Genomic DNA, 72,089 nt, shown 5'->3' on the forward strand with positions numbered 1-72,089 from the left:
ATTGCAGTCCCGACTTTAAAACGGGAAGTTTTCCAGTGTACCAGCGTCCACAGAAAATAATTTCCAATGTAAGTTCATTTTTTTTCCCACGCATCAGATTGAATCCCGCTGCGCCAACGTTGCCCTAGGGTCACTAGGGTTTGGGTAAAAGAACCGGGAAGTGATAAATAATATTTCTGTTGATTATGTTTCTGATATCGGAGATATTTAAGGATATAAGTAATAAATCTTAAGGCGTTTTCCATTGAAAAGGAGCCAAGAAACGTTCATGATTTTCTTACGTTGTTAATGTTTGTATATGTTGTTCAAATTTAACTTCAAAATTCCAGCATTGCACGGGATATAACGTAGTTAATGGATCAAAAGGGAAACATAATGCCCGCCACTCCGCCACCCCACTTATACAACTTTGGCGAAGTAACATTTTCTGCGTCCAAATGCCAGTGGACAAACACGTTTATCAACGATGGCCTAGAATTCGGCCAAGTCCGTCCTATAGGACCGATAGGAGTTGAACGATCCCCTAATATTTATTCGTCATGTACGCAGTGTAGAAAAAGTGCATGAATGTATGTTTTTACTACTGCAATAATTATAGAACTATAGAAGGAAAATAACAAATAAGGTCGCTGCATTCAATCGAAACCGGACTTTAAAACAGAAAATGTGTTAGGTCATACAAGTTTGACTCACGGCATTGATCATACATTTCTGGCCTTACTTAAAAATGATATTTCTCTGAGCCGGTTGAATATTTTGAAATGCTCTCTCACAATGCAACATGAAACGTTGAAAACTTTAGCATATTCAAAGCACGGAAAATTATTACCAACGGCTGTTTTAATGTTTTAATGTTACTAACGACTTAACATGCCTTTGTAGAGCATTAAAATATGCATCCTTTTTTCTCTATTTGTGGTCGTATTTCAAATTTCGAAAAGCACAAGTGCCCACATAACGATTCGCATAGTCTTTATCCATATTGAATAATCAGTTTATGTGGTATTCAATTAATATGCATAACTCTTGACGATGATGTTGGTTAAAATGTTCATTTTATGCAGGTCTGGGTGCTCGTGAGTTCAAAAATTCGCAGTATCAAGCTAATATTGATACCATATCTTCGATCAATTCGTATGATGGTAACTTAAGTATTCAATAGAATTCATCAATTGTCATTGCCTTTCATAGAAATTGCTAAGTTTTTTAGCTGCCGAAGAAATCATTCGCCTTGACCGGGATTTGAAACCGCATCCCCCGATTACCGGTCGAGAACTTTAGGCAGTTATGATACCGAGGCGTCATTCTTCCTTGTGGATATGAATATTTATAGAACATATATAGATCGACGCCTCGGTAGCTTAATTGGCTAAAGCACTCTGCCGGAAATCGGGGGATCCAGGTTCAAGTCCCGGTCAATGCGAATGATTTTTTCTCTGTGAATCCTCCGCACGATTGTGCAATGGAGTGACTCCCGCAAAAGTTATCACCGCGGCTCAACCCGGTATACTTTAAATCTATCGAAGAATGTTTCTTCTATGATAATTCTCCGTTAGTGAATGAATAGTTGTTATGTTAATAATTTTTCTGTGCCTGAATGTAGATTTATAGGTGCATAAAATATGAATTTTAAGGCGCTTTTCTGAACTGATTTTTTTTCAGAATTGGTTAAATATTTTGAGTGTCCCACCCTGTTTTCACGTAAGAAGTTGAATTCTTTAACATATTCAAAATACAGAAAATTACATCTTATTGTCGTTTATTTTATTTTCATGTAACGTACGACAGAAATATCTATGATCACTATTACGAAATAAGTTTGTGTTTTTATCTACTTTACTTGCCTCTGAGATTTTGAAAATGCACAGTAGAAATGCTGATAAAACAATTACATCTGCTGTAAATCATTAAATTAATGAAAAAATTGGAAATTCTAACACTTAAACGTAATCAAATAAATGGCTCCAGTCAATTACATTGCAAATCTTCGGCGAAAGATTTGACCCAATTGCAGCCTGTCGGACGAATATGAGTTCAACGACCCCTTAATATTTAAACGTCTTGTGATCAACGTAGATTAACTGCATCAATGTTGTTTTCGTTTGGTGGGTTAGTTATGTTTTATGTCTTGGAAAAATTAATTAACATTGAATCATCGTATTGCAGTCCCGACTTTAAAACAGGAAGTTTTCCAGTGTACCAGCGTCCACAGAAAATAATTTCCAATGTAAGTTTATTTTTTGAAAATACGAAAAAGCACAAATGCAGGCATAGCGATTCTTAAGGTCTATATCAATATTGAATAATCAGGGTATGTGCAATGTCTATTTATATGCATTATTCTAGACGAAGATGTTGGTTAACAATCTTCATTTATATGCAAGTCTGGGTGCTAATGAGATCGAAACTTCGCCTTAGACTAATTTTGCTACCATTTCTTCGATCAATTCTTGTGACGGTAAGATAGGTATTCAATACATTTCATCAAATGTCATTGCCTCTCATAGAAATTGCAAAGGTTTTCGCCTGTCGAAAAATGTTTCTTCTTTGATAATTCTCCGGTAGTGAATAAATAGTTGTTTGGTTAATATTTTTTCTGTACCTGAACGGAGATATGTAAGAGTATAAATTATGAATCTTAAGGTGTTTTTCTGAACTGATTTTTTCTATAGATAATTATATCATTTCTCCGATCATTTATCATGATGATAATGTATCTGTGTACGTGTACTTCATCAGTGACAGTAAATTTCTCTTATTGAAAAATAACGAAAAAATGGAATTCCGAAAAATATAAGCATTTTTTTAGCTATCAATAATTACTACTAACATTCCCAGAACCTTTCGAGCAATAATTCAAAATTTTATTTTTTTTCCATTTTTTTCGGAACTTTTCGAGTGCCTCGAAATTGGATGTTAGATCAATTCCGTACGCCAAAGTTATTGGACGAATTTTTTCAGAAAATGTTGCCGGTTGCATCGGCACCGAAGTCACTTCTTTCGTGTGGTTACTTCTACTAGGCCAACCGGTTTGACTCGAAGAATTGATTTGATGACCTTCGCTGTGTTTGTTTGCGATCTCTTTATTGAGTTACATAACCTCAGGATAATAAATCTGGGACTACACCATAAAATACATCAATTATATAATTTTCTTGCTTTTGTTATGCATTTAAGCTTTGCGTTTTACATTTTTTGAGCGTTAGAACGATTCAGTAAAATTTGATAAATGAGGCACTGCGGTTAAATTGGAAAAGTAAATACAAAACAAACACGTTGTTTTTTAATTTAAGTTGCACATCTTTAAAACGAGGTCACTGAATTGTTATTTTATTTTGCGCCAAACGAATGTTAGTATTTTTCAATCGATTTCAAATTTCTTAAAGGTGGAACTTGATTACCATTCAAGTGATTATATTTCATTAATCATCCGAAAAGACACGAAATATGACAGTGCTAAGAAAAAAGGCATCAAGAGACACCTCCGTTTGTTAGTCCATTTGAGATTTTTTAAAAAAATTTGAAAATCCATCGTTACCAACTTAACGGAACGGTCGAATGCCAGAGAAGTGTGGGTCTTGCGTTAGTGTGTGTGTCTCCGCCGCTGAGGCAGTAGTGGGGGAAGGGGGGAATGTTAAGGCCATTGTCGGCATTCGTGGAATGTCGCCCCACTCTCCAGTCTTCTCTCCCCTCTTTCCTCACCGCCCACCCCTTCCCCTCGCCATGTCGATCACGCCACCACGAAGCTGCGTAGAAGAGGTGCATTTGTTGCCCCAAACTTCCCTCCCCTCTTTCCTCCCCTCCTTCCCCTTCTCCTCGCCTTGTCGATCCCGCCACTTAGCCGCTGCGTAGGAGAGGTGCACGTTTCGCCCGAATCTTCCCTCCCCTCTTTCCTCCCCCCCTTCCCCTCGCCTTGTCGATCACGCCACCACGCCGTTGCACAGGAGAGGTGTGCGTGGACCTGGAGATTCTCCGCGTGCTAGGGAGAGGGGGAAGGCAGAAGAACGCTACGGCTTAGAATATTGCTTCACCATGACGGGTCATTATAATACTTGTGGTAAAGCCAACGCTTTTACCTATTAGCGATTATGCTGCCACCACACGGCATGCGAGGGAGATACAAAGATCGTATGAATGCCAATGGAAGAATCATGTCTACATTTACGCGATTAAATGTACTTGTTGCACACTCGTTCCTGATGCTGAAATGAAATTTAATCAAATTTTAAAAATTTCATAAATTTTTTTGTGTACACAAAAGCAGAGTTCCTAATTTAACTTGGAAAATAAATTGCGTTTATAATAAAAAAGAGGACATTCATAATCAGAGATCGAACTTAATTTAAATCATCAAGTGCAAAGTTTTGATTAGCATGATGCACATTGAATTTTATTTGCGGAATAGTAAAGTTTATGTGCATCGAAATCGAAATTTTTTGGTCATTGTATCTTTAAGGGACCTGAATTCTATAGAGGACTAATGGTAGGTCAAACGTGTAAGACTAAAAGCATTGATCGATGGAATTTAGAACTTTATTTTCTCAAAATCGGTGAAAGATTCGACAATGACCTTTCAGCATAACTTATAAGAAGTCATATTCTTAGACATATCAAAAATTCATTAAATTACGTGAAACGGTTGTTTGTTTTATTTTCTGGCGTCTACAGACTAAAAAAACCTATACACTAGCGATGAGCGATTGAGCTGCCACCAAACGGCATTCGAGTGAGTTACAAAGAATGCATATTTCTAAACGGAAGGAGCAGGAATACACTGACTTCATTTAAGATATTTGTTGCACACTATTTCGTGATCCTGGCACGAAATTTTATCAAATTTGAAAGTTTTTTGATTAACAAAAAAAAATTAGAATTCAATGAAAGACTAGAAAAGTGTATTGCGTTTACGATTAAAAATGCGTACATATTCTGGGATCGAACTCAGACTCCATATTTTACACGTTAGGGAAAAGATATAGGAATCCTCAGGCGCTGAAGCGGAAGGAAATGATTTTAAGTATATGGAAATTTTCTATATCGTTATTAAATGAGGCAGAGGTTTGCAATGGCTGTTTACGATGGCGTATTAATGTGTTGAAGTTATTAAATAGGTGGAGAAAATTTAGGAAAAGCCTTCACGTTAATTATGTGGTACCTTGTCACTTCCAATTCTTTAAGTCAAATGGTTTTGACCAATACGTCCTATGGTTTTGTCATTAAGAAATTAACAAGGTATGAGTTCTATCCAATTACTTTTACGTCGCTAAAATGCCGTTATGTTGTTCTCATTCTAATACAATAACCGTAATGTTGTATTAAGGCGTTCTCCCGTTAAGAAATGAACTCTATGGAACTTCTACCAATCATTTGGTATGGAAGTATGACATTCTGCTTCCACCAGCGGAAGTCAAAAGCGTTCGACACCTGAGGCAGACGCTTTCGCCCGGTCAAATCCATTGGACGGAATGGAGTGGTACGACCTCTTAATATTATATCATCGGGTCCGGAGTTTATATTTACCGGATTCATAGCAAATTTTATAAGTGGAATATTAAAGTATTTACTGACTGTAAACCACAATTTTTGTGGGTGTATCTTAAGGAAATCGAAATTATTAATAGGTGTGATTGCAGTTTAAGCGTTACAATGTCACATGTCGCATCATTTTGACTAATATATCTCACGCGTTTGGCTTTTGGTATTGATCACAGGTCACCAAGGAAATTATTTTCTTACATACATTCGACTTCTTACCACTGCTGTAATACACCTCAAGATTGAATGTATTACGCTGGTAACAAGTTAAAAAATGGATGAAACGGGATAAAAAACACCAATTCAGTGGAAATAAAATTTATAACGTCCCACTGCAGGATGTCAAAGTTGCTAGACAAACAAGGCCTATCCTTTGTCCATGTCTAACACATCGGACAGATAGAAATGTAACGACCTGTTACTTTCTTTTCAGCAAGTATGAGATTTAACTTTACTGAAAAAGCAAACATTTTAATGAAATACGTAAGAACGTTATTATATATCCGACATTACGATCATCGTACGTGTATCTTCATGGAAAATGTAATTTTAAATATGAAAGATGGTATGTCGAACGTGTGAGACTAAAAGCAGTGATCGATTATATATCGATATTTAATTTCTCAAAATCGGTTCAAGATTAGACAAAACCCTCTTAACATATGATATAAGGTGCTGCTATCTATAACATATCCAAAATTCATTAACCTATTACAAACGGTTGCGATTTTGTTTTCAGGCGACCATAGACCAAAAAAGCGTATTAAAAATATTACATGACACCTCCGTTTTTTGGACAAGTTGAGACCTGTAGTGAAATTTTGAAAATCCATTGTTTCCAACTTGACGATTCTGAAAGTCTACATATAAAGTGAATAAACGAATAAGCGATACAATAATATTAATACACTTATCTTTTCGATTTTTTTTCCTTAACAATGCATTTTATTGACAAAGTTGGTAATAAAGGTTTGTGAAGTTTTTACGGTGGCATTTACCTTATTATTTTACTAGTTCTCGAAATGCATTCACCTGACAGCCAATTAGACAGTATGATGTGTGTATGCGTTGTGAATAACCAACATTCTTCGAAACAGAGGTTTGTATTCTTGTCATGGGCGATTATTGTGCAATTCTGGGTGCTCATGAGTTAAAAAATTCGCAGTCTTAAGCTAATTGTGATACCAATTCTTCGATCAATTCGTATGATGGGAACGTAGGTATTCAATTGATTTCATCAAATGTCATTGCTTCTCATAGAAATTGCAAAAGTTTTTAGCTTTCGAAGAAATCATTCGCCTTGACCGGGATTCGAACTCGCATCCCAAGATTTCCGGTCGAGTGCTTTAGCCAGTTATGCTACCGAGGCGTCATTCTTCCTTATGGATATGAATATTTATAGAATATATACAGAATGACGCCTCGATAGCATAACTGGCTAAAGCACTCTGATGGAAATCGGGGGATCCGGTTTCAAATCCCGGTCAATGCGAGTGATTTTCTCTGTGGATCCTTCGCACGATTTTGCATTGCGAGTTACCCAGGTAAAATTTATCACCGCGTTTAACCCGGTATAGTTTAAATCTGCCAAAGAATATTTCTTCTTTGATAATTCTCCGATAGTGAATGAACAATTGTTTGGTTAATAAATATTCTGTACCTGAACGGAGATAACTAGGAGTATAAATTATGAAACTTAAGGTGTTTTTCTGGACTGGTATTTTTTCAGAATTGGTTAAATATTTTGAGTGTGCCAGCCAGTTTTCACATTAGATGATGAATTCTACAACATATTCGAAACACAGGAAATTATTTCTTGTTGTTTTTTTCAATTAGCATACGACTAAAAATTCTATGTTCACTATTACGAAATAACTTTGTGTTTTTAATCTACTTGACTTGCTTCTTACATTTTGAAAATGCAGTTACCAATATGACGCTAAAGCAAATACATGATTTTTAAAGGTAACTACATTTCACTCCATTAGTGTTATACATAAAAAGACATCTACACTCTGTAGGTTCTTAAAAGCTGCTAACTTTAAGATGCGCTTTGCTGATTATGACGTCATTCATTACTGTTTTCTAAGGACGGTTGTGTATTAGTACCTAAAATTTTTCCAGGCCACCCTAAAAAGCTTCTAATCATATAGCTTACTAACAGCCACATCTTTCTTAGATAAGTATTCCATCGGCCCATAATAAATACGACGACTTCTAGATATTTCCATTTCAACTCTCCACGAAGAAATCTTTGATTTGCAATGACTACATCGGCCCATAATAAATACGACGATTTCTAGATATTTCCATTCCATCTCTCCACGAAGAAATCTTTGATTTGCAATGACTATATATACGCCGGAGCATAGAATAGAGTGAAGACACTCATGATGTATTGGTTTTCCTTAATTCAGGGTTCATCCTTGTAAATAACAAGTTTGCATTTTGTTCCGCCGATTTGTTTTCTTAAAAAAACGTTTTTACGTATGTCCAACATGATAGACTAATGGAACTGATTTTAAATCAAAATTGAATTCAGTAAATACAGATTTCCATCGCTCGAATGCCTGAATTCAAACGCATTTGAATACTTAGTCTAACTCTGCGCCAAGTCTAACCCTTCGGACGGATAAGAGTCGAATGACATGCTTATATTTATTCATTTGGTACGAAATTTAGATTTACTCCATTCATAATTTTGTCGACAAGTTGAATATTAACTTAATTTTGCATCGGGAATCAGAGACAATATCGCTTCTTCATAATTGGGAAACGGACTTATCGACCGCTTAAGATGAAACGCTGGTTGGCCAAATGTGTTGGACTTATTACATTGATCTTATTAATTGTGGTCATATTTTGAATTGGTGTCTCCAAATGTACTTGTTAATATTTTCAAAAATATTTAGTGCTATAAAGACGGTAAAATTAATTTATATTAAATTCATATGCTGTCTTCAAGCTGATTGGGCGATTTTGTTCACTTATTTCTTTGATGACTTTTCTAGGTGATTAAATGTTGCTAATTGTGCGTGTATACTTATCTTTAGTGTGTATTGAGAATTCGCTTTCTTTTAGTTGAAACAAGGTAACTAGTCCTTTTATAAGTTCCACTGGTTTATGAAACGGTTTTTTTCTTAAACAGATGTCTTCCATGCCCATATCACCGTCAAAGAAGAGAAGAATGAGGAAGAAGAAATTAGAGGAGAATCTTAGGCTAGCCTCGCCAGTAGCTACAAAATATACCGGCGGTTGGCCCGTACCCCCTTTGAAACGTATTTCTCCCCGAAAACAGATACTGTTTGCTCCAGATGATGATCATGAAATTTCATCCACTTTGAATACACCGATTGTTTCTTCACCTGGTGACGTGGATGTTATAATAAAGGGGCCGGGTGAAGCGAAAAAGAAAAATAAACGGGTGAAGGGAGACGCAACAGATTCAAAGGTCAATCCGCCTCACGCTTTGGACACTAGGAAAAGTGAGTTCGATGACATGACCGTCGGAAAATTTTCTCCATCCAATGATAAGAGGAAAATGAGAAAGGACCGTAGAGAAAAAGGTGAGGGGGAAGAGAAGCTGAAAGAAATTACGATTGGAGATGAAAAGGCAGACAAGGGGAGCACAGATTCGGAAGTCATTCCACCTCACGCTTTGGACACGAAAAAACGTAAATTTGATGACATGACGGACGGAAAACATCATCTATCCGATAATAAGAAGAAAATGAAGAAGGGCCGTAAAGAAAAAGGTGAGGGGGAGGAGAAAGTGCAAGAAATTACGATTGGAGATGCAAAGGCAGAAAATAAGAGTAAAAAGAATAAAAAGTCTCGCAAAGAAAAGAAGAAAAATTATTCAGAAAGGATTTCTGAAGCCGAGGAAAACGAAGCAACCAACGTTGACAAGAAAGCAAAAAAGAAGGCGAAGAAGGAAAAAAGAAGACAGGAAAGGCAACAGAATGATCAGAAAATAACTGAACACGTCCAAAACCAGACTGATTTTCAGATTAATTCAAATGTGACGGTTGCAGGAGTTGATGCCTGTGGAACGGAGTTGGTTATAAATCCGGAACTTATTTACCGAAAGAAATGTGGCCCAATCAAAAATAACGGCAATAAGGCAAGGCCCTCTGTAGTATCTAGAGATGACTCTGACTTAGATTTTGTTCCCTCGCCTGAAGAAGAATCTCAGAGTGAGGAGGACTTGACTGAGAACGTTGAAAAGGCAATCCCTCATGTTGAGCGAAGGGATGACTCCGCTTCAGATATCGTAATCTCTACAGGTGATAAATCTCCGAGAGAGGCGGACGGACACCAGGGTTCGGTGATACCGAGAATGTCCTCAAATCTGCCTAGCAGGAGCAGATGCATAACGAATAGAATGGCTCTGGACACAGTGGGGGCCTTGAAACCATGCCCCGTGTGCGGGAGGCGTATGAAGACACACATCGCACGGCACATAATGGCTGCTCACAAACACATTTGCTACTCCCTGGGGCGGGATAAAGTAGAATCATGTGCAAAGTTCGTAACTTTCTTACACGGCAAGGGAGTATCGAGATACCCAGAGGACTATGTGAGGTACATATTTGCACCATTATGGCAAACTAACAAAAAGATATTAATCAAAGGACTTGCCAAACTCGGAATTCAAATTATTCCCTCGGGGACAAATTTGTTAGTGGCCTGCAGCACCGAGATGAGAGAGATGGAGGAAGAAGACAGCTTTTCTCCTGTCATTAAAAATGTAAGTCGATATTCTACCGTTGATACGTTATTCTCTAGGCAATACATGAATTCCGATTTTAAACAATTTAGCGTTCTCTTTCCAGATCGGGGAACGCCGTTCAAAAAGTTTCAAAGGATCGACGAATGACTTTTCACAAGACTGTGAAAGTGAAAAGGTGTGTTATAGATCACGTAATAAATACTCTCGTCATTGATCAATTTCGCGATAACATCTCACTTACCATAGAGGACTTCTCTTTTAGGAGTCAGTCCATGATGAGGTAGCGGAAGACGGTGACTTAACAGCCGCTGCACCCGCCTCTTCTATCGATGCAGGCGTGAGTGTCGACTCAGAGAATATAGACTCGTCGCCCGAAGGGGTAACAAACCAGCCGGGTATCGAGGAGGCGAAGAAGGTAAGTGTTTTCGCCAATTCCTTAACGAAACTCATTATTCACGAATTTCGTTTTTCGGCATTTTAAATGTGGTAAAAACGACTGATGAACATGATAAATTTTTCTCCAAGAGCCCCAATAAGTGAACAAATCTATTCATATTTCAGTCCCTCCCGACGTCAACGATAGCTGCTATGGGTCGTGATATCAAAACCGTTAGACTTGCGTTAAAAGCAACAGGCCTAAATGATAGAGGAGAATACAACGATGACCATCATTTCATCAAGCAGCTTTACGACCATTGGAAGTTGCAAAGAGGAAAAGATGAGCCAAGGAACTACACCAGGAACGTAAGCCGTCTCCTTAGTTTCTCTACCAGATTGAATGGGTACACGGGCCGCAATGCCTACAGGGAAGCGTTGATTGATTACGAGGGACAAATGCGTTATTTACATCTGTATGCGGAGGCCGGAGGATCAGCGGCGTCGGCGAAGAATTATGTCCAGAACATTGTCCAAAGCTTGAAATTTTCAAGGACATGGGCAGTCAAAGAAAACTGGGAACCGACGATGAAGGAGAAAATAAAGCAAGCGATCCTAGCCTGGGAGGATTATCGTAAAATGAACTCGAGGAGAATATCGGAAGAAATTCAGAGCAAAACTTTGCTTCGGGCCCAGGCAATGGACAAAATTGACTTAACGGAGGAGATGGGATTAATAAAAGAACTTGCAATGAAGAAACTGCCCGGTATCAGGAAGGACCTCGAATTTTTAAGAAGCGGGCCGTTTTCCTGTGGCGGAAAGATAAGTATTGCCCGGGAGCATCAGAAAACGGCCTATGGCAAAAAACTCAGCAGATACACACCGGAATCACAGGAAATCGCCAACGCATGGTTGCGTGTAGTCCGATTTTTGGGATGCGTAACCCTCACGAGGACCGCACAAAGGAGCGGAGTGGCCACTAACATGACGATTGCAGAAGTCGAGAATGCCCTATTAGTCCCTGGACGCAAAGCATATGTGATATACGTGGCAAAGCATAAAACTGCCTCCACCGGATGCGCCCAAGTAATAGTGGAGGAAGACCTATGGGACATATTTGATATGTACCTCCGTCTAAGGGTGAGTAAAAAAAACTATTTCATTTTTCCTTCCATTTAACCCTGGGTATGCAATTAGTCGTACCAGACTCGAGAATGCATGTATTTACACAGACATTTAAACCTATTCCAAGTGAATAAATTAAAAATTAAGCAAATGAACTAGTATAACCCGGTTTACACTTCAGGTGCGCAAATTAGTCTTCACCTGTTGACTGTTCTTTTTCCCACAGCTACGAGTACTGAACGCAAAGACGGACGCGTTCTTAATAAACACCGAAGGAAAAATATTGAAAAATTTTTTCTTCGATTTGAATAAGGAGTTAGAAAAAGAAAACATGCGGAAAATAAGCTCAACCTCCTTAAGGATGTTGGTATCCACATTATCTACCAAAAAAGATGAGGGGACCAGCCGCCGAGTGGCAGAATTTCTACGCCACTCTGAGGAAACAGCAAAGCGGCATTACCGCGTGCCTCTTCCGTCGAGGGTTGCGGAGGAGTACGAAACCCTTTCTTCTCTCGTCCCCGCGGGACCCTCACCAGAAAGGCAAGAAGAGGATTCAACGGAGATTTACCGCAATATCATTTTACCAATGGCTACAACAATATTGGGCACAGACCCCTATAAAAACTTTCCCGACAACCTGGATGAGGTTATCTCTTCAAACCTAGGGAAAACATTTCAGACGACTGACGAAATGAGAGAAGAACTTAGAACAAAATATGAAAAATCGGTTCACAAGAAACGAGTGGAAATTCTCGCAGTGATGGCCTTTATGTGTGACAAAAACAACTTTGCAAGTGACATTGTCGAGAAGGAAAGGCTTCGACTCAATTGGCCAGAAACCAAAATTGGCAAAAGGGCGTTTTTGAAAGACGTTTTGTTTGTATGGACGAAGATTAAGCGAACAGGTATTGTGCCTGTTGTGGCAGTCCCCAAAGTTTAAAATTATTTGGGTGAGTGGAACTTCAGGGTTCACGAATATGATCTGAAATTTTATGGTAAATAGCATGCATAGCATTATGTCTTATATTGCACTTTACTTTTCAGATTTTTTACAATCATGTTTATGAGTGCCTAGCAATGACGTCCAAACACCATGAGCAACTGATGCCACAGTCAATTTGGATCATCCACAACAAAATATGTACAGATTTCATTTTTATGTTCCCCTTCCAGTAATGTGGCATTATTGCAAAAGAGATGTTAGGGGAGGGGACCGCACGAAGGAGCAGAGTTGCCACTAACATGACGATTGCAGAAGTCTGAATGCCCTATTAGTCCCTGGAAGCAAAGCATATGTGATTTACGTAGCAAAGCATAAAACTGAATCCACCGGATGCGCCAAAGTAATAGTGGATGAAAATCAATGGAACATATTTGATATGTACCTTCGTCTAAGGGTGAGTAACAAAACATTTTTTTCATCGATTTTGGCATGGGTTTGGCATTGATCGTACCAGATCGAGAATGCAAATAGTTATACAGATTATATAGATTATATGGATTACCACTGCATATCACTTAGTTAATGGATCAAAGGGTATTTTTAAGGCCCCACACTCCGCCACGCCACCTTCATGTATTCAGCAAAATAACATTTTCTACGCCAATATGCCAGTGCTCAAACACATATATCATAGAAGGCCTATATTTCGGCCAAGATTTTACTTTTGGACCAAAAGGAGTTGAACGACCCCCTAATATTAATTCGTCTGGTACGCAGTGTAGAATAAATGCATCAATGTAGCTTTTTACCACCGCAATAGTTATGTAACTATGAAAGGAAAAATACAAATAATGTCGCTGCATCATGATCCAAAACGGACTTTAAAACAGGAACAGTGTCACGTCCAACAAGTTTTTAAACTCAATCCAAAACTGAAAGTTGCTGGCTAGTATTTTTTTTACGCAGAAAACTTTAGTGTACGGAAGAAACGAGATTTAAATACCTTCATTTCACTGTCGGTAGTGTAGCACAATGGACAGCTACGGGTAACGATGTGGCCGACGACATCTCAATATATATTCACTGGTACGCCGTATAGATAAAGTGCATTCATAATATTTAATACGCGTAGAACATGTACGTAAAAATCTTCGGAAAATACGAAATTCCGCTTCATCCTTATTCGAAATAGGTCCCTCAAATGAGGAACGCTGGTATGTCCAACCTGAAGGACTAATTGAATTGATGTCTGATCGCAATTGAATTCAGTAAATACAAATTTCCTGCGCTCGAATGCCGGAAGTCAAACCCATTTGAATATTTCGGCCCACTCTTCCACCAAGGCTGACCCTTCGGACGGATTGGAGTGGAATGACATGCTTATATATATTCATTTGGTATGAAATGTAGAATCACTCCATTCACAATTTTGTCGACAAGCGGAATATTATCGTAATATTGCATCGGGAATCGCAGACAATGTCGCGTATTCGTAATTAGAAAACGGATTTATAAAATCGGCCGCTGGTAGGCCAAATGTGTTGGACTTATTAGATTGATCTTATAATTATGGCGTTATTTTTAATTCATATCTCAAATGGTACTTGTTATTATTTTCAAAAATATTCAGTGCCATAAAGACGGTAAAATTTACTTATATTAAATTCATATGGTGTCTTTAAGCTAAATTGGGCGATTTTGTTCACTTAATTCTGTGATAATTCTTCTGGGGGATTAAATGTGTCCTAATTGTACGTGTTTACTTATCTTTTGTTTGTATTGAGAATTCGCTTTCTTTTAGTTGACACAAGGTAACTAGTCCTTTTATAAGTTACACTGGATTATGAAACGGTTTTTCTCTTAAACAGATGTCTTCAATACCCATATCCCCATCGAAGAAGAGGAGAACGAGGAAGAATTAATAAGAGGAGAATCTTAGGTTGGCTCCAACTTATTTACCGAAAGAAATGTGGCTCAACCAAAAATAACGGCAATAAGGCAAGGCCGTCTGTAGTATCTAGAGATGACTCTGACTTAGATTTTGTACCCTCACCCGCAGAAGAATCTAAGAGTGAGGAGGACTTGACTGAGAACGTTGAAAAGGCAATCCCTCATGTTGAGCGAAGAGATGACTCCGCTTCGGATTTCGTAATATATACTGGTGATAAATCTCCGAGAGAAGCGGACGGACACCAGGGTTCGGTGGTACCGAGAACTTCCTCAAATCTGCCTAGCAGGAGCAGATGCATAACGAATAGAATGGCGCTGGACACAGTGGAGGCCTTGAAACCATGCCCCGTGTGCGGGAGTCGTATGAAAACATACATCGCTCGGCACATAATGGCTGCTCACTAATACATTTGCTACTCCCTGGGGCGAGATAAAGTAGAATCATGTGAAAAGTTCGAAACTTTCTTAGACGGCAAGGGAGTATCGAGATACCCAGAGGACTACGTGAGGTACATATTTGGACAATCATGGCGGAGTAACAAAAAGTTAGTAATCAAAGGACTTGCCAAGCTTGGAAATCAAATTTATCCCTCAGGAACAAACTTGTTAGTGGCCTGCAGCACCGATATGAGAGAGGTGGAATAAGAAGACAGCTTTTCTTCTGCCATAAAAAAATGTAAGTCGATATTTTACAATTGACATGTTATTTTCTAGGCAATGAATGATTTCCGATATTTAATAAGGATGGTTCTCTTTCTAGTTCGAGGAACGCCGTTCAATAAGGTTCAAGCGAACGACGAATGACTTTTCAAAAGACTGTGAAAGTGAAAAGGTGTGTTAAAGATCACGTAATAAATTCTCTTTTCCTTGATTTATTTCGTAAAAACGTCTCACTAATCATAGATGACTTCTCTTTTACGAGTCAGTCCATGATGAGGAGGCCAAAGACGATGACTTAACACCCGCTGCATCCTCCTATTCCATCGATGCAGGCGTGGGTGTCAACGCGGAGAATATAGACTCATCGCCCGAAGGGGTAACAAACCAGCCGGGTATCTAGGAGCCGCAGAAGGTAAGTGTTTTCGCCAATTCCTTAACGAAACTCATTTTTCACGAATTTCATTCTTCGGCATCTTAAATGTGGTATAAGCGACTGATGAAAATGATTTCTTTACCTCCAAGAGCCATGTCTGTCCTTTTGGACCGATAGTAATTGAACGACCCCCTAATGCTAATGTTTCTTCTTTGAAAATTTTCCGGAAGCGAATGAATAATTGTTAAGTTAATAATTTTTCTCTACTAGAACGGAGATATTTAAGAGTACTAATTATGAATCATAAGGCGTTTTTCTGAACTGTTTTTTTCAGAATTGGTTAAATATTTTGAGTGTCCCGCCCGGTTTTCACATTTGAAGTTGAATTCTATAACATATTCAAACTACAGAAAATTATTTATTAAATATGTTTATTTTATGTTCAAATTACATACCACCGAAAATTCTACGTTCACTATTTCGAGATAGATTTGTGTTTTTAATCCACTTGACTTGTCTATGAGATTTTTAAAATGCAGTTATCAATTTGCCGACAAAACAAATACATGATTTTTAGAGGTAAATGCATTTCAGTCCATTAGTGTGTTACATAAAAAGGCATATCTCTACTCTGTAGGTTTTTTAAAGTTGCAAACTTTAAGACGCGCCTTTGATGATTATAGCGTTATTCATTACATGTTTTCTAAGGACGGTTGTGTATTAGTTTCTGAAACTTTTCTAGGCCATCCTAAAAAGCTTCGATTTCATAAAGCTTACTTAGAGTTAGAATTTTCTTATAGAAGTATCCTATTGGCCCATAATAAATACGACGGTTTCGAGATATTTCCATTTCAACTTTCCACGAAAAAATATTTGATTTGCAATAACATTATATACGCCCGAACATAGAATAAAGAGACTCATTATGTATTGGTAATCCTTAACTCTAGGGTTAATCCTTGCAAATAACAAGTTTGCATTTTCTTCCGTCGATACATTTTTTTAAGAAAAGAACCTTAGGTATGTCTAAAATTATGGACTATTTGAATTGATGTTAGATCAAAATGAAATTCAGCAAATACAGATATCATGCGCTCGAATGCCCGAATCAAACCCATGGGTATACTTCGGCCCACTTTTCCGCCAAGTCTAACCCTTCGGACGGATAGGAGTGGAATGAAATTCTTATATTTATTCATTCGGTATGAGATGTAGAATCACTCCATTCATAATTTTGTCGACAAGCGGAATATTATCCTAATTTCGTATCAGGAATCACAGATATTATCGCTTCTTCATGGCCTATGTTGGACTTATTAGATTGATCTTATAATTCTGGCCATATTTGCTATTTTTATAGGAAATATCCTTATTGAATGATGCGAATAACTGCTATTTCTGTTTACACGCATAAGTGTTGACAAAATTTTGTATAAAATAATTGAATTTTATGACCGTGAGGGTACTCAATAGTTCACAACCTTATTATAGCCTTAAGATGATAATAATATCATTTTTCCGATCATTTGTCATGATTATACAGTAAATATTATATCATATTTAATCATTTTTGTTGCTTTTCATTGAAAATGCAAACATTAATGGTGGTCGAAGAAAGTTTTTTGTCTGATAAATGAACCGGTAAATAATAAAAAATAGTTTTATTCATTATGTTTCTTATATTGGAGATATTTAAGAATATAAGTAAAAAATCTAAAGGCGTTTTCCATTCAAAAGGAGATAAGATACGTTCATGATTTTCTTACGTTGTTGATGTTTGTATACGTGTGCTTTAGATGACGTATTAAAATTATCGTCCTTGATTTATTTCGTGAAAACTTCTCATTTATCATAAATGACTTCTCTTAGGAGTAAGACATGATGAGGCAGTGGAGATGATGACCTACCACCCGCTGCATACGCATCTTCTAATGACGCAGGCGTGGGTGTTGACGCAGAGAATATAAGCTCGTCGCCTGAAGGGGTAACAAACCAGCCGGGTATCGAGGAGGCGAAGAAGGTAAGTGTTTTGCCAATTCCTTAGCGAAACTCATTTTTCAAGAATTTCGTTTTTCGGCATTTTAAATGTGGTAAAAGCGACAGATGAACATGATTCTCTACCTCAAAGAGCCCGATTAAGTGAACAAATTGATTCATATTTCAGTCTCTCCCGAAGTCAACCTTAGCTTCTATGGGTCGTGATATCAAAACAGTAGTACTTGATTTAAAAGCAACCGGCCTAAATGGTTGAGATGAATGCAGCGATGAACATAATTTCATCAAGCAGCTTTACGATCACTGGAAGCTGTAAAGGGGAAAAGAAGACCATATGAACCACACCAGGAATGTAAACCGTCTCATAAGTTTCTCTTCCAGGTTGAATGACTTCACGGGCCACATTGCCAAGAGGAAGGCGTGGATTGAATACGAGGAACAAATGCGGTATTTATATCTATGTGCGGAGGCCGGAGGATCACCGGCGTCGGCGAAGAATTATGTCCAGAACATTGTCCAAAGCTTGAAATTGAACTGGGCCTGTGGCGGCGGAAAGATAAGTATTGCCAGGGAGCATCAGAAAACGGACTATGGCAAGCAACTCAGCAGTTACACACCGGACTCACAGGAAATCGCCAACGGATTGTTGCGTGTAGTCCGATTTTTGGGATGCGTAACCCTCACGAAGACCGCACAAAGGAGCGGAGTGGCCACTAACATGACGATTGCAGAAGTCGAGAATGCCCAATTAGTCCGTGGACGCAAAGCATATGTGATTTACGTGGCAAAGCATAAAACTGCCATCATCGGATGTGCCCAAGTAATAGTGGAGGATGACCCTTAAGACATATTTTGCTATGTAGCTCCGTCTATGGGTGAGTAAAAAACCTTTCCTTTTTCATTGTATTTTAGTCTGGGTATGGTATTAATCGTACCAGAATCGAGAATGCAAATATTTACACAGATATTTAAACTAATTCCGAACGATTTATTTAAAGATTTAGCAAATGAACTAGTATAACCCGGTTATCACTTCCGGTGTGCACATAAGTCTTCATCTGTTAACTGTTCTTTTTCCCATAGCTACGAGTTCTGAGCGCAAAGACGGACGCGTTTCTAATGAACACGGAAAGAGGACCATGCAAAAATTTTTCCGTCGGATTTAATAAGGATTTAGAAAATAATAATATGAGGAAAATCAGCTCAACCTCCTTAAGGATGTTGGTATCAACATTATCCACTAAAAAAGATCAGGGGACCAGCCGCCGGGTGGCAGAATTTCTATGCCACTCGGAGGAAACCGCAAAGCGACATTACCGCGTGCCTCTTCTGGCGAGGTTGGCGGAGGATTACGAAACCCTTTCCACTCTCGTCCCCGCGGGATCCTCAAATGAACGCTAGTAGAGGATGCGAACGAGACTTTCCTTAACATCATTCTACCAATGGTTCCATCAATATTGGGCACGGACCGCTATTAGAACTTTCTCGACTACTTGGATGAAATTATCTCCTCAAACCTTTGTAAAAAATTCAAACGACTGCAGAAATGAGAGAATAACTAAGAAAAAATATGAAGATTCGGTTAACAAAATATGAGTGGAAATTCTCGCAGAGATGGCCTACATCTGTGACAAAAAAGTATTTGCTATTCACATTGTCGAGAGGGAAAGGCTCCCTCTCAATTGGCCAGAAACCCAAATCGGGAGAAGGTCGTGTTTGAAAGCGGTTTTTTTTCATGGGAGAAGATTAAGCGAATTGTAATAGTGCCTGTGGTGGCAATTCCCAAAGTGTAAAATTTTGTGGGTGAGTTGAACTTCACGGTTCACAAATACGATCTCAAATTTTATGTTAAAAAGTATGCATGGCATTATGTCTTATTTTGCACTTTACTTTCCAGATTTTTTTACAATCATATGTATGAGTGCCTGGCAATTGAGTCCAAACCTCAGGAGCAACTGATATCAACTCAAAGTTGGATGATTCCACAAGAAAATCTGTACACATTTCATCTTTCATGTTTCCCTTCCAGTCATTGTGGCATATATGAAGCAGAGGGGGTGGGGTTTTAGTGGGTATGGCCGTAAGGCGAGTCCCACACTCCCCGAGAACCAAAGCTCGGGGGTGCGTAACTGCATTTCCCCACCTCTGTAACAAAAAAAAAAAAAAAAAAAAACTAGGTATTTATTTAAATATAGATGAAAAGTCGTTCCAATCCTTGCATTCCAATGATTTGGACTAACACAGCCCACGCGTTTGCCTTACGAAAGTGACCACTCTGTGCTACGTGCATAATATTCTCACGTGACTTAATTTTCTAATAGAAGTTCCATTTCAACTTCAAAAAGCCATCACACAGAATTACGCTGTAATTCATTTTATGAATCATATGGCAATCAAAACGCTTGAATTCAATTAAGAAATATTTCCTTCGTCAGAATGTGAGAAGCGAAACACGTTTAAAAACTTTGGCCTACGCTTCGGCAATGTCCAACCCTTTGGACCTATCAGATTGGAATGACCCTTTAATATTTTTACTATCAGGTAAGTATAGAATCATTCCATTCGTATTTTTGACGATTTGCAGAAGATTGACCTTGAAATGCATCGAAATCTGCATAAGTTTTCCTTTAACCGTTACAGAAAAACAGGATTTCAACGAGGACAGTCAAGTGAAAACATGCAGGACTAAAGGCATTCATATCAGATACGTGGCCATAATTTGAGATGATGTGTCTCGAAATTGTTAAATTATTTTTTAATGTCTGTAAGCATTATATAAAGAATATCGAAAGATATTACATTTCAGAAATTCATAATATTAATTACAAAGGTGTTATCTTGTTTTCATGCAACTTAAGACAAAAAGGCCTTCAAGAAAACTTAAAATTTATTCAACTGGTTCGGGGTTAGACTGACTACATACTTAATACTTTCGACTAGCGAAGAATAAACGTAATCGTGCATTGAAAATACAATTAATGTCTAGTGTGAAATTTCTATTCCTTGAGATGAGGTCCAATCCAAGAGCACTTGCAAGGTCCAATCCATTAGACATACTGGAGTGGAACGACATGTTACAATTCTATCATCAAGTTCGAAGTTTTTTTGTGGATTCAAAATAAATTTTTAAGTGGAATATTACAGTAATTATTTATGAAAAACCACATTTTTGGTCGGTGTATCTAAATAGGAACCTGGTTTTTAAATAAACGGTTCCATTAATGAAAGAAACGGAATAGCAAGCACTTCCATTCAGTGAAGATGGATTTCACTAGTCCCCCTAGAGTTAGTCAAATGCATTTGACAACAACGGCAAACGGTTGGTCAAGGCCAATACACTGGACCGGAAGGAGTGGAGCCAGCTCTGAACACATTTCAATCAGGTGAGACGTTAGGGTATACTGTAATGTTAATATTTTTAATAAAATGAGGGTTAACTTATTAATACATTAGTAACTGCAATTATAGTCGATGTATCATTAATGCTAACCTGGCTTTTATATAATAGCAATGGTATGCCGAAGTCGTCGGACTTAACACATTCAGTGCGGATGACATATATATATATGTCATGAGGGCTTTTCCACTCAGGCGGATGACATAAATGTAAGTCTTCGGGAGTACGTTTTTCCGCTGGTCACTAGGGTGCTCCTAGCGCGCCTAGGGTTACTTTTTCGCCCTCCTGCAGTTCAGGTGTGACCTTACACCATTGCGGAAATGTCCGTTTCTAGTTCTACGTGTTCCTTCATTTTTAGTGTTTTTTTGTTTACTTTACTTCTGTTTTTGGAACAATTTGGCAGGTTGAGATTTATCTTTTCATTTCCTTCGTCTCTTTTTCATCATTCTTACGGTAAATATCATAATCATGTCTTACATATGGATTATTTTTTTAAATATGTTTTTTACCTTAATTTTTAATTTTTTTCATATATAATGTGCTATCACAAAAAATATGGTTAGAATAACTTTTTTATTAAAGATATTTATCCCCGTTACCTACTCACTACATTATAAAAAATGATCTAAGTACGGTGCTTAAGTTAATGATGTTATATTTGAATTTCTTTTGTTAGCACCATTTTTTATTAATGCTAATTACGTTTATCCTGCGTGATTTTTTTGGGTCGTTTTCCTACTTTTACGGCATATTACCCCATTCTTTTCCCTAGGTCAATTACCAATCCTCTATTCATTTCGATTTTATTTCATTTTCTGAGTTATTCATACGTGTTGGGTTAGTTGCAGATTTTTTTCCTTTAAATAAAAAAATAACATATTGATGGTGTATGCAACACTGCATTACATTATCTAGAGTATTGGTCTGTATTTTTTTACTCGTTTTTTTCCTTAGCTTTGTATACGAAATTGCGGAAAAGAATAGACTCAGAGGTGTTTTAAGCATTACGGCATTTAACCATTATTTACTCCCTTGAAATAGTATTTTTATCTTATTTTTTAATTTATTCATATCTTATGTGCAACCACAAAAATTATTATGAGACTTAGTTTTTGTTAATAACGCGTATTCACGTCTCAAAACTTACTATTTTATTCCAAAACGTTTCCATGCGGTCCAAAAGGTCGTATTTTATACTTTATTAATAATTTTAAAATAATTATTTCAAATTACGTTTTTTTACATAAATTGGGTTTTATTCCTAATTTTACGGAATATTTTCTCAGTCAATGTTCCGCATCAATTACTTGTCCTTTGATCATTATGGTGTTTTCATTTTGTACGTCATTAATACATTCCAGTGTTAGGTACAGATACAGTCTTATTTTTCATAAAAACTAAGGTATTAATCACATATGCAACACTCTTTTACACTAATTGTACTTTTTTGCTGGATAATTTTTAAGGCTCAAGGTTGGAGTCCCTCCCTACCAGCGGCACTCCCAGAGATTATTTTAACTTGCCAAGGATATTTTATTTGAAGATTTTATTAAAGAAATTATGTCATATTGTTACTAAAGTGTTACTTAAAAAAATATGGTTGTCAACCGAACGAATTTATTATTAAAGTCTGTTTATTTTGAATTGAAAATTGTCTTTTCCATACGTTTTCATTTCTCTCAACGTTTCAGTACTTGATGTGTAGCTACAAGATCGCAAATAATACATTTAATAATAATAAAATTAACATAATACAAAATTTAACACGCAAATACGTTTTAACTTGTAAAAATTATACGGATACATGTAATTACTTTCTAAGGCTTTCACATGAATTCGTTCTTTCATGACGTATGTGAGTACCTTAATGGCCATGACGCCACATTTAGTATCATAATTTACCGAGAAACGTAAGCAAATAAATGGGGTAGTATCGCTATGACATCGCGATATTTGTCAATGTTAGCATCAGGAACAGTCGTACAATATCCGGTAAATTAGGAAATCTTTTAGTAGATGTTTATGATTTGCGTTAATGAACGTAAATCGTGAAATAAAAACATTATTAAATGTATGATGGTCGAAATTTTGGCTGTGGCAAGGAAGAATTGAAATAACAAATGATTTTCAAAATTGGAATCAAAAACGAAACCGATGATTAAGGCCTTGTATTTGCGTTTTTGAAATTCCGAGTGGTGAATATTGCATATATTTTATAAAATGACATCGTCTGACTGTTAGCAGTGGCAAGTAGGGATCACTTCTTTTTGCCCTAAACCTAAGACCTAGCCATGTCAAACCATTCGGTCGAAAAGATATTGAAGGGTTACCCTTTCCAAAAATTTCGAAAAAAAATGAATAATTCTGATCGAGCCGAAAATACAGAGCAAGAATGCCACATAAATGAGCTTTTTTACACGAAAGCCGCTTCTGAAAAATATTGATCTGTAAAGCCTTGGGAAGCAAATGTATTTGGAGAAATAAATTTCGAGACAAAATAAAAAAATCGAAGCGAGCCGAAAACACAAAGTAGGTTAGACTCATAAAATGGCGATGTAAATGCAAAGCCGCCACGGATAATTATTAATTTTAAAGCGGTGCGAGACAGTGGATTTGGATATGGGAGAAGGCCAGAAATGACATGGAATTTTTTTTTGCGGCCGAAGACTTATAAACTGGCTCGATTTCAATCCATTTGAATGACGAAGAGATTTTTGTTGGGAAATTTAAAATAGCAACGAGCAATAGTTCAAGATAAGAGGAAATGCATAAAAATCGAAAAACAAGTAAAACATCGAAAAGTGAAATAAATCGAGAAAAATCAATCCATCGACGTCTAGGACAGAATCGATGTCCATATGAGTAATATATATTAATGATTCGGGTGAAAGAAAAAGAGACTTGGATGAATGATGATAATTTTTAAAAATCACGATCGACAAAAATGGCATATTTTATGAAGAATGAGATCGTCTGACTGTTGGCAGGGGCAAGAATATTCACTGCAATTCGCCTAACACGTTGAGCGTATCCATGTCAAACCATTAGGCAGAAAGATGTTCTGCCTTCGAAAAATTTCGAAAAAAATATAAAAAATCAGATGGAGCCGAAAACACAGAGCAGCGTTTCTAAACTCATTAGCTTAAAACATGACAGTCGCTTATTACAAATAAGGATTTATAAGCCGCCGGAAGGGAATGGATTTAAAGATTTACATCTGATCAGGGGGAGAAAAAATGTAATCAGAACGAGCCGAAAATTAAAATTATGGTAGCCGTATGTCATGGGGCAGTAACAGCAAAGCCGCCTCGAAAAGTAATAAAATTAAAAGTGGTGAGATGAAATTGTTTTGGAGATGGAAGTCACCAAGAAATGACTTGGAATCAGATTTCCGGCAGAAAAAAGCTAAATTCGCAAGACCTCTATCAATAAACAAAACAGAAATTTACAATTATAAATACACTTCTCTTCTCGATGGTATTGTAGTAAAAATGCAATTAAATGAAATGGTTGGTACTCAACCCTTTGTTAAATTACAGAGGCATTTACATGTTTATGTTATAAACGATTCCAAATGCGTTCTTATGACATACAGGTAGATTGCTTTAAATTTCTTATCCTTGGGAAGAGCCAAAATTCTTCGAAACAGGGCTTTGTATTCTTCTTGTGTGCGATTGTGATGCCAACACACGGCGTCGTAGTGAGTTACAAAGATCCGTAATTTCAAAGTGGAAGTAGCAGTGGTACACTGAAGAGAAGTAAGGGATTTTTGCACACCCGTTGTGATCCTGGAATGAAATGTTATCGAATTTGAAAGATTTTAAATATTTTTAGTCCAAAAAAACTGAAATAAAATAGGGCTACGATAATGTATACCGTTTACTACAAAATGACGTAAACTTCAGCAATGAAACTGAGATTAAATTTTACATACTAGGATAAGTTTTACGAATCTTCAGACGCACAAGAAGAGGGCAATGACTTTTAGTACTTATAAAATGTTTTCATCCTAAACACATGAGGTAGACATTTGTATTGCGGTAAAGATGGCGTAAAAACACCTCTTGACCCAAAAATGCTGCGTGAAGAAGAATTTGGAAAAATTATTTACCTTAAAACAGTGCGAACTTGTTCGTTCAAATTCTTTAAGTCCAATAATTTTGACCAATGCTTCCCACGCATTTGGCATTAAAACAGAAAGGGATGCATGATGCATTTATAATTTTTATTTTTTAAATTCTCTAATGTTTTTCTACTTCAACTACATTATCCAAAATGTCGAAAAAAAAGTTTAAATCTAGTCGATAAATGAAATATATGGAGTATCTAACAATCATTTTAAACGGAAATGCAATATTGTTGTTATAAGAGTGGAAGTCATACGTGTTGGACATCTGAGACAGACGCTGTATCCCGGTCCCATCCATTGGACACATTGGAGGTGAACGAACTCTTATTATCATATCATCAAGTTCGAAGTTTTTATTCAGTGGATTCATTGTTAATTTTGTAAGTGGAATGCTAAAGTTATTATCTATTCAAAACCACATTTTTAGTCTGTGTATTTTAATGGGAACATGTGTTTTAAACAAGAGTGATGGTAGGTCAAACTTGCGGGACTTAAAGCATTGATCGTTCATATTTTGAGGTTAAATTTCTCAAAACTGGGAAAAGATTCAACAATAGGCTTTCAGCATGCCATAAAGAAAGTTGTAATCTATGACATACCCAAAACTCATTGATTTATTTCAAATGGTTTTGTTTTTGTTTTCTGGCGACTCAAGACAAAAAAGGACATATACGCTATCACGAGACACCTCCGTTTTTTGGACGAGTTGAGACCCGTACTAAAATTTTTAAAATCCATTGTTGCCAACTTAACGATGTTGAAAATCTACATATATGTTGAATAAAGAAATGCGCGATGTACCAACATAAATGCACTTCTCTTTTCGATGATTGCTGTATAATAAATGATTTTTTTGTCATGATTGGTACGAAACCATTCGTGAAATATACGGTGACTTATATTTTATTATGTTCCTATTGCTCCAAAAGCATTACCTTGGCAGCCAAGTAGATAATTTGAAATTTCTATTCCCTGGGAAGAGCTAACATTCTTTGAAACAAATGTTGTTATTCCTTCAATCGGCTATTTTGCTGCCACCTCACGGCATCCCAGTGAGTTACAAAGATCGGGTATTTCTAAATAGATAAAGCCGGAGTAGACTGACGATAAGTAAGGGACTTTTTGCATACCTTTTGTGATCGTGGAATGAAATTTTATCAAATTTGAATGTTTTTTGAAAATTTTTGGTTCCGAAAAAAAAAAAACTGAATTTAAAATACGGGTTTGAAAATGTATTGCGGTCACTACAAAAAATACTTAAATATTCAGGGATAGAACTAAGTCTCTATATTTTTTGTACACTAGGTTTACGAATCCTTTTGCGCACAAGTAGAAGGCAATGATTTTTAGTACTTTGAATCTTTCTACATCGTCAATACTGGAGTTGGAAATTTGTAATAGCTGTAATGATGGCGCAAAAAACCTGTTGACCTAAAAATACTACGTGAAGGACAATTTGGAAGAATCCTACATTTTAAATAAAGTGATAACTGGTTCGTTACAATTCCTTAGGTCCAATAATTTTGACCAATACTTCCCAAGCAATTGCCTTGAAAAAATTTACAAGGTATGCATGATGCATTATTTATTTTTTATTGTTAAAATTCTCTGCTGTTGTTCTCTTTCAATTACATTTTCCATAATATTGAAAAGTTTTGGATTCTAGTTGATAAATGAAACATATAGAGTATCTTACAATATGTTTAAAAGGAATTGCAATATTGTGCTTGTTACAGTGGAAGTAATACGTGTTGGATATCTGCTGTAGACGCTTTTGTCAGGTCCAATTTGTTGGACATATTTCAGTGGAACGACCTCTTATTATCACATCATCAAGTTCGAAGTTTTTATTCAGTGGATTCATTATAAATTTTATAAGTGGAATGCTTAAATTATTATTTATGAAAAACAACATTTTTGGTCTGTGTTTCTTAATGGGAACCTGTATTTTGAACAAGAGTGATGGTAGGTCAACCCTGTGGGACTTAAGGCATTGATCGTTCATAATTTGAGGTTATATTTCTGAAAACTGGGAGAAGATTCCACAATAGGCTTTCAGCATGCCATATAGAAAATTGTTTTCTATGACAAATCCAAAACTCATCAATTTATATCAAACGGTTGTGTTTTTGTTTTCTGGCGACTTTAGATCAAAAAAGCCTATATACGCTATTACGAGACACGTACGTTTTTTGGACAAGTTGAGGACAGGGTTAAAATTTTGAAAATTCACAATTGCCAAACTAACGACGCTAAAAGTCAAATTTAATATTGAGCAATTATATAAATTAAAATTCACTTAACACTAGAACCGCGGACTTTTTCGTATACCTAGAACCGCGGAGGGGGTCATTTTGACCCCTCGTCTTTTCTTGCCATATTTTTAGTATTTTGGGTTTCTTTTCGATACTGCACTATGTGAAATGAATTATCTGAGATTTACAATGAAATTTGAATGATGTATGGGCGGTATAAGAGCTAGATAGGCTACCCGCCTTGCACAATTAATGCGTTTTTCACATTTTTACTATATGTTCGGCTGAGGATGGGCGAAAAACGTAAATTTTTTTAAGAAAAAGGAAACACTTTTATTGGTGAAGTGAAGCATACAGTAATGAAGAATGTAGAATAAATATGTTTCGTTGGGTAAAAAGAGAAAGAATGAACAAGGTAAGTGTAGAAAATGTAAGTAAACTACATTGATTACTTTGGTTTTTTTGTAAACTTTTCACATTGCGAAACTAAATTCTATCTTTTGGCTGACAGAATAGACATGTTGCTGGCATTGTCGAAGTACATGGACCGCAGACAACTTTCTTACATTCCATACAGAGATAGAATGACTTGTTCTTGCTTTTCGCGGAGCATACCTCAAGTACCTGACATTTTTGCTTGTACTTAAATTGGGTCTAGCCCTTACAATTTTATTTGTCACCGAAAGCTCCTACAGCTTTCTGAGAAACTCGTAACGTGAAATCTTTTCCCCCGTGCATTCTGAGAAGAGAATGTAAGCATTGATAGCAGCAATATCCAATATGTTATAAAAAACATGTACTGGCCAGCGTCTCGTGGCAGCACGAACAGAGTAAAGCCTAGCCATTTGATCAACAGAGTCGACACCAGCTTTATTTGTATTATAAACTTCAATACTTTCAAGAAGTCTTTTCTCAGTTTCCCCCACAGTGATATTGGGATGCATTGTGCTTAGTACAATCACATTTTTCTCCCTTTTACCCTGATAAACTGTCAGGGAGGCGTCATTGTTTTTCAAAAAAACTGTGGAATACCGGTGTCCTTTGGCTACTTTTACCTCATGAGGTATTTCCTTTCTCTTCCTATTCACAGTACCCACTAAGCTTGTTTGCTGGGCTTTTAGGGCCCTTGCAAGTTTCACAGTAGTAAAATAGTTATCAGCAGTGATATTTCTTCCTTTCTTCATGTATGATTCAGAAAACCTCAGAACGACATGCTCACCTCAGTTTACATCTGGTGCCCGCTCGTCTGATTTACCTAGGTAAGGCATGGCATTACACATAAATTTAGTTTTAGCATCGCAGAGCATCCAGAATTTTATGCCGAATTCGTCAGGCTTGTTGGGCATATAATGTGTAAAAGGGTATCTTTGACGGAAAAGTTTGAGCTCAGGCCCTGGTTTGTACAATGAGTTGCAGTTCACGATAAAAGAGTCCCAAAGGTCAGAGAAAAGTGCAAATTTGTCAGTACGCAGCCGTTGACTTCTCTCCGTTCGAAAATTACGCTTGCAGTGAATTTCCGCTGCGAATATATAAAGTTCAGGAAAGAAAAGATAGCAGGGGTCAAAATGACCCCTACCGCGGTTCTAGGTATATTGTTGTCTAGTGTTCACAAAAATAGTCCTAGAGCGTCGGAATTTCGCACGAATACGCCTTTCTACAATTCATTAAAAGTCAGAAAATGTCAGGTTTGTGAAAAAAAAAATTAAGTGTGAAATGTACATGTTGAAAATTATAAGGGGGCAATTTGACCCCCACCGCGGTTCTAGTGTTAAATATATTTTTATTAACAGCGATCTAAGATAAACTCGAAATGTCTTGGTACTTAAAAAATATATAATCCTTCCCACGGTAGATAATAGGTAATGATATTCTTGCGCCTGAAAACGGAATAGCAAGCACTTACATTCAGTGGAGACGGATTTCACTAGTCCCACTTCAGTCAGTGAAACGCATTGGACAGAAACGGCAAACGGTTGGTCAAGTCCAATACACTGGACCGGAAGGACTGGAGCCGGCAGTGAATACGTTTTAATGAGGTGAGACGTTATGGTTTACTGTATTCTTAACATTTTCAATAAAATGAGGGTTAACGTAATAATAAATAAGTAACTGCAACTATAGTCGATGTATCGTTAGTGCTCACCAGGGTTTTATGTAATAGCAGCGGTAAGCCAAACTCGATGGACTTAGAGCATTGATTGGTCATTTTTTGAGCTAAAATTTCTGAAAATCGGTGTAAGATTTGATGTTGACCTTTCAGTATATCATATAGAGATTCGTTTACTGTGACATATCCAAAATTCATTTTTTTATTTCCAAAGGTTGTTTTTGTTTTTCTGTCCACTTGAGACGCCTGGGTTAAGAATTTATGTCATTTGTGACTAAAGTGTTAGTTTAAAAAAATTTTGGTTGTCAACTAAACGAATTTATTGGGTAAGGATGTTTATTTTTAAATGCAAAACACCTTTCTTATACGCCTTTTTGCCTTTATATTCTAATTTGGGACACCTGTATTTCTTGAGCCACTGGAGATCCGAATAAAAATTTGGAAAATGCGTACTTGAAAATCGAATGAATTTAATACTCTCATTGATAATAAAAATTTATTGCATATATATGTATGTATACATAATATATATACATTTTTTTAAATACACACACTCCATAAATAGTTTAAATACAATTATAAATGCAATAAATATTTTTAAATATTCAGAGATAAACTACACTAAATATCAAAAAATACACAGATAAAATACAATAAATATTTTTAAAAAACTCAGATATTAAATGCAATAAATATTTTAAAAATACAGATATTAAATGCAATAAATATTTTTTAAACACAGATATTAAATAAGATAGATATTTAAAAAATACAATTCTAAACATTATGTACATTCCTTTATACAATTTTTAGTAAATATATCTAGGAATTGTCCTTTCCTGAAATTAAGAAAATCCTTGGTAAGAATATCGCTTAAATTAGCACTTAAAATTTCAATATCAGAATTTAAAACCGTTTTTCCTTTACGTACCTCGCGGCGTCGGAGGTGGATGAAAAATATCTGGAGTCGCTGGCAGACTCAACTCCTCCGAATCAAGAAATATAACAAGGTCATTTATGAATCCCTAACAGAGGATAAAGAAACCCAAAGTCAAATTTTTGCTTATACTGGTTCGGGAATGTGAAAATTGGAATTTGGATGATTTCTATGATATGCAATAGGTATTTTTCTAGTCTATCAAAATTTAAATTTAACATTAACTCACAGATTCTCCACCATCCGCCTCCTCTCTGGTAACCTCGACTCTGTCCTAAGATATAGATGAAGAATGAATTAAGCCATTTGCAACGAATATTTGTATGATTTGAAAATGGTGAAGTGGAGTGCAAACTGTATACATATAAAAATACCTCTCATATATTTCTATTTTCATCCAAGTACTCTACTCACCACAGACAATGCTCTCTCCTCCGCGGCTTCAGAGTTCTGAAAAGGAAAACGTAACGTTACAGGGCGTACAGTAGAAAGCTTAATGGGATAGGAGAAGTGTCCTGTATGCTATAAAAAGTGTAAATAACTCATTGACTCACATCCGGAATATTTTCTCCTTCCGTCTCGAGGACAGCGGACGGAGGCGAAATTCCCACTTCCTCAGCTATTCCAATGTCAGTGTTCTAAAAAAGAAAACATAATGTCAATGGGGATATCGTAAACAATTATCCACTACCTAAAACGAAGAAGAATATTTATGAAAAAATGGAAAATATCATGTCTCCATGGAGGATGACCCGTCACTTACCACGTCCAAAACCTTCTCCTCCTCCACCCCGCAAGCCTCCGGGAGGGATATCCCCGAAGGGATTACTTCCACCCCGAGGCATGCGAGGCTCTCCCTAATTTCTTCTGGGGAGTCCCTCCACATGGCCCCAAAACATCTTAGCACATAGTGCTCCGGGTACCTATAGGTGCCACTTGCCACCAGCCTGGTGATACCCCGGGAGCACTTGTCCACAATATCCCTGCCATATCTCTGAAATATGGCAGGGTGAACTTTCGCTATGTGGCGGGATAATTGAGAAGAGAACCGCTTCCCACATATCGGGCACGGCTTGGGCATGCCACTGCCCTTTTTTTTCTCTACCATCTTCCACATGATGGTTTTGTTAATATCCATTATTCTAAAAATAGAAAAATAATTATTTAAATAGACACGAACGTTTGCAAAAAAGAAGCAAAAACTACAGCCTGCCTACCCGAAAATAACATTACATATTTTACTCTGTCTATTTGAAAGAAAACGTGTGTTCGTAGAAATGGTATTAATACAAAGTAAATAACCAAAAATAAATTCTACATTCACTGTTATCATCGATCCCTAGATCTTGAGAAAAGTAAACACATTAAGAATATGACCTTGCTAAATTATATAAATCACTCATTGCAGAACATATGAACAAGGTTTCATACAAATGATGAAGAGAATATCATTAAAGCCTAAGTAAAGTTAATAATTATTTCTAGTTAGGTAAACTTAACTATTTCAGTATCCTTAGCAAAAATTCTATCTTGTAAATCATGTTGGAATGACGGAATGAAAGCATCCGAAAATGATTCTCATGCGGTAATTCAGGACATAGATTGCCATAATCAGAATTTGAAACTAGGAAAGTTGTACCAACAGCAAAATGTTTAAATACACCTTCACGCATGAAACAAGGCTTATCATATCAAATTTTGTTGTTATGCATCAACTTTTGTGGTAATGAGCCGTGGCCATGGAATTCGTGCAAGAATTCGGACTCACAAGTCAAATATTTCTCTCAAGTAAAACCTGTCGGACAGATATAAGTGAAACTACATATCTCATTCACATGTGTGAGAGAAGCTTGATATAAGATACTAGTGTATATATTGTAATATCTGAATGTATCTAATTTCTCCTCATTGTTTTTGGCACAAACATTTGAAATAGCCATTGCTTACATTCTGAAAAATGTTTGTAGTGTTAACACCCGTACAGAATATATTACACCTTGATCAATTTGATAAACTGGATTGTTAACTTAAAAATATTACGTTGTTCGTATAAGCATGAGGTATTCTTCCTTATCAACACATTATGCCTTTACTAACTCACATCATGTAACTCTAAAACCGTGGACACATAAACAACACCGGTGGTTGGACCACAGTGACAAATATTTTTTACAAGTAAAACGCTTTCTACGGAAAGTATCCCTTTTTTACGCTATGCTTTATGTATGATTTATATGCATGAAGACGGAATTTCGTGTTGTACCGTCCAGGGAAAAGAGTGGAATTTAAGTCCTTCCAACATTAAATAGAGAAATTTCAAAGTCTAAAGCCACGACATCCTTATGTATTTGAAAGAATATCACAATATGAAGTAGAGAAACTAACGTTTATCCCACCACCATGAACATAGATTTTTTTTCACCGTTTGATTGTGTTTCTTTGAACTACTCTTCCGGAAAGTACCCATATTACATAAATATTAATCGTTTGAAAGTGTAACAATTGTATGATCTTCCAAACAATGTTCTAAACACACTAAGGTAGTTACTAACTTATAATAAACACATGTAGTTGTTCGAAAACACGTATTCCCTTGTTCCTTGTATGTTGCAACGGTAGAATAAGCCATTGTCCACATTAAAACTACATGTTTTTTTAGGTTCCGCAAACCCTTACCCAAGACATTTTTTATAAAATCATAAGAATACCACATTATGAAATAATCGAACGAATAACATAACCTTTATCTTGTGAAAATAAGGTTTTTTAGTCATTGGAATGCATAATCATGCCCCGATCTTCGAGTGAGTTTAATCGTCGCCACATATTTAAGTTTTTAGACATATTGTTGATCGTTAGATTTACCGGACGTGAGCTAATATTACATACTTATATTAAATCATTCACAAAAACAGTTGGTTAATAGTCTAAGAAACCGTTTCCTTTTGATTGCATGTAAGGTGACTTGTATTAGTTTTATTGACGTCAAGAATCAGGAAAATATAGTATTGTAAAAGTTATACGCCTAGATTTCGTTATGCATTGGATTCAATATCATATCTTAAATAAATACACAGCAAGTTGTGAAGGTAATTATTTGAATATGTGGTTTGTCTTCGCTAATGTTGTCAGCATTCAGCCTTACCAAAAAGCAAGCAGAGAAAAAAATTTATTTTTATCACTGGTTTTCACTCACACAACTCAACGACCAAATAGCTCAGTGGTTAGGGTGCTTGTCATACGTGGATGAAGTCACAGGATCGAGACCGAGTGACTTAGTTTTTTTTTCCTTTGAGTATGTGTTTAAAATTTAACTCTATCGCTTGTTTCACATAAATGGTTACTTGTCGCTCTATGAAAACTTTACCAATTATATTATTAGCATTGTTTTTTGTTCAACATAACTGTTATCATCGATCATTAGATCTTAAGAACAGTAAGCACATTAGTAATACGACCTTGCCTAATTATATAAATAACTCATTGCAGCACATAGGATCTAGGTTCCATACAAATGATGCAGAGAATACCATTATTATCTATGTAAAGTTAACGATTATATCTAGTTTGGTATACTTACGTCTTATACAGTATCCTTAGCAAATAATTTTCTCTTGTAAATCGTTTGGAACGACGGAATGATAGCATCCGAAAATGAATGTATTGCGTAAATTCAGGACATACATTGCCATAATCAGGATTTGAAACTAGGAAAGTTGTACCAACTGAAAAATGTGTAAGTACAACTTCACGCATGAAACAAGGCTTATCATGTCAAATTTTGTTGGTATGCATCTAATTTTGTGGTAATGAGCCGTGGCCATGGAATTCGTGCAAGAATTCGGACTCACAAGTCAAATATTTCGCTCGAGTAAAACATGTCGGACAGATATAAGTGAAACTACATATCTCATTCACATATGTGAGAGAAGCTTGATATAAAATACTAGTGTATCTATTGTAATATCTGAATGTATCTAATTTCTCCTCATTGATTTTGGCACAAACATTTGAAATAGCCATTGTTTACATTCTGAAAAATGTTTGTAGTGTTACCACCCGTACAGAATATATTACACCTTGATCAATTTTATAAACCAGATTGTTAACTTAAAAATATTACGTTGTTCGTATAAGCATGAGGTATTCTTCCTTATCAACACATTATGCCTTTACTAACTCACATCATGTAACGCTAAAACCGTGGACACTTAAACAACACCGGTTGTTGGACAAAAGTGACAAATATTTTTTACAAGTAAAACGCTTTCTACGGAAAGTATCCCATTCTTACGCTTGTGCACAAATAGTTAATACGTAACAGTGATTATATTTATTCTAAAGCAAACGTCACTCGACTCTATAATAAAAAATTCTATGCTAGTTATCCATGTCACCCTTGTTAACAATTGTTTCACAATCAAACCAAAACATTCGTACAGCAACCGAAAGTTGCACAGGTCATAAGATGAAATCAATGCAAACATTTGAATTGTTATCATTAGAGTATCGTTCTATGATCAGTGCTGACTCGATTGAATGCTATGATTTATATGCATGAAGACGGAATTCCGTGTTGTACAACCCAGAGAAAAGAGTGGAATTTCAGTCCTTCCAACATTAATTAGAGTAATTTGAAAGTGTAAAGCCAAGACATCCTTATGTATTTGAAAGAATATTAAAATATGAAGTAGAGAAACTAATGTTAATCGAACCACCATGAACAAAGATTTTTTTCCACCGTTTTATTGTGTTTCTTTGAACTATTCTTCCGGAAAGTTCTCATATTACATAAATATTAATCGTTTGAAAGTGTAACAATTGTATGATCTTCCAAACAGTGTTCTAAACACACTAAGGTAGTTACTAACTTATAATAAACACATGTAGTTGTTCGAAAACACGAGTTTCCTTGTTCCTTGTATGTTGCAACGGTAGAATAAGCCATTGTCCACACTAAAACTACATGTTGTTTTTAAGTTCTGCAAACCCTTACGCAAGGCATTGTTATAAAATCATAAGAATGTCACATTATGAAATAATCAAACGAATAACACAACCTTTATCTCGTGAAAATATAGTTTTCATTTTCATAGGATAATCTCAGTACCAACGATTCCATCAACTTCTCATGTGACATAATATCAATGCCAAAAATTAATGCTTACCATGTAACCACTTGAAAATAACTTGTAAATACATAATAGTAAGTAAAAGTGAGCATATGAACGTAAATTATTACTTGATAACAATAATTTTGTTGTTGTGTTGTATTTTGCTACTCTGTTAATTGGCTCTGTTGACACTGAAATATCATGTTGTTATCGAGATTTGCAAATGAATACCCATGGCATTGTATTTAAATCGGAAGAATATCACATTATGAAATAAATGAACGAAGAACACAACCTTTGTCTCGTGAAAATATAGTTTTTTCAGTCATCGGAAATCTAATCATGCGCCAATCTTCGAGAAAGTTTCGTACTCCCAACAACATAAAGTGTTTAGACATAGTTGTAACCGTTAGATCTTCCAGACTTCACGTAATAATACATTCTTATATTAAAACACTCGCTGCGCTGCGCGCGCTCGTTAAGGGGCTCCGCCCCTTAAAAACCCCGGTTCCGGCTTCGCCGTCTATATTCGTGATCTTTGGAAGAATTTTAGTTTGAATAATCTCACCTCAGCTAGGGGCCGGCTTCGCCGGCTAGGGGGTAGGTAAGCGCCATACTCATTCCTCGGAGCGGCTTCGCCGTTCCTCGTTGTGAGGCGGCGTCGCCGCCCAGGGATTGAGTGTGCCCACCGCGGCTACCCCGCACAATACTCGAAACGGCTTCGCCGTTCCTCGTCTGGGGTCGGCATAGCCACCCAGAGGGCGAGGGCATTTCGGAATTTTTTCACCGTTATTCGTTTAAGGGGCGGCTTCTTCGCCCAGGGGTGGATGGAGCCCACAGCTGTTGCGCCGCTTGAACATCGCAGTGTTTCTCTCCCCGGGGGCTACTGAAGCTCCCCCTAGCCTACGCCAGTTACTCCTCGGAACGTCTTCTCCGCCTTGGTGATGAAGAGCCTCCCGCGGCTACTCCGCTTAGTCCTCATAAATGGTCTTCTCCACCGAGAGGGGTGCCCAGGGGGATTCGGGGGCGGTCACCAATCTTCCACAGTGATTATATAGCGATGATTGTAAAGGGTAGTGCAATGCGACGTGATAGTTGCGACAAGTACGCATAAAAGAAGACTTAATGGGAAGTATTTCATTTTTTGCAGGGGGTTCCAACGGAATACCGCGGGGTTTAATACTTATGTTATACCAGTGGTCACAAATCGTTCTCATAAATTCCGTGCTGATAAGTCCTACGGGTCCGAAAAAGAGGCGGAATTCTGACGATTCTTTTTCCGGAGAGGCGACTTATTAGAATTTTTTGTGAGGTTTCACGGGGTGATCGGGGGTTTTAGTAGTGACTCCGGCTGAATTGTGACGAAAACTACTCGGAAAGGCGATCCTAAAATTTTTTTTTCGTCGAGGTTCCAGGAGGTTCGAGGGGTTTTCTGGTATTATTTCCCGTATGGTTTACGGCGGTTCGCCCTCACCAAATATTCCGGATCTAGAGCTCAGAGGGGACGGTTAGTACGGCATAATGCTCGCGAGAAGTTCCCAAATTGAAGACTTAATGGCACATTTTACATTGGGGGGGGACTTCAGGGGGATACCGGGGGTTTATACGTGTGTACTCCCTGCGGTCACCATCCGTTCACAAAAATTCCGTGGGGATGAGTCGTTTGGGGGCGGTGGAATAGTCACGAAAAGTACCATAAAAGTAGACTTATATGCAAAATTTTATTTTTTGGGGGATGTATGTGGGTTTACCGGGGGTTTATAGGTTTGTACTGCCAGGGATCATTAATCGTCCGCATCAATTCCGTAGCGATGAGTGGTTACGCTTGAGAAAAACGCGGAATAGTGACGAAAAGTACCCAAAAAGGCTACTCATATGCAAATTTTAATTTTTAGGGGGTTTCAGGGGGTTTAAAGATGACGATGTTCTATGGTCACATCCATTTACTATCATATCTAACAGAAGTGTACCCTATGACATCCATATTTCGAGAGTAATACAATAAAAAGCAAACCAGTCCCCGAAAAAAAGTGAGTAGTGCCCGCCATTTTTATTTTTTCGCGGTTAAATCAATTAAATCATTTATTAAATGTTTATATTTTCTAAAATGTAATGCATATTTGTATGCAAATAAAAATTTTGAAAGAAATGGGTCAGGTTTAAATTGAAAAAATCCTATGTTAACGTTTTAGAAATCGTAATATTCGGTGATTTTCGGAATATTTTAATTTTTTTCTGAGAAACCAAGGACGACGAAAGAAAATTGTTACCTAAATTTCGCAGACGATGTTATGAACGTACATAATGATCATTTTCGTTGTCCAACTTACAAACTTAGGCCGAAAGCAGTGGAAAATATTAAATATTTTCCGAGAAATAGATTTTGGACGCCATTTTGAAAGCGTTTAAGTTAGAAATTAACTTAAAACATTACATAAATAGGTGGCGACATTTATTGGCTTTCATAATATACAACAACGGTCTGTGTGACGGAAAGAAATCGCCTGTGTAACGATAAAGAGTAAACGAACTCTCGGGAAAATATGGGAAGTGTCCGCCATTTTTTATTTTTTGGTGGTTTATCGATGGCAATATTGTAAAAAGGTTTAAATTTTCTGAACCCAAATGCATAGTTTTATGTAAATACAGAGCTTTAACGAAATCGGTCGCGTAAAACTGGACGAAATCTTGTGTTAATCTTTTGGATATTGTACTTTTTAGTGATTTTCGGCATATTTTAATTTTTTTCTCGGCAACCAATGGTGACAAAAGAAATTGTTGCCTATGTTAAATGAAGAATCATATAAGCATATATAATAATCATTTTCGTTGTGCAACACCAAAAATTAGGTCGATGGAAGCGGAAAGTATGAAAATGTTTCCGAAAAATCATTTTTTGGACGCCATTTTTGCGATGTAAAAATAAGCAATTAAATTAAAACAATACATAAGTACGTGGCAGCATTCATTGGCTTTCTATATGCACAACAACAATCCGTGTTGCTTGCACGGTTTGCGCGCAGTAAAATAAAAACCGAAAGACGGTCCCCGGAAAAACGGCGATTTCGGCCATTTTGTCGACCTAGCGACGACACGTGGTGGAAACTTCCGGTTTTCGGATTTTTCCCCCGAATCGTTTCGGGTTCCCCGCACGCGTGCCAAATTTCAGCTCTCCAACATGTCTAGAAGTTGTCTAGAGTTTGTATCCATGAGTGAGTGAGGCACACATCCGGCTGTATATAATAGGGATTCACAAAGACAGTTGGTTAATAGTCTAAGAAACCGTTTCCTTCTGATTGCATGTAAGGTGACTTGTATTAGTTTTGTTGACGTCAAGAATCAGGAAAATATAGTGTTGTAAAAGTTATACGCCTAGATTTCGTTATGCATAGTATTCAATATCATATCTTTTATAAATACACAGCAACTTGTGAAGGTAATTATTCGAATATGTGGTTTGTCTTCGCTAATGTTGTCAGCATTCAGCCTTACCAAAAAGCAAGCAGAGAAAAAAATTTATTTTTATCACTGGTTTTCACTCACACAACTCAACGACCAAATAGCTCAGTGGTTAGAGTGCTTGTCATGCGTGGATGAAGTCTCAGGATCGAGACCGAGTGACTTAATTTTTTTTTCCTTTGAGTATGTGTTTAAAATTTATCTCTATTGCTTGTTTCACATAAATGGTTACTTGTCGCTCTATGAAAACTTTACCAATTATATTATTAGCATTGTTTTTTGTTCACCATAACTGTTATCATCGATCATTAGATCTTAAGAAAAGTAAGCAATTTAGTAATACGACCTTGCCTAATTATATAAATAACTCATTGCAGAACATAGGATCTAGGTTCCATACAAATGATGCAGAGAATACCATTAATGTCTAAGTTAAGTTAATGATTATATCTAGTTTGGTATACTTACGTCTTATACAGTATCCTTAGCAAATAATTTTCTCTTGTAAATCGTTTGGAACGACGGAATGATAGCATCCGAAAATGAATGTATTGCGTAAATTCAGGACATACATTGCCATAATCAGGATTTGAAACTAGGAAAGTTGTACCAACTGAAAAATGTGTAAGTACAACTTCACGCATGAAACAAGGCTTACCATATCAAATTTTGTTGGTATGCATCTAATTTTGTGGTAATGAGCCGTGGCCATGGAATTCGTGCAAGAATTCGGACTCACAAGTCAAATATTTCTCTCAAGTAAAACTTGTTGGACAGATATAAGTGAAACTACACATCTCATTCACATATGTGAGAGAAGCTTGATATAAAATACTAGTGTATCTATTGTAATATCTGAATGTATCTAATTTCTCCTCGTTGATTTTGGCACAAACATTTGAAATAGCCATTGTTTACATTCTGAAAAATGTTTGTAGTGTTACCACCCGTACAGAATATGTTACACCTTGGTCAATTTGATAAACTGGATTGTTAACTTAAAAATATTACGTTGTTCGTATAAGCATGAGGTATTCTTCCTTATCAACACATTATGCCTTTACAAACTCACATCATGTAACTCTAAAACCGTGGACACTGAATCAACACCGGTTGTTGGACAAAAGTGACAAATATTTTTTTCAAGTAAAACGCTTTCTACGGAATGTATCCCTTTCTTACCCTTATGCACTAATAGTTAATACGTAACAGGTATTACCAGGTTACTACTGGTTATTACTGGTATTAACCAGTTATGCATCTACTTTTGTGGTAATGAGCCGTGGCCATGGAATTCGTGCCAGAATTCGGACTCACAAGTCAAATATTTCTCTCAAGTAAAACTTGTCGGACAGACATAAGTGACACTACACATCTCATTCACATATGTGAGAGAAGCTTGATATAAAATACTAGTGTATCTATTGTAATATCTGTATGTATCTAATTTCTCCTCGTTGATTTTGGCACAAACATTTGAAATAGCCATTGTTTACATTCAGAAAAATGTTTGTAGTGTTACCACCCGTACAGAATATATTACACCTTGATCAATTTTATAAACCGGATTGTTAACTTTAAAATATTTCGTTGTTCGTTATAAGCATAAGGTGTTCTTCCTTATCAACACATTATGCCTTTATTAACTCACATCATGTAACTCTAAAACCGTGGACACTTAAACAACACCGGTTGTTGGACAAAAGTGACAAATATTTTTTACAAGTAAAACGCTTTCTACGGAAATTATCCCATTCTTACGCTTGTGCACAAATAGTTAATACGTAACAGTTATTATATTTACTCTAAAGCAAACGTCACTCTACTCTATAATAAATTTTCTATGCTAGTTATCCATGTCACCCTTGTTAACAATTGTTTCACAATCAAACCAAAACATTCGTACAGCAACCGAAAGTTGCACAGGTAATAAGATGAAATCAATGCAAACATTTGAATTGTTATCATTAGAGTATCGTTCTATGATCAGTGCTGACTCGATTGAATGCTATGATTTACATGCATGAAGACGGAGTTCCATGTTGTACCACCCAGAGAAAAGAGTGGAATTTAAGTCCTTCCAACATTAATTAGAGAAATTTGAAAGTCTAAAGCCAAGACATCCTTATGTATTTGAAAGAATATCACAATATGAAGTAGAGAAACTAATGTTAATCCAACCACCATGAACATAGATTTTTTTCCACCGTTTGATTGTGTTTCTTTGAACTATTCTTCCGGAAAGTTCTCATATTACATAAATATTAATCGTTTGAAAGTGTAACAATTGTGTGATCTTCCAAACAGTGTTCTAAACACACTAAGGTAGTTACTAACTTATAATAAACACATGTAGTTGTTCGAAAACACGAGTTTCCTTGTTCCTTGTATGTTGCAACGGTAGAATAAGCCATTGTCCACACTAAAACTACATGTTGTTTTTAAGTTCTGCAAACCCTTACCCAAGGCATTGTTATAAAATCATAAGAATGTCACATTATGAAATAATCAAACGAATAACACAACCTTTATCTCGTGAAAATATAGTTTTTATTTTCATAGGATAATCTCAGTACCAACGATTCCATCAACTTCTCATGTGACATGATATCAATGCCAAAAATTAATGCTTACCATGTAACCACTTGAAAATAACTTGTAAATACAAAATAGTAAGTAAAAGTGAGCATATGAACGTAAATTATTACTTGATAACAATAATTTTGTTGTTGTGTTGTATTTTGCTACTCTGTTAATTGGCTCTGTTGACACTGAAATATCATGTTGTTATCGAGATTTGCAAATGAATACCCATGGCATTGTATTTAAATCGGAAGAATATCACATTATGAAATAAATGAACGAAGAACACAACCTTTATCTCGTGAAAATATAGTTTTTTCAGTCATCGGAAATCTAATCATGCGCCAATCTTCGAGAAAGTTTCGTACTCCCAACAACATAAAGTGTTTAGACATAGTTGTAACCGTTAGATCTTCCAGACTTCACGTAATAATACATTCTTATATTAAAACATTCACAAAGACAGTTGGTTAATAGTCTAAGAAACCGTTTCCTTCTGATTGCATGTAAGGTGACTTGTATTAGTTTTGTTGACGTCAAGAATCAGGAAAATATAGTGTTGTAAAAGTTATACGCCTAGATTTCGTTATGCATAGTATTCAATATCATATCTTTTATAAATACACAGCAACTTGTGAAGGTAATTATTCGAATATGTGGTTTGTCTTCGCTAATGTTGTCAGCATTCAGCCTTACCAAAAAGCAAGCAGAGAAAAAAATTTATTTTTATCACTGGTTTTCACTCACACAACTCAACGACCAAATAGCTCAGTGGTTAGAGTGCTTGTCATGCGTGGATGAAGTCTCAGGATCGAGACCGAGTGACTTAATTTTTTTTTCCTTTGAGTATGTGTTTAAAATTTATCTCTATTGCTTGTTTCACATAAATGGTTACTTGTCGCTCTATGAAAACTTTACCAATTATATTATTAGCATTGTTTTTTGTTCACCATAACTGTTATCATCGATCATTAGATCTTAAGAACAGTAAGCACATTAGTAATACGACCTTGCCTAATTATATAAATAACTCATTGCAGAACATAGGATCTAGGTTCCATACAAATGATGCAGAGAATACCATTAATGTCTAAGTTAAGTTAATGATTATATCTAGTTTGGTATACTTACGTCTTATACAGTATCCTTAGCAAATAATTTTCTCTTGTAAATCGTTTGGAACGACGGAATGATAGCATCCGAAAATGAATGTATTGCGTAAATTCAGGACATACATTGCCATAATCAGGATTTGAAACTAGGAAAGTTGTACCAACTGAAAAATGTGTAAGTACAACTTCACGCATGAAACAAGGCTTACCATATCAAATTTTGTTGGTATGCATCTAATTTTGTGGTAATGAGCCGTGGCCATGGAATTCGTGCAAGAATTCGGACTCACAAGTCAAATATTTCTCTTAAGTAAAACTTGTCGGACAGATATAAGTGAAACTACACATCTCATTCACATATGTGAGAGAAGCTTGATATAAAATACTAGTGTATCTATTGTAATGTCTGAATGTATCTCATTTCTCCTCGTTGATTTTGGCACAAACATTTGAAATAGCCATTGTTTACATTCTGAAAAATGTTTGTAGTGTTACCACCCGTACAGAATATGTTACACCTTGGTCAATTTGATAAACTGGATTGTTAACTTAAAAATATTACGTTGTTCGTATAAGCATGAGGTATTCTTCCTTATCAACACATTATGCCTTTACAAACTCACATCATGTAACTCTAAAACCGTGGACACTGAATCAACACCGGTTGTTGGACAAAAGTGACAAATATTTTTTTCAAGTAAAACGCTTTCTACGGAATGTATCCCTTTCTTACCCTTATGCACTAATAGTTAATACGTAACAGGTATTACCAGGTTACTACTGGTTATTACTGGTATTAACCAGTTATGCATCTACTTTTGTGGTAATGAGCCGTGGCCATGGAATTCGTGCCAGAATTCGGACTCACAAGTCAAATATTTCTCTCAAGTAAAACTTGTCGGACAGACATAAGTGACACTACACATCTCATTCACATATGTGAGAGAAGCTTGATATAAAATACTAGTGTATCTATTGTAATATCTGAATGTATCTAATTTCTCCTCGTTGATTTTGGCACAAACATTTGAAATAGCCATTGTTTACATTCAGAAAAATGTTTGTAGTGTTTCCACCCGTACAGAATATATTACACCTTGATCAATTTTATAAACCGGATTGTTAACTTTAAAATATTTCGTTGTTCGTTATAAGCATAAGGTGTTCTTCCTTATCAACACATTATGCCTTTATTAACTCACATCATGTAACTCTAAAACCGTGGACACTTAAACAACACCGGTTGTTGGACAAAAGTGACAAATATTTTTTACAAGTAAAACGCTTTCTACGGAAAGTATCCCATTCTTACGCTTGTGCACAAATAGTTAATACGTAACAGTTATTATATTTATTCTAAAGCAAACGTCACTCTACTCTATAATAAATTTTCTATGCTAGTTATCCATGTCACCCTTGTTAACAATTGTTTCACAATCAAACCAAAACATTCGTACAGCAACCGAAAGTTGCACAGGTGATAAGATGAAATCAATGCAAACATTTGAATTGTTATCATTAGAGTATCGTTCTATGATCAGTGCTGACTCGATTGAATGCTATGATTTATATGCATGAAGACGGAGTTCCATGTTGTACCACCCAGAGAAAAGAGTGGAATTTAAGTCCTTCCGACATTAATTAGAGAAATTTGAAAGTCTAAAGCCAAGACATCCTTATGTATTTGAAAGAATATCACAATATGAAGTAGAGAAACTAATGTTAATCCAACCACCATGAACATAGATTTTTTTCCACCGTTTGATTGTGTTTCTTTGAACTATTCTTCCGGAAAGTTCTCATATTACATAAATATTAATCGTTTGAAAGTGTAACAATTGTGTGATCTTCCAAACAGTGTTCTAAACACACTAAGGTAGTTACTAACTTATAATAAACACATGTAGTTGTTCGAAAACACGAGTTTCCTTGTTCCTTGTATGTTGCAACGGTAGAATAAGCCATTGTCCACACTAAAACTACATGTTGTTTTTAAGTTCTGCAAACCCTTACCCAAGGCATTGTTATAAAATCATAAGAATGTCACATTATGAAATAATCAAACGAATAACACAACCTTTATCTCGTGAAAATATAGTTTTCATTTTCATAGGAAAATCTCGTACCAACAATTCCAACAACTTCTCATGTGACATGATATCAATGCCAAAAATTAATGCTTACCATGTAACCACTTGAAAATAACTTGTAAATACATAATAGTAAGTAAAAGTGAGCATATGAACGTAAATTATTACTTGATAACAATAATTTTGTTGTTGTGTTGTATTTTGCTACTCTGTTAATTGGCTCTGTTGACACTGAAATATCATGTTGTTATCGAGATTTGCAAATGAATACCCATGGCATTGTATTTAAATCGGAAGAATATCACATTATGAAATAAATGAACGAAGAACACAACCTTTATCTCGTGAAAATATAGTTTTTTCAGTCATCGGAAATCTCATCATGCGCCAATCTTCGAGAAAGTTTCGTACTCCCAACAACATAAAGTGTTTAGACATAGTTGTAACCGTTAGATCCTCCAGAATTCACGTAATAATACATTCTTATATTAAAACATTCACAAAGACAGTTGGTTAATAGTCTAAGAAACCGTTTCCTTCTGATTGCATGTAAGGTGACTTGTATTAGTTTTGTTGACGTCAAGAATCAGGAAAATATAGTGTTGTAAAAGTTATACGCCTAGATTTCGTTATGCATAGTATTCAATATCATATCTTTTATAAATACACAGCAAGTTGTGAAGGTAATTATTCGAATATGTGGTTTGTCTTCGCTAATGTTGTCAGCATTCAGCCTTACCAAAAAGCAAGCAGAGAAAAAAATTTATTTTTATCACTGGTTTTCACTCACACAACTCAACGACCAAATAGCTCAGTGGTTAGAGTGCTTGTCATGCGTGGATGAAGTCTCAGGATCGAGACCGAGTGACTTAATTTTTTTTTCCTTTGAGTATGTGTTTAAAATTTAACTCTATTGCTTGCTTCACATAAATGGTTACTTGTCGCTCTATGAAAACTTTACCAATTATATTATTAGCATTGTTTTTTGTTCACCATAACTGTTATCATCGATCATTACATCTTAAGAACAGTAAGCACATTAGTAATACGACCTTGCCTAATTATATAAATAACTCATTGCAGAACATAGGATCTAGGTTCCATACAAATGATGCAGAGAATACCATTAATGTCTAAGTTAAGTTAATGATTATATCTAGTTTGGTATACTTACGTCTTATACAGTATCCTTAGCAAATAATTTTCTCTTGTAAATCGTTTGGAACGACGGAATGATAGCATCCGAAAATGATTCTATTGCGTAAATTCAGGGCATAGATTGCCATAATCAGAATTTGAAACTAGGAGAGAAGCACCAACCGCTAAATGTTTAAGTACTCCTTCACGCGTGGAACAAGGTTCTCATATCAAATATTGTGGTTATGCATTAAATTTTGTGGCAATGAGCCGTGGCCATGGAATTCGTGCAAGAATTCGGACTCACAAGTCAAATATTTCGCTCGAGTAAAACTTGTCGGACAGATATAAGTGAAACTACATATCTCATTCACATATGTGAGAGAAGATTGATATTACATACTAGTGTATCTATTGCAATATATGTATGTATGTAATTTCTCCTCATTCATTGATTGCACAAACAGTTGAAAAAGCGATAGTTTAAGTTCTGAAAAATTATTGTTGGTTTACCAACCGTCCAGAACGTAATACAACTTGATAACTTTCATAATCAAGATTGTTACCTGAAAAAATATTACGTTACACTTATAAACATGAGGTGTTTTTTGTTCTCAGTACATTATGCCTTCACTTAACTCGCATCACCAAACTTTAAAACCGTGGTCACTTAAACAGCCCCAGAGGTTGGACCAAAGTGACAAATATATTTTGCAAGTAAATTGCATTGCACGGACAACTAATCCCTTTCTTCCGCCAAAGCACAAGTGGTTATTATATAACACTTATAATATTTATTCTTTAGGAAATGTCACTCGACCCTATAAAACACTAACTTTACTACCCGAGTCGTCCATATCACCATGGATAACCATTTGTTTACAATCCAAACAAAACATTCGTAGAGCAACCAAAAGTTGTACAGGTATTAAGTTGAATTCAATGCAAACATTTGAATTGTTATCACAAGGGTATTATTCTATGCACTGTGCTGACTGCATTGAATTTTATATTTTATATGTATGAAGACGGAATTCAGTGTTTTATCTTCCAAAGAAAATAGTGGAATTTTAGGCCTTCAACTATTAATTACAGAAATTTTATTGTCTAAAGCCAGGATATCCTTATGTTAATGAAAGAATATCACAATATGAAGTAGAAAAACAAATGATTATACCACCACCACGAACGTAGAGTTTTTGCGACTGTTTGATTGTGTTACTTTGAACCATTCTTCCGGAAAGTTCTCAAATTACATAAACATTAATCTTTAAAACGTAAAACAATCGTATGATCTTCCAAACAATGTTCTAAACACACTAAGTTAGTTACTAACTTGTAAATAAACATATGGAGTTGTTCGAAAACACCAATTTTCTTGTTCCTTCAATGTTGCAACCGTAGAAAAATCCTTTGAAATGACATGTTCTTTTTAAGTTCTGCAAATCCTTACCCAAGGCATTGTTATAAAATCATAAGAATATCACATTATGAAATAATCAAACGAATAACACAAACTTTATCTCGTGAAAATATAGTTTTAATTTTCATAGGAAAATCCCGTACCAACGATTCCAGCAAATTCTCATGTGACATGATATCAATGCCAAAAATTAATGCTTACCATGTAACCACTTGAAAATAACTGGCAAATACATAATAGTAAGTAAAAGTGAGCATATGAACGTAAATTATTACTTGATAACAATAATTTTGTTGTTGTGTTGCATGTTGCTACTCTGTTCATTGGCTCTGTTGACACTGAAATATCATGTTGTTATCGAGATTTGCAAATGAATAACCATGGCATTGCATTAAAATCGGTAGAATATCACATTATGAAATAATTGAACGAACAACACAACCTTTATCTCGCGAAAATATAGTTTTTTCAGTCATCGGAAATCTCATCATGCGCCAATCTTCGAGAAAGTTTCGTACTCCCAACAACATAAAGTGTTTAGACATAGTTGTAACCGTTAGATCTTCCGGACTTAACCTAATAATACATTCTTATATTAAAACATTCACAAAGACAGTTGGTTACTTGTCAAAGAACCTGTTTTCTATTAAGTGTATGTAAGGTGACTTGAAAAAGATTTGTTGACATGAGAGTATCAGGAAAATATAGTGTTTTAAAACTTACACGCCTAGATTGCGTTATGCATAAGATTCAATATCATATCTTTAATAAAACCACAGCAAGTTATGAAGGTGAATATTAGAAAACTTAGTTTCTCTTCGCTATTTCATCAGCATTCGTCCCTACCAAATTGCAAGCAGAGACAAATTTTTCAATTTCGGCACTAGTTTTCACCAACACACATTAACGGCGTAATAGCCTAGTAGGCAGAGAGCTTGACTTGCATGGCCAACGTCTCCGGTTCGAGACCGCGTCAGCTAGATTTTTTTCTTTTTTTTAGTTATTATTATTTATCTTCATCTCTTATGTTTCATTTTTTCATGCTCCAATGATGAAGATATTTATAATTTTTTTTCTTACAGCATAATTATTGCCTTTGATGGACTATGCTCAAATAATAGAGATTAATATTACTGATGACGGGACTGCTGCGACGATATTCACTCCCATGTGATACATAATTCACTCGGCGTTGTACCGTCAAGAACCCAATATGTTTGACCTTTAGGTCCACCTTCTTGGACAGTGGGGTGACACATCTTTCACCCCTGTGTGCTCGCGAGTGGTACCCTCATGTGTCGAATATCTCACCCAAGGGTTGCATTTATTTTCCTTGGAAGTTAAGCCTCTTTCACTTTCAAGTTGAAATTTTTAAGCAAAGATTGTTATAAATACGGGTCGCCCCTGCGAAAGGTGGACATTCTGTGAACGACTGCGGTAGCGGATGGACGTCTTCTTGGATTGATCGCCTGCTTTCGGTGTTCGATATCATAGTATTTCTCGTACTTTCAACCGTTCTCTTAACTCGTTGAAGGACATACTTACTTTTTATATACTTATAGAGTGCTTTTCGTGCTGTGTTTGTGCTTAAGTGGTTCCTGCTCTGGCGCTGTGATAGTGCTATCGTTGTTGGAGTGTTGTTTCTGTTTTTGTGCTTGGATTATCTCGTGATCTTCTATATTCAGCTGACTGGACCTCTTTTTCATCTCGTGCTGTGGACCAATATCACCTTTGAAACCTTGAGCAGAAGTTGGTTATCCGACGTAAGTACAAAGATATCTTTTTTCTTAAATTCAAATTGTCTTCAGTGTTGTTCAAGAGATCAGTTCTTCTCAATCTTGAATGCGATATGCTCTAGAAACTAGTCGCTTTATTTATAAAGTTATATGTAAAATATGTACGTTCTTTAATTTATTGAGATAAACCTTTGTTCCAATCGCAAAAGTCCAATAACATGACATATTATGACCAATGCGTTTGCCATAGAAAAGTGGAAAAAGCACGCAACGTGCATTATTTTCTTGAGTCACCAACTTTTCTTTCGTTGTTTTATTTTTATTTCAAAATGTCAAAGCACTGCATTAGGCTATAAATCATTAAATCAATGAAAAAATTGGAAATTATAACACTTTACCTTAATCAAAAAATGGCTGGAGTCAAACACATTGCAAATCTACGGCGAATGAATTGACCGTTTGCAGCCTGTCGGACGAATATTAGTTGAACGACCCCTTAGTATTTAATCATCTTGTGCTCAATGTAGATTCACTGCATCAATATTGTTTTCGGTTGGTGGATTAGTTACGTAATTATGTATCGGAAAAATTAATTGATATTGAATCATCGTATTGCAGTCCCGACTTTAAAACGGGAAGTTTTCCAGTGTACCAGCGTCCACAGAAAATAATTTCCAATGTAAGTTCATTTTTTTTCCCACGCATCAGATTGAATCCCGCTGCGCCAACGTTGCCCTAGGGTCACTAGGGTTTGGGTAAAAGAACAGTTAACTTATAAATAATATTTCTGTTGATTATGTTTCTGATATCGGAGATATTTAAGAATATAAGTAATAAATCTTAAGGCGTTTTCCATTGAAAAGGAGCCAAGAAACGTTCATGATTTTCTTACGTTGTTAATGTTTGCATATGTTTTTCAAATTTAACTTCAAAATTCCAGCATTGCACGGGATATAACGTAGTTAATGGATCAAAAGGGAAACATAATGCCCGCCACTCCGCCACCCCACTTATACAACTTTGGCGAAGTAACATTTTCTGCGTCCAAATGCCAGTGGACACACACGTTTATCAACGATGGCCTAGAATTCGGCCAAGTCCGTCCTATAGGACCGATAGGAGTTCAACGATCCCCTAATATTTATTCGTCATGTACGCAGTGTAGAAAAAGTGCATCAATGTAGGTTTTTACTTCTGCAATAATTATATAAATATAGAAGGAAAATAACAAATAAGGTCGCTGCATTCAATCGAAACCGGACTTTAAAACAGAAAATGTGTTAGGTCATACAAGTTTGACTCACGGCATTGATCATACATTTCTGGCCTTACTTAAAAATGATATTTCTCTGAGCCGGTTGAATATTTTGAAATGCTCTCTCACAATGCAACATGAAACGTTGAAAACTTTAGCATATTCAAAGCACGGAAAATTATTTCCAACGGCTGTTTAAATGTTTTAATGTTACTAACGACTTAACATGCCTTTGTAGAGCATTAAAATATGCATCCTTTTTTCTCTATTCGTGGTCGTATTTCAAATTTCGAAAAGCACAAGTGCCCACATAACGATTCGCATAGTCTTTATCCATATTGAATAATCAGTTTATGTGGTATTCAATTAATATGCATAACTCTTGACGATAATGTTGGTTAAAATGTTCATTTAATGCAGGTCTGGGTGCTCGTGAGTTCAAAAATTCGCAGTATTTAGCTAATATTGATACCATTTCTTCGATCAATTCGTATGCTGGTAACTTAAGTATTCAATAGAATTCATCATTTGTCATTGCCTTTCATAGAAAATACTAAGTTTTTTAGCTGCCGAAGAAATCATTCGCCTTGACCGGGATTTGAAACCGCATCCCCCGATTACCGGTCGAGAACTTTAGGCAGTTATGATACCGAGGCGTCACTCTTCCTTATGGATATGAATATTTATAGCACATATATAGATTGACGCCTCGGTAGCTTAACTGGCTAAAGCACTCTGCCGGAAATCGGGGGATCCGGGTTCAAGTCCCGGTCAATGCGAATGATTTTTTCTCTGTGAATCTTTCGCACGATTGTGCAATGGAGTGACTCCCGCAAAAGTTATCACCGCGGCTCAACCCGGTATACTTTAAATCTATCGAAGAATGTTTCTTCTATGATAATTCTCCGTTAGTGAATGAATAGTTGTTATGTTAATAATTTTTCTGTGCCTGAACGTAGATTTATAGGTGCATAAAACATGAATTTTAAGGCGTTTTTCTGAACTGATTTTTTTTCAGAATTGGATTAATATTTTGAGTGTCCCACCCTGTTTTCACGTAAGAAGTTGAATTCTTTAACATATTCAAAATACAGAAAATTACATCTTATTGTCGTTTATTTTATTTTCATGTAACGTACGACCGAAATATCTTTGATCACTATTAGGAAATAACTTTGTGTTTTTATCTATTTTACTTGCCTCTGAGATTTTGAAAATGCACAGTGGAAATGCTGATAAAACAATTACATCTGCTGTAAATCATTAAATTAAGGATAAAAATGGAAATTCTAACACTTTAACGTAATCAAATAAATGGCTCGAGTCAATTACATTGCAAATCTTCGGCGAAAGATTTGACCCAATTGCAGCCTGTCGGACGAATATGAGTTCAACGACCCCTTAATATTTAATCAACTTGTGATCAATGTAGATTAACTGCATCAATGTTGTTATCGTTTGGTGGGTTAGTTATGTAAATATGTCTCGGAAAAATTAATTAATATTGAACCATCGTATTTCAGTCCCGACTTTAAAACAGGAAGTTTTCCAGTGTACCAGCGTCCACAGAAAATAATTTCCAATGTAAGTTTATTTTTTGAAAATACGAAAAAGCACAAATGCAGGCATAGCGATTCTTAAAGTCTATATCAATATTGAATAATTAGGGTATGTGCAATGTCTATTTATATGCATTATTCTAGACGAAAATGTTGGTTAACAATCTTCATTTATATGCAAGTCTGGGTGCTAATGAGATCGAAACTTCGCCTTAGACTAATTTTGCTACCATTTCTTCGATCAATTCTTGTGACGGTAAGATAGGTATTCAATAGATTTCATCAAATGTCATTGCCTCTCATAGAAATTGCAAAGGTTTTCGCCTGTCGAAAAATGTTTCTTCTTGGATAATTCTCCGGTAGTGAATATATAGTTGTTTGGTTAATAGTTTTTCTGTACCTGAACGGAGATATGTAAGAGTATATATTATGAATCTTAAGGTGTTTTTCTGAACTGATATTTTTTCAGAATTGGTCAAATATTTTGAATGTCCCACCCAGTTTTCACATTAGAAGTTGAATTCTACAACATATTCGAAATACAGAAAATTATTTCTTGTTGTTGTTTATTATTTTTTCAAGTAACATACGACCAAAAATTCTATATTCACTATTACGAGGTTGCTATGTGTTTATAATCTACTTGACTTGCTACTTACATTTTGAAAATGCTCAGTTTCCAATATGCCGCTAAAGCAATTACATGGTTTTGAAAGTTAAATGCATTAGTTCTCAGGTTCATCCTTGTAAATAACAAGTTTGCATTTTGTTTCGTCGTTTAATTATTTTAAGAAAAGGATCTTCGGTGCGTCCAACTTGAAAGGCTACTTGAATTGATGTAAGAACGAGGCATTGAAAAACTTCGGCCCACTCTTCCGCCAAGTCTAACCCTTCGGACGGATAGGCGTGGACATGCTAATATTTATTCATTTGGTACGACATTTAGATCTACTTCATTGATAATTTTGTCGACAAGTGGAATAATATCTTTATTTTGCATCGGGAATCACAGACAATATCGGTTCATCATTATAAGAAAACGGACTTGTTAGATCGAACGCTGGTAAGCCAAATGTGTAGGACTTGTTAGATTGATCTTATAATTATGGCCATATTGTGCTATTTTTAACGTTATATCTTTATTAAAAGATGGGAATAACTGATATTTCTATTTACTTACATTACTCCTGACAAAAAATTTGGATAAAATAATTGAATTTTATGACCGTGTGGTAGTTTAATAGTTCACAATCTTGCAATAGCCTTAAGATGATAATTATATCATTTCTCCGATCATTTATCATGATGATAATGTATCTGTGTGCGTGTACTTCAACAGTGACAGTAAATTTCTCTTATTGAAAAATAACGAAAAAATGGAATTCCGAAAAATATAAGCATTTTTTTAGCTATCAATAATTACTACTAACATTCCCAGAACCTTTCGAGCAATAATTCAAAATTTTATTTATTTTTTCATTTTTTTCGGAAATTTTCGAGTGCCTCGAAATTGGATGTTAGATCAATTCCGTACGCCAAAGTTAATGGACGAATTTTTTCAGAAAATGTTGCCGGTTGCATCGGCACCGAAGTCACTTCTTTCGTGTGGTTACTTCTACTAGGCCAACCGGTTTGACTCGAAGAATTGATTTGATGACCTTCGCTGTGTTTGTTTGCGATCTCTTTAATGAGTTACATAACCTCAGGATAATAAATCTGGGACTACACCATTAAATACATCAATTATATAATTTTCTTGCTTTTGTTATGCATTTAAGCTTTGCGTTTTACATTTTTTGAGCGTTAGAACAATTCAGTAAAATTTGATAAATGAGGCACTGCGGTTAAATTGGAAAAGTAAATACAAAACAAACACGTCGTTTTTTAATTGAAATTGCACATCTTTAAAATGACGTCGCTGAATTGTTATTTTATTTTGCGCCAAATGAATGTTAGTATTTTTCAATCGATTTCAAATTTCTTAAAGGTGGAACTTGATTACCATTCAAGTGATTATTTTTCATAAATCATCCGAAAAGACACGAAATATGACAGTGCTAAGAAAAAAGGCATCAAGAGACACCTCCGTTTGTTAGTCCATTTGAGATTTTTTTAAAAAATTTGAAAATCCATCGTTACCAACTTAACGGAACGGTCGAATGCCAGAGAAGTGTGTGTGGGTCTTGCGTTAGTGTGTGTGTCTCCGCCGCTGAGGCAGTAGCGGGGGAAGGGTGGAATGTTAAGGCCATTGTCGGCATTCGTGGAATGTCGCCCCACTCTCCAGTCTTCTCTCCCCTCTTTCCTCACCGCCCACCCCTTCCCCTCGCCATGTCGATCACGCCGCCACGAAGCTGCGTAGAAGAGGTGCATTTGTTGCCCCAAACTTCCCTCCCCTCTTTCCTCCCCTCCTTCCCCTTCTCCTCGCCTTGTCGATCCCGCCACTTAGCCGCTGCGTAGGAGAGGTGCACGTTTCGCCCGAATCTTCCCTCCCCTCTTTACTCCCCCCCTTCCCCTCGCCATGTCGATGACGCCACCACGCCGTTGCACAGGAGAGGTGTGCGTGGACCTGGAGATTCTCCGCGTGCTAGGGAGAGGGGGAAGGCAGAAGAACGCTACGGCTTAGAATATTGCTTCACCATGATGGGTCATTATAATACTTGTGGTAAAGCCAATGCTTTTACATATTAGCGATTATGCTTCCACCACACGGCATGCGAGGGAGATACAAAGATCGTATGAATGCCAATGGAAGAATCATGTCTACATTTACGTGATTAAATGTACTTGTTGCACACCCGTTCCTGATGCTGAAATGAAATTTAATCAAATTTTAAAAATTTCATAAATTTTTTGTGTGTTCACAAAAGCAGAGTTCCTAATAGATCTTGGAAAATGAATTTCGTTTATAATAAAAAAGAGGACATTAATAATCAGAGATCGAACTTAATTTATATCATCAAGTGCAAAGTTTTGATTTGCATGATACATATTGAATTTTATTTGCGGAATAGTAAAGTTTATGTGCATAGAAATCGAAATTTTTTGGTCATTGTATCTTTAAGGGACCTGAATTCTATAGAGGACTAATGGTAGGTCAAACGTGTAAGACCAAAAGCATTGATCGATGGAATTAAGAACTTTATTTTCTCAAAATCGGTGAAAGATTCGACAATGACCTTTCACCATAACTTATAAGAAGTTATATTCTTAGACATATCAAAAATTCATTATTACGTGAAACGGTTGTTTGTTTTATTTTCCGGCGTCTACAGACTAAAAAAACCTATACACTAGCGATGAGCGATTGAGCTGCCACCAAACATCATTCGAGTGAGTTATAAAGAATGCATATTTCTAAACGGAAGGAGCAGGAATACACTGACTTCATTTAAGATATTTGTTGCACACTATTTCGTGATCCTGGCACGAAATTTTATCAAATTTGAAAGTTTTTTGATTAACGAAAAAAAATTAGAATTCAATGGAAGACTAGAAAAGTGTATTGCGTTTACGATTGAAAATGCGTACATATTCTGTGATCGAACTCAGACTCCATATTTTACACGTTAGGGAAAAGATTTAGGAATCCTCAGGCGCTGAAGCGGAAGGAAATGATTTTAAGGTTATTGAAATTTTCTATATCGTTATTAAATGAGGCATAGGTTTGCAATGGCTGTTTACGATGGCGTATTAATGTGTTAAAGTTATTAAATAGGTGGAGTAAATGTAGGAAAAGCCTTCACGTTAATTAAGTGGTACCTTGTCACTTCCAATTCTTTAAGTCGAATGGTTTTGACCAATACGTCCTATGGTTTTGTCATTGAGAAGTTAACAAGGTATGAGTTCTATCCAATAACTTTTACGTCGCTAAAATGCCGTTATGTTGTTCTCATTCTAATACAATAACCGTAATGTTGTATTACGGCGTTCTCCCGTTAAGAAATGAACTCTATGGAACTTCTACCAATCATTTGGTATGGAAGTATGACATTCTGCTTCCACCAACGGAAGTCAAAAGCGTTCGACACCTGAGGCAGACGCTTTCGCCCGGTCAAATCCATTGGACGGAATGGAGTGGTACGACCTCTTAATATTATATCATCGGGTCCGGAGTTTATATTTACCGGATTCATAGCAAATTTTATAAGTAGAATATTAAAGTATTTACTGACTGTAAACCACAATTTTTGTGGGTGTATCTTAAGGAAATCGAAATTATTAATAGGTGTGATTGCAGTTTATGCGTTACAATGTCACATGTCGCATCATTTTGACTAATATATCTCACGCGTTTGGCATTTGGTATTGATCACAGGTCACCAAGGAAATTATTTTCTTACATACATTCGACTTCTTACCACTGCTGTAATACACCTCAAGAGTGCAATGGTACTGTATTACGCTGGTAACAAGTTAAAAAATGGATGAAACGGGATAAAAAACACCAATTCAGTGGAAATAAATTTATAACGTCCCACTGCAGGATGTCAAAGTTGCAAGACAAACAAGGCCTATCCTTTGTCCATGTCTAACACATCGGAAAGATAGAAATGTAACGACCTCTTACTTTCTTTTCAGCAAGTATGAGATTTAACTTTACTGAAAATGCAAACATTTTAATGAATGACTTAAGAACGTAATAACATATCCGACAATACTATTATCGTACGTGTAACTTCATGGAAATTGTAATTTTAAATATGAAAGATGGTATGTCGAACGTGTGAGACTAAAAGCAGTGATCGATCATGTATCGACATTTAATTTCTCAAAATCGGTTAAAGATTAGACAAAACCCTCTTAACATATGATATAAGATGCTGCTATCTACAACATATCCAAAATTCATTAACTTATTACAAACGGTTGCGTTTTTGTTTTCAGGCGACCATAGACCAAAAAAGCGTATTAAAAATATTACAAGACACCTCCGTTTTTTGGATAAGTTGAGACCTGTAGTGAAATTTTGAAAATCCATTGTTGCCAACTTGACGATTCTGAAAGTCTTCTTATAAAGTGAATAAACGAATAAGCGATACAATAATATGAATACACTTATCTTTTCGATTTTTATTCCTTAACAATGCATTTTATTGACAAAGTTGGTAATAAAGGTTTGTGAAGTTTTTACGGTGGCATTTACCTTATTATTTTACTAGTTCTCTAAATGCATTCACCTGACAGCCAATTAGACAGTATGATGTGTGTATGCCTTGTGAATAACCAACATTCTTCGAAACAGAGGTTTGTATTCTTGTCATGGGCGATTATTGTGCAATTCTGGGTGCTCATGAGTTAAAAAATTCGCAGTCTTAAGCAAATTGTGATACCAATTCTTCGATCAATTCGTATGATGGTAACGTAGGTATTCAATTGATTTCATCAAATGTCATTGCTTCTCATAGAAATTGCAAAAGTTTTTAGCTTTCGAAGAAATCATTCGCCTTGACCGGGATTCGAACTCGCATCCCAAGATTTCCGGTCGAGTGCTTTAGCCAGTTATGCTACCGAGGCGTCATTCTTCCTTATGGATATGAATATTTATAGAATATATACAGAATGACGCCTCGATAGCATAACTGGCTAAAGCACTCTGATGGAAATCGGGGGATCCGGTTTCAAATCCCGGTCAATGCGAGTGATTTTCTCTGTGGATCCTTCGCACGATTTTGCATTGCGAGTTACTCCCGTAAAATTTATCACCGCGTTAAACCCGGTATAGTTTAAATCTGCCAAAGAATAATTCTTCTTTGATAATTCTCCGATAGTGAATGAACAATTGTTTGGTTAATAATTATTCTGTACCTGAACGGAGATAACTAGGAGTATAAATTATGAAACTTAAGGCGTTTTTCAGGACTGGTATTTTTTCAGAATTGGTTAAATATTTTGAGTGTGCCAGCCAGTTTTCACATTAGATGTTGAATTTTACAACATATTCGAAACACAGGAAATTATTTCTTGTTGTTTTTTTCAAGTAGCATACGACCGAAAATTCTATGTTCACGATGACGAGGTAGCTTTGCGTTTTTAATCTACTTGACTTGCTTCTTACATTTTGAAAATGCAGTTACCAATATGCCGCTAAAGCAAATACGTGATTTTTAAAGGTAACTACATATCTCTCCATTAGTGTTATACATAAAAAGACATCTACACTCTGTAGGTTCTTAAAAGTTGCTAACTTTAAGATGCGCTTTGCTGATTATGACGTCATTCATTACTGTTTTCTAAGGACGGTTGTGTATTAGTACCTAAAATTTTTCCAGGCCACCCTAAAAAGCTTCTAATCATATAGCTTACTAACAGCCACATCTTTCTTAGATAAGTATTCCATCGGCCCATAATAAATACGACGACTTCTAGATATTTCCATTTCAACTCTCCACGAAGAAATCTTTGATTTGCAATGACTACATCGGCCCATAATAAATACGACGATTTCTAGATATTTCCATTCCAACTCTCCACGAAGAAATCTTTGATTTGCAATGACTATATATACGCCGGAGCATAGAATAGAGTGAAGACACTCATGATGTATTGGTTTTCCTTAATTCAGGGTTCATCCTTGTAAATAACAAGTTTGCATATTGTTCCGCCGATTTGTTTTCTTAAAAAAACGTTTTTACGTATGTCCAACATGATAGACTAATGGAACTGATTTTAAATCAAAATTGAATTCAGTAAATACAGATTTCCATCGCTCGAATGCCTGAATTCAAACGCATTTGAATACTTAGTCTAACTCTGCGCCAAGTCTAACCCTTCGGACGGATAAGAGTCGAATGACATGCTTATATTTATTCATTTGGTACGAAATTTAGATTTACTCCATTCATAATTTTGTCGACAAGTTGAATATTAACTTAATTTTGCATCGGGAATCAGAGACAATATCGCTTCTTCATAATTGGGAAACGGACTTATCGACCGCTTAAGATGAAACGCTGGTTGGCCAAATGTGTTGGACTTATTACATTGATCTTATTAATTGTGGTCATATTTTGAATTGGTGTCTCCAAATGTACTTGTTAATATTTTCAAAAATATTCAGTGCTATAAAGACGGTAAAATTAATTTATATTAAATTCATATGCTGTCTTCAAGCTGATTGGGCGATTTTGTTCACTTATTTCTTTGATGACTTTTCTAGGTGATTAAATGTTGCTAATTGTGCGTGTATACTTATCTTTAGTGTGTATTGAGAATTCGCTTTCTTTTAGTTGAAACAAGGTAACTAGTCCTTTTATAAGTTCCACTGGTTTATGAAACGGTTTTTTTCTTAAACAGATGTCTTCCATGCCCATATCACCGTCAAAGAAGAGAAGAATGAGGAAGAAGAAATTAGAGGAGAATCTTAGGCTAGCCTCGCCAGTAGCTACAAAATATACCGGCGGTTGGCCCGTACCCCCTTTGAAACGTATTTCTCCCCGAAAACAGATACTGTTTGCTCCAGATGATGATCATGAAATTTCATCCACTTTGAATACACCGATTGTTTCTTCACCTGGTGACGTGGATGTTATAATAAAGGGGCCGGGTGAAGCGAAAAAGAAAAATAAACGGGTGAAGGGAGACGCAACAGATTCAAAGGTCAATCCGCCTCACGCTTTGGACACTAGGAAAAGTGAGTTCGATGACATGACCGTCGGAAAATTTTCTCCATCCAATGATAAGAGGAAAATGAGAAAGGACCGTAGAGAAAAAGGTGAGGGGGAAGAGAAGCTGAAAGAAATTACGATTGGAGATGAAAAGGCAGACAAGGGGAGCACAGATTCGGAAGTCATTCCACCTCACGCTTTGGACACGAAAAAACGTAAATTTGATGACATGACGGACGGAAAACATCATCTATCCGATAATAAGAAGAAAATGAAGAAGGGCCGTAAAGAAAAAGGTGAGGGGGAGGAGAAAGTGCAAGAAATTACGATTGGAGATGCAAAGGCAGAAAATAAGAGTAAAAAGAATAAAAAGTCTCGCAAAGAAAAGAAGAAAAATTATTCAGAAAGGATTTCTGAAGCCGAGGAAAACGAAGCAACCAACGTTGACAAGAAAGCAAAAAAGAAGGCGAAGAAGGAAAAAAGAAGACAGGAAAGGCAACAGAATGATCAGAAAATAACTGAACACGTCCAAAACCAGACTGATTTTCAGATTAATTCAAATGTGACGGTTGCAGGAGTTGATGCCTGTGGAACGGAGGTGGTTATAAATCCGGAACTTATTTACCGAAAGAAATGTGGCCCAATCAAAAATAACGGCAATAAGGCAAGGCCCTCTGTAGTATCTAGAGATGACTCTGACTTAGATTTTGTTCCCTCGCCTGAAGAAGAATCTCAGAGTGAGGAGGACTTGACTGAGAACGTTGAAAAGGCAATCCCTCATGTTGAGCGAAGGGATGACTCCGCTTCAGATATCGTAATCTCTACAGGTGATAAATCTCCGAGAGAGGCGGACGGACACCAGGGTTCGGTGATACCGAGAATGTCCTCAAATCTGCCTAGCAGGAGCAGATGCATAACGAATAGAATGGCTCTGGACACAGTGGGGGCCTTGAAACCATGCCCCGTGTGCGGGAGGCGTATGAAGACACACATCGCACGGCACATAATGGCTGCTCACAAACACATTTGCTACTCCCTGGGGCGGGATAAAGTAGAATCATGTGCAAAGTTCGTAACTTTCTTACACGGCAAGGGAGTATCGAGATACCCAGAGGACTATGTGAGGTACATATTTGGACCATTATGGCAAACTAACAAAAAGATATTAATCAAAGGACTTGCCAAACTCGGAATTCAAATTATTCCCTCGGGGACAAATTTGTTAGTGGCCTGCAGCACCGAGATGAGAGAGATGGAGGAAGAAGACAGCTTTTCTCCTGTCATTAAAAATGTAAGTCGATATTCTACCGTTGATACGTTATTCTCTAGGCAATACATGAATTCCGATTTTAAACAATTTAGCGTTCTCTTTCCAGATCGGGGAACGCCGTTCAAAAAGTTTCAAAGGATCGACGAATGACTTTTCACAAGACTGTGAAAGTGAAAAGGTGTGTTATAGATCACGTAATAAATACTCTCGTCATTGATCAATTTCGCGATAACATCTCACTTACCATAGAGGACTTCTCTTTTAGGAGTCAGTCCATGATGAGGTAGCGGAAGACGGTGACTTAACAGCCGCTGCACCCGCCTCTTCTATCGATGCAGGCGTGAGTGTCGACTCAGAGAATATAGACTCGTCGCCCGAAGGGGTAACAAACCAGCCGGGTATCGAGGAGGCGAAGAAGGTAAGTGTTTTCGCCAATTCCTTAACGAAACTCATTATTCACGAATTTCGTTTTTCGGCATTTTAAATGTGGTAAAAACGACTGATGAACATGATAAATTTTTCTCCAAGAGCCCCAATAAGTGAACAAATCTATTCATATTTCAGTCCCTCCCGACGTCAACGATAGCTGCTATGGGTCGTGATATCAAAACCGTTAGACTTGCGTTAAAAGCAACAGGCCTAAATGATAGAGGAGAATACAACGATGACCATCATTTCATCAAGCAGCTTTACGACCATTGGAAGTTGCAAAGAGGAAAAGATGAGCCAAGGAACTACACCAGGAACGTAAGCCGTCTCCTTAGTTTCTCTACCAGATTGAATGGGTACACGGGCCGCAATGCCTACAGGGAAGCGTTGATTGATTACGAGGGACAAATGCGTTATTTACATCTGTATGCGGAGGCCGGAGGATCAGCGGCGTCGGCGAAGAATTATGTCCAGAACATTGTCCAAAGCTTGAAATTTTCAAGGACATGGGCAGTCAAAGAAAACTGGGAACCGACGATGAAGGAGAAAATAAAGCAAGCGATCCTAGCCTGGGAGGATTATCGTAAAATGAACTCGAGGAGAATATCGGAAGAAATTCAGAGCAAAACTTTGCTTCGGGCCCAGGCAATGGACAAAATTGACTTAACGGAGGAGATGGGATTAATAAAAGAACTTGCAATGAAGAAACTGCCCGGTATCAGGAAGGACCTCGAATTTTTAAGAAGCGGGCCGTTTTCCTGTGGCGGAAAGATAAGTATTGCCCGGGAGCATCAGAAAACGGCCTATGGCAAAAAACTCAGCAGATACACACCGGAATCACAGGAAATCGCCAACGCATGGTTGCGTGTAGTCCGATTTTTGGGATGCGTAACCCTCACGAGGACCGCACAAAGGAGCGGAGTGGCCACTAACATGACGATTGCAGAAGTCGAGAATGCCCTATTAGTCCCTGGACGCAAAGCATATGTGATATACGTGGCAAAGCATAAAACTGCCTCCACCGGATGCGCCCAAGTAATAGTGGAGGAAGACCTATGGGACATATTTGATATGTACCTCCGTCTAAGGGTGAGTAAAAAAAACTATTTCATTTTTCCTTCCATTTAACCCTGGGTATGCAATTAGTCGTACCAGACTCGAGAATGCATGTATTTACACAGACATTTAAACCTATTCCAAGTGAATAAATTAAAAATGTAGCAAATGAACTAGTATAACCCGGTTTACACTTCAGGTGCGCAAATAAGTCTTCACCTGTTGACTGTTCTTTTTCCCACAGCTACGAGTACTGAACGCAAAGACGGACGCGTTCTTAATAAACACCGAAGGAAAAATATTGAAAAATTTTTTCTGCGATTTGAATAAGGAGTTAGAAAAAGAAAACATGCGGAAAATAAGCTCAACCTCCTTAAGAATGTTGGTATCCACATTATCTACCAAAAAAGATGAGGGGACCAGCCGCCGAGTGGCAGAATTTCTACGCCACTCTGAGGAAACAGCAAAGCGGCATTACCGCGTGCCTCTTCCGTCGAGGGTTGCGGAGGAGTACGAAACCCTTTCTTCTCTCGTCCCCGCGGGACCCTCACCAGAAAGGCAAGAAGAGGATGCAACGGAGATTTACCGCAATATCATTTTACCAATGGCTACAACAATATTGGGCACAGACCCCTATAAAAACTTTCCCGACAACCTGGATGAGGTTATCTCTTCAAACCTAGGGAAAACATTTCAGACGACTGATGAAATGAGAGAAGAACTTAAAACAAAATATGAAAAATCGGTTCACAAGAAACGAGTGGAAATTCTCGCAGTAATGGCCTTTATGTGTGACAAAAACAACTTTGCAAGTGACATTGTCGAGAAGGAAAGGCTTCGACTCAATTGGCCAGAAACCAAAATTGGCAAAAGGGCGTTTTTGAAAGACGTTTTGTTTTTATGGACGAAGATTAAGCGAACAGGTATTGTGCCTGTTGTGGCAGTCCCCAAAGTTTAAAATTATTTGGGTGAGTGGAACTTCAGGGTTCACGAATACGATCTGAAATTTTATGATAAATAGCATGCATAGCATTATGTCTTATATTGCACTTTACTTTTCAGATTTTTTACAATCATGTTTATGAGTGCCTAGCAATGACGTCCAAACACCATGAGCAACTGATGCCACAGTCAATTTGGATCATCCACAACAAAATACGTACAGATTTCATTTTTATGTTCCCCTTCCAGTAATGTGGCATTATTGCAAAAGAGATGTTAGGGGAGGGGACCGCACGAAGGAGCAGAGTTGCCACTAACATGACGATTGCAGAAGTCTGAATGCCCTATTAGTCCCTGGAAGCAAAGCATATGTGATTTACGTAGCAAAGCATAAAACTGAATCCACCGGATGCGCCAAAGTAATAGTGGATGAAAATCAATGGAACATATTTGATATGTACCTTCGTCTAAGGGTGAGTAACAAAACATTTTTTTCATCGATTTTGGCATGGGTTTGGCATTGATCGTACCAGATCGAGAATGCAAATAGTTATACAGATTATATAGATTATATGGATTACCACTGCATATCACTTAGTTAATGGATCAAAGGGTATTTTTAAGGCCCCACACTCCGCCACGCCACCTTCATGTATTCAGCAAAATAACATTTTCTACGCCAATATGCCAGTGCTCAAACACATATATCATAGAAGGCCTATATTTCGGCCAAGATTTTACTTTTGGACCAAAAGGAGTTGAACGACCCCCTAATATTAATTCGTCTGGTACGCAGTGTAGAATAAATGCATCAATGTAGCTTTTTACCACCGCAATAGTTATGTAACTATGAAAGGAAAAATACAAATAATGTCGCTGCATCATGATCCAAAACGGACTTTAAAACAGGAACAGTGTCACGTCCAACAAGTTTTTAAACTCAATCCAAAACTGAAAGTTGCTGGCTAGTATTTTTTTTACGCAGAAAACTTTAGTGTACGGAAGAAACGAGATTTAAATACCTTCATTTTGTGAACTCACTGTCGGTAGTGTAGCACAATGGACAGCTACGGGTAACGATGTGGCCGACGACATCTCAATATATATTCACTGGTACGCCGTATAGATAAAGTGCATTCATAATATTTAATACACGTAGAACATGTACGTAAAAATCTTCGGAAAATACGAAATTCCGCTTCATCCTTATTCGAAATAGGTCCCTCAAATGAGGAACGCTGGTATGTCCAACCTGAAGGACTAATTGAATTGATGTCTGATCGCAATTGAATTCAGTAAATACAAATTTCCTGCGCTCGAATGCCGGAAGTCAAACCCATTTGAATATTTCGGCCCACTCTTCCACCAAGGCTGACCCTTCGGACGGATTGGAGTGGAATGACATGCTTATATATATTCATTTGGTATGAAATGTAGAATCACTCCATTCACAATTTTGTCGACAAGCGGAATATTATCGTAATATTGCATCGGGAATCGCAGACAATGTCGCGTATTCGTAATTAGAAAACGGATTTATAAAATCGGCCGCTGGTAGGCCAAATGTGTTGGACTTATTAGATTGATCTTATAATTATGGCGTTATTTTTAATTCATATCTCAAATGGTACTTGTTATTATTTTCAAAAATATTCAGTGCCATAAAGACGGTAAAATTTACTTATATTAAATTCATATGGTGTCTTTAAGCTAAATTGGGCGATTTTGTTCACTTAATTCTGTGATAATTCTTCTGGGGGATTAAATGTGTCCTAATTGTACGTGTTTACTTATCTTTTGTTTGTATTGAGAATTCGCTTTCTTTTAGTTGACACAAGGTAACTAGTCCTTTTATAAGTTACACTGGATTATGAAACGGTTTTTCTCTTAAACAGATGTCTTCAATACCCATATCCCCATCGAAGAAGAGGAGAACGAGGAAGAATTAATAAGAGGAGAATCTTAGGTTGGCTCCAACTTATTTACCGAAAGAAATGTGGCTCAACCAAAAATAACGGCAATAAGGCAAGGCCGTCTGCAGTATCTAGAGATGACTCTGACTTAGATTTTGTACCCTCACCCGCAGAAGAATCTAAGAGTGAGGAGGACTTGACTGAGAACGTTGAAAAGGCAATCCCTCATGTTGAGCGAAGAGATGACTCCGCTTCGGATTTCGTAATATATACTGGTGATAAATCTCCGAGAGAAGCGGACGGACACCAGGGTTCGGTGGTACCGAGAACTTCCTCAAATCTGCCTAGCAGGAGCAGATGCATAACGAATAGAATGGCGCTGGACACAGTGGAGGCCTTGAAACCATGCCCCGTGTGCGGGAGTCGTATGAAAACATACATCGCTCGGCACATAATGGCTGCTCACTAATACATTTGCTACTCCCTGGGGCGAGATAAAGTAGAATCATGTGAAAAGTTCGAAACTTTCTTAGACGGCAAGGGAGTATCGAGATACCCAGAGGACTACGTGAGGTACATATTTGGACAATCATGGCGGAGTAACAAAAAGTTAGTAATCAAAGGACTTGCCAAGCTTGGAAATCAAATTTATCCCTCAGGAACAAACTTGTTAGTGGCCTGCAGCACCGATATGAGAGAGGTGGAATAAGAAGACAGCTTTTCTTCTGCCATAAAAAAATGTAAGTCGATATTTTACAATTGACATGTTATTTTCTAGGCAATGAATGATTTCCGATATTTAATAAGGATGGTTCTCTTTCTAGTTCGAGGAACGCCGTTCAATAAGGTTCAAGCGAACGACGAATGACTTTTCAAAAGACTGTGAAAGTGAAAAGGTGTGTTAAAGATCACGTAATAAATTCTCTTTTCCTTGATTTATTTCGTAAAAACGTCTCACTAATCATAGATGACTTCTCTTTTACGAGTCAGTCCATGATGAGGAGGCCAAAGACGATGACTTAACACCCGCTGCATCCTCCTATTCCATCGATGCAGGCGTGGGTGTCAACGCGGAGAATATAGACTCATCGCCCGAAGGGGTAACAAACCAGCCGGGTATCTAGGAGCCGCAGAAGGTAAGTGTTTTCGCCAATTCCTTAACGAAACTCATTTTTCACGAATTTCATTCTTCGGCATCTTAAATGTGGTATAAGCGACTGATGAAAATGATTTCTTTACCTCCAAGAGCCATGTCTGTCCTTTTGGACCGATAGTAATTGAACGACCCCCTAATGCTAATGTTTCTTCTTTGAAAATTTTCCGGAAGCGAATGAATAATTGTTAAGTTAATAATTTTTCTCTACTAGAACGGAGATATTTAAGAGTACTAATTATGAATCATAAGGCGTTTTTCTGAACTGTTTTTTTCAGAATTGGTTAAATATTTTGAGTGTCCCGCCCGGTTTTCACATTTGAAGTTGAATTCTATAACATATTCAAACTACAGAAAATTATTTATTAAATATGTTTATTTTATGTTCAAATTACATACCACCGAAAATTCTACGTTCACTATTTCGAGATAGATTTGTGTTTTTAATCCACTTGACTTGTCTATGAGATTTTTAAAATGCACAGTTATCAATTTGCCGACAAAACAAATACATGATTTTTAGAGGTAAATGCATTTCAGTCCATTAGTGTGTTACATAAAAAGGCATATCTCTACTCTGTAGGTTTTTTAAAGTTGCAAACTTTAAGACGCGCCTTTGATGATTATAGCGTTATTCATTACATGTTTTCTAAGGACGGTTGTGTATAAGTTTCTGAAACTTTTCTAGGCCATCCTAAAAAGCTTCGATTTCATAAAGCTTACTTAGAGTTAGAATTTTCTTATAGAAGTATCCTATTGGCCCATAATAAATACGACGGTTTCGAGATATTTCCATTTCAACTTTCCACGAAAAAATATTTGATTTGCAATAACATTATATACGCCCGAACATAGAATAAAGAGACTCATTATGTATTGGTAATCCTTAACTCTAGGGTTAATCCTTGCAAATAACAAGTTTGCATTTTCTTCCGTCGATACATTTTTTTAAGAAAAGAACCTTAGGTATGTCTAAAATTATGGACTATTTGAATTGATGTTAGATCAAAATGAAATTCAGCAAATACAGATATCATGCGCTCGAATGCCCGAATCAAACCCATGGGTATACTTCGGCCCACTTTTCCGCCAAGTCTAACCCTTCGGACGGATAGGAGTGGAATGAAATTCTTATATTTATTCATTCGGTATGAGATGTAGAATCACTCCATTCATAATTTTGTCGACAAGCGGAATATTATCCTAATTTCGTATCAGGAATCACAGATATTATCGCTTCTTCATGGCCTATGTTGGACTTATTAGATTGATCTTATAATTCTGGCCATATTTGCTATTTTTATAGGAAATATCCTTATTGAATGATGCGAATAACTGCTATTTCTGTTTACACGCATAAGTGTTGACAAAATTTTGTATAAAATAATTGAATTTTATGACCGTGAGGGTACTCAATAGTTCACAACCTTATTATAGCCTTAAGATGATAATAATATCATTTTTCCGATCATTTGTCATGATTATACAGTAAATATTATATCATATTTAATCATTTTTGTTGCTTTTCATTGAAAATGCAAACATTAATGGTGGTCGAAGAAAGTTTTTTGTCTGATAAATGAACCGGTAAATAATAAAAAATAGTTTTATTCATTATGTTTCTTATATTGGAGATATTTAAGAATATAAGTAAAAAATCTAAAGGCGTTTTCCATTCAAAAGGAGATAAGATACGTTCATGATTTTCTTACGTTGTTGATGTTTGTATACGTGTGCTTTAGATGACGTATTAAAATTATCGTCCTTGATTTATTTCGTGAAAACTTCTCATTTATCATAAATGACTTCTCTTAGGAGTAAGACATGATGAGGCAGTGGAGATGATGACCTACCACCCGCTGCATACGCATCTTCTAATGACGCAGGCGTGGGTGTTGACGCAGAGAATATAAGCTCGTCGCCTGAAGGGGTAACAAACCAGCCGGGTATCGAGGAGGCGAAGAAGGTAAGTGTTTTGCCAATTCCTTAGCGAAACTCATTTTTCAAGAATTTCGTTTTTCGGCATTTTAAATGTGGTAAAAGCGACAGATGAACATGATTCTCTACCTCAAAGAGCCCGATTAAGTGAACAAATTGATTCATATTTCAGTCTCTCCCGAAGTCAACCTTAGCTTCTATGGGTCGTGATATCAAAACAGTAGTACTTGATTTAAAAGCAACCGGCCTAAATGGTTGAGATGAATGCAGCGATGAACATAATTTCATCAAGCAGCTTTACGATCACTGGAAGCTGTAAAGGGGAAAAGAAGACCATATGAACCACACCAGGAATGTAAACCGTCTCATAAGTTTCTCTTCCAGGTTGAATGACTTCACGGGCCACATTGCCAAGAGGAAGGCGTGGATTGAATACGAGGAACAAATGCGGTATTTATATCTATGTGCGGAGGCCGGAGGATCACCGGCGTCGGCGAAGAATTATGTCCAGAACATTGTCCAAAGCTTGAAATTGAACTGGGCCTGTGGCGGCGGAAAGATAAGTATTGCCAGGGAGCATCAGAAAACGGACTATGGCAAGCAACTCAGCAGTTACACACCGGACTCACAGGAAATCGCCAACGGATTGTTGCGTGTAGTCCGATTTTTGGGATGCGTAACCCTCACGAAGACCGCACAAAGGAGCGGAGTGGCCACTAACATCACGATTGCAGAAGTCGAGAATGCCCAATTAGTCCGTGGACGCAAAGCATATGTGATTTACGTGGCAAAGCATAAAACTGCCATCATCGGATGTGCCCAAGTAATAGTGGAGGATGACCCTTAAGACATATTTTGCTATGTAGCTCCGTCTATGGGTGAGTAAAAAACCTTTCCTTTTTCATTGTATTTTAGTCTGGGTATGGTATTAATCGTACCAGAATCGAGAATGCAAATATTTACACAGATATTTAAACTAATTCCGAACGATTTATTTAAAGATTTAGCAAATGAACTAGTATAACCCGGTTATCACTTCCGGTGTGCACATAAGTCTTCATCTGTTAACTGTTCTTTTTCCCATAGCTACGAGTTCTGAGCGCAAAGACGGACGCGTTTCTAATGAACACGGAAAGAGGACCATGCAAAAATTTTTCCGTCGGATTTAATAAGGATTTAGAAAATAATAATATGAGGAAAATCAGCTCAACCTCCTTAAGGATGTTGGTATCAACATTATCCACTAAAAAAGATCAGGGGACCAGCCGCCGGGTGGCAGAATTTCTACGCCACTCGGAGGAAACCGCAAAGCGACATTACCGCGTGCCTCTTCTGGCGAGGTTGGCGGAGGATTACGAAACCCTTTCCACTCTCGTCCCCGCGGGATCCTCAAATGAACGCTAGTAGAGGATGCGAACGAGACTTTCCTTAACATCATTCTACCAATGGTTCCATCAATATTGGGCACGGACCGCTATTAGAACTTTCTCGACTACTTGGATGAAATTATCTCCTCAAACCTTTGGAAAAAATTCAAACGACTGCAGAAATGAGAGAATAACTAAGAAAAAATATGAAGATTCGGTTAACAAAATATGAGTGGAAATTCTCGCAGAGATGGCCTACATCTGTGACAAAAAAGTATTTGCTATTCACATTGTCGAGAGGGAAAGGCTCCCTCTCAATTGGCCAGAAACCCAAATCGGGAGAAGGTCGTGTTTGAAAGCGGTTTTTTTTCATGGGAGAAGATTAAGCGAATTGTAATAGTGCCTGTGGTGGCAATTCCCAAAGTGTAAAATTTTGTGGGTGAGTTGAACTTCACGGTTCACAAATACGATCTCAAATTTTATGTTAAAAAGTATGCATGGCATTATGTCTTATTTTGCACTTTACTTTCCAGATTTTTTTACAATCATATGTATGAGTGCCTGGCAATTGAGTCCAAACCTCAGGAGCAACTGATATCAACTCAAAGTTGGATGATTCCACAAGAAAATCTGTACACATTTCATCTTTCATGTTTCCCTTCCAGTCATTGTGGCATATATGAAGCAGAGGGGGTGGGGTTTTAGTGGGTATGGCCGTAAGGCGAGTCCCACACTCCCCGAGAACCAAAGCTCGGGGGTGCGTAACTGCATTTCCCCACCTCTGTAACAAAAAAAAAAAAAAAAAAAACTAGGTATTTATTTAAATATAGATGAAAAGTCGTTCCAATCCTTGCATTCCAATGATTTGGACTAACACAGCCCACGCGTTTGCCTTACGAAAGTGACCACTCTGTGCTACGTGCATAATATTCTCACGTGACTTAATTTTCTAATAGAAGTTCCATTTCAACTTCAAAAAGCCATCACACAGAATTACGCTGTAATTCATTTTATGAATCATATGGCAATCAAAACGCTTGAATTCAATTAAGAAATATTTCCTTCGTCAGAATGTGAGAAGCGAAACACGTTTAAAAACTTTGGCCTACGCTTCGGCAATGTCCAACCCTTTGGACCTATCAGATTGGAATGACCCTTTAATATTTTTACTATCAGGTAAGTATAGAATCATTCCATTCGTATTTTTGACGATTTGCAGAAGATTGACCTTGAAATGCATCGAAATCTGCATAAGTTTTCCTTTAACCGTTACAGAAAAACAGGATTTCAACGAGGACAGTCAAGTGAAAACATGCAGGACTAAAGGCATTCATATCAGATACGTGGCCATAATTTGAGATGATGTGTCTCGAAATTGTTAAATTATTTTTTAATGTCTGTAAGCATTATATAAAGAATATCGAAAGATATTACATTTCAGAAATTCATAATATTAATTACAAAGGTGTTATCTTGTTTTCATGCAACTTAAGACAAAAAGGCCTTCAAGAAAACTTAAAATTTATTCAACTGGTTCGGGGTTAGACTGACTACATACTTAATACTTTCGACTAGCGAAGAATAAACGTAATCGTGCATTGAAAATACAATTAATGTCTAGTGTGAAATTTCTATTCCTTGAGATGAGGTCCAATCCAAGAGCACTTGCAAGGTCCAATCCATTAGACATACTGGAGTGGAACGACATGTTACAATTCTATCATCAAGTTCGAAGTTTTTTTGTGGATTCAAAATAAATTTTTAAGTGGAATATTACAGTATTTATTTATGAAAAACCACATTTTTGGTCGGTGTATCTAAATAGGAACCTGGTTTTTAAATAAACGGTTCCATTAATGAAAGAAACGGAATAGCAAGCACTTCCATTCAGTGAAGATGGATTTCACTAGTCCCCCTAGAGTTAGTCAAATGCATTTGACAACAACGGCAAACGGTTGGTCAAGGCCAATACACTGGACCGGAAGGAGTGGAGCCAGCTCTGAACACATTTCAATCAGGTGAGACGTTAGGGTATACTGTAATGTTAATATTTTTAATAAAATGAGGGTTAACTTATTAATACATTAGTAACTGCAATTATAGTCGATGTATCATTAATGCTAACCTGGCTTTTATATAATAGCAATGGTATGCCGAAGTCGTCGGACTTAACACATTCAGTGCGGATGACATATATATATATGTCATGAGGGCTTTTCCACTCAGGCGGATGACATAAATGTAAGTCTTCGGGAGTACGTTTTTCCGCTGGTCACTAGGGTGCTCCTAGCGCGCCTAGGGTTACTTTTTCGCCCTCCTGCAGTTCAGGTGTGACCTTACACCATTGCGGAAATGTCCGTTTCTAGTTCTACGTGTTCCTTCATTTTTAGTGTTTTTTTGTTTACTTTACTTCTGTTTTTGGAACAATTTGGCAGG

This window comes from Ischnura elegans, unplaced genomic scaffold, assembly GCF_921293095.1.
Source record: "Ischnura elegans unplaced genomic scaffold, ioIscEleg1.1, whole genome shotgun sequence".
Taxonomy (NCBI): domain Eukaryota; kingdom Metazoa; phylum Arthropoda; class Insecta; order Odonata; family Coenagrionidae; genus Ischnura; species Ischnura elegans.